The sequence below is a fragment of the Cupressus sempervirens genome, chromosome 6, assembly GCF_028749045.1.
Source record: "Cupressus sempervirens isolate cs-2001-9-10 chromosome 6, ASM2874904v1, whole genome shotgun sequence".
Classification (NCBI taxonomy): Eukaryota; Viridiplantae; Streptophyta; class Pinopsida; order Cupressales; family Cupressaceae; genus Cupressus; species Cupressus sempervirens.
The window spans coordinates 123266552-123338640 of NC_143123.1; the positions used below are offsets into that span (position 1 = coordinate 123266552).

The following is a 72089-nucleotide window of genomic DNA, read 5'->3' on the forward strand; positions in this document are numbered from 1 at the left end:
TCAGTTATAAGTAAAAATTAACCACTCATTATGTAATTAACCTTAACCTGGGACTATTGGAATAATGAGGATACATTATGTCATGTATAGTTACCATATGCTACATTAACTTCTATTTATATAATCATATACATTCTTTGTATTCAACTAATTGTTATTAGTACTTGATTACTATTTGATACATTTTGAATTTTATGCTTTAACTAGTGATTAAATTTTTTAATTTCTACGACTCAGAATTAATTATTTTTAAATTTTCTTATAAACTAGTACTTGTGCATAGCATAGATGCAATTTTTTTAATTTTTCAATTTTTACAAAATATTTTCCTAAGATTTGATTGGGTGAATCCATTTAGCTCTTATATGGGCCAAATTTGATAATTGTAAAACTAATACTTTTTAAAAGTTTTTTTATTAAATTGAATATTAATGTTTTATATTTTTATGTATGAATTCATTTTTTTAAAATTTTTTTTATTAAATTGAATATTTATGTTCTATATTTTTATGTATGAATTCATTTAGCTCTTATACGACCAAATTTGATAATTGTAAAACTTATACTTTTAAAAAAGTTTTTTTATTAAATTTTTTAATATATTTTTTTATTTTAATTTTTTTATCTTTTATAATATAATTTTTGTCATTCAATTAAAAATATTTTTAAAATGATATTACTTATATTATATTATCATTTAAGAAATGTAATAGAACATATAGATCAATAATTATATCTATAAATAAAATTTAAATTTAAATTTAAACTAATATTATTATAGAAAAATATAAATATATAACATTTTTTAAATTAAAATACTTTATATACTATAATAAATTTATTAAATTAAAATTAAATTTACATTAAAACTAAAGGCAAGTACTAAGCCACTATGTGGCCCTTGTTTACAACTGTGATATTTATTTATTTTTTGGCAAAAGTGGATGAGCCACTGGATATATATATATATATATATATATATATATATATATATCCAGTGGCTCATCCACTTTTGCCAAAAAATATATAAACTGGTTCAAGAGCTCAACTGGGAAAGAACCAAAAAGGAAAACCCAACATCGTCGCAGTATGTACAAATTACAAGCATCGATATTGACAATCATATTTTATCGACGGAGAAATATAATTTCGCCAAAATTTAAAATTTATCAAATTTTTCCTTTTGAGCATATCAAAACAGCAAGCATTAGGGACTCAATTCAACCAAATTTTCAAATGTTTTACAAAACATGCCTAAAGTTTAGAAGAAAAAATTCAAAAAATAGAAGAATGCCATTATACTATTTTTCTTCCATGTCCTCGACACCCTCTACAGAAGTGGAAATCAAACTAGGTTCAACCAAGTGACCCCATCCAAAATCTGAGCATGGTAGTGTAGCGACCTCCCATCCCGAGCTCGAGCCTTCAATGGCAACATCAGAAATACCACCCCAAACTATTGCTTTGGAATGATCTGAGTGGGGTTTTGGGACAAGGTGTCTCGAGCCAAGAGCACTTTGAGTAGGAACCAACCAATCACCAAGTTCACAAGTCAACTCAATTGAGAGAGCCAGAGGCATCATCTTGTGAGCAAATACTGTATGTGCATCAAAAATTGGAAGACCCAAGATGTCAACCAATGCAAATCCAATTTTCTTCACATCCTCAGTCATCTGAAAACCTAGAGCTTTTGTCGTGACTTGCAAGGTCTTGGTCAAAAGCCGTGAGTTGTGCTTTTGACATGACTTTTGTAATGCCTCGAAAGTCACCAAAGCCTCATGTTTTTTCATGAGCATGGTCCTTGAAAACAGTCCTCCCACCAAGGCATTTCTGGACCACAAATCATAACTCTGCAAAGCCCTCTTCAGTTTATTTTGAACCCAAAACTCAGGTCTGACCACCTTGTATGCAATGATTTACAATCTCGATGTTGACTAAAGAAGATCCATAGCATTAGATAGAAATATGGAGACCAAATTTGAAGGGTATAGCACATGTCTAGAAGTTGTAGAGAAGAAGTCCTCCCCAATGATAGTATGAATTACATGATGGGTGGAGGAAGAAAGCAGAATGAACATAATATCCAACACCTCATCATTCAAGGGATGAGAGAGTTTTTGGGTAGGATGCTTCTATGATACTGATGACAAGACTCACATTTCACACAAGCATCAAATGCGAACGACATCCTAGAAACTGAGAAGGTAAGCGAAGAGAGTAGGGAAGGAGTCATAAAAAGAAATCCATTATTAACCTATAAAAATCCCCCACCATATGCTCAAAAGGTATGAAACGCCTGCTCCCATGTGAGTAATAAATAATGTGCCATTACATCAAAGCCCAATTGTAATTGTGTAGAGCAAAGTACAAGACTGACAACCCCAAAATTGAAGAAGGAATGAATATTTTATAGCCATATGTACTGGAATGATATAAAAAAATTATTACCATCTATTAATGTCATCCTTGATCAACTTGAGACACGCTTTTGAGTTAAATGCAAACTTGATCCTGCCAAATGTAAAACCACATGTCCTTAATGGAGTGAAATCATACTTAAGTGATGGCAGCAAACATGATATTGAGCAGTGCGGAAGGATTTAGTATGACTTCACCATAGTCACGCACATGCGAACCTCCGCAATTATCAAAGCATCTCAGTGCCACTACAATTCCTCATTAAGACCTTTACAAACTTGGACACCATACCAGCACGTGGTACCCAGTAGACACTTGGTTAATATTGACTCAAATCACTCAGCAAGATTAGATAGCTCGGTCATCAGTATAGCTATGCACACTTGGTAAGAACTATGGCCAAGTAGCTCAGCGTGAGTATCACCCTTCTTAACTCGGCAAACACCTGGTTGGAAGTCGATCAACGCCTTACCACTTGATGCTCGAGGGGAACTCGGTAATCACTAATCTGAATAACTCGATAACCCTCGAGTAACTGGGTCAATACTAAACTCGAGCTTTCTCGGTAAACACTAAGCCAAGAGTGGCATAGTCTATACTAAACCCGAGCTTACTGAACTCGGTCAATACTAAACTCGGTAAACACTAAGCCAAGGGTAACTCGATCAATACTGAACTTGTAAACACTAAGCCAAAGGTAACTCGATCAACACTGAACCCGAGCATACACGGCGAACACTATGCTCATGTAGTTCAATAAAAGCTTCCCCCTTAAAAATGGAGCTTGACTATGCCTAGGCATTTCACCATTTAATACAAATGGAAAAGATAACCAATTACTACTAGCAATCCACATAATCATTAGCCATCAGCTTCTGCAAATCTTTGTAATGCTCCATGAATGCAGAAGTGTTTAATGTAAAAGTTGTAATCCCATTACAACCTAAGTTGGAAAGATAATCAGCCATTCTATTACCCTCTCTGTATGTGTGTGATAATGTGACCTAAAACTGATCAATAATATTCTAGGTTTGTTGGAGCACATATTTGAGTTTCCAAGATGAAGATTGTCTCTTAATATAAGCTGAGATTATAACATGAGAGTCACCTTCAATCTACACATGATGGAAATTCCCTTTCTTTGCAAGAATTAATCTTGAGAGCAATGACTGAGCCTCAGCCATATTGTTAGTTCCTATAGGTAGGGGTGTCGTTGTAATTGCCAAGACTTTACCAATGCAGTCTTTAATGCATGCTCCCAAGCCCGATTGTCTTGGGTTACCTCTAGATGCTCCATCAAATTTGAGTTTGACAAATCTAGGCATAGGGGGTTGCCACTTGACTGTAGATCTATCTGTGGGAGTTTGCAACTTTGAAGAAGTGCTAGATCCTAATGGTATGAAAATTGATTTCCATTCCTGAATGATACTTCCGTCCCAAGAAGTGATAACTGGAATAGATTTCCATTTATTAGCACTTGCATTGGTAACTTCTGAGATCGATTTTTCAATGATTTAGAACACTTTCTCTAAAGATGATACTTCTTTTCTAAAAATTCTCTTATTTCTTTCCCACCAGATTGCCCAAATTACTAATGCAAGTGTACATTTCAAGATTCCTACAAAAAGGGCATTGAGGTAAAGAACTGGCCATGCCTAAAAGATGTCCAAGATGTTATTTTGTAGTGGAGCATGATAATTTAATTTGTTTAAGATAAACATCTAGCACTAGTATGCAAATTGACAACTTACAAACAAGTGGTCAATTGATTCATCCTCCTCACCACATAAAACACATTTGAAAGGAGAAGCAATACTTAGCCCAACCAACAGATCACTTGTTAGAATTTTGTGCTTAATTGCTAGCCACACAAAGCACCCATCCTTGGGTAGAACTACCTTATTCCAGCAGAACATGAAGGCTCGAGAAGGGGATTTTGCCGACTCAACTTGTTGGAGAAGTTTGTAACCTTCCTTGATTGAATAGTTTTCCATTTTTAGTCGGAATCCACATTAATCGATCCTCAACCTTTGACACAAAAGCCTATCTATTTGAAAGGATAGATTGAAGCTGTTGTTTGCATTGAGGATCTAAAGGGAGTTGGTCTGGATCTTTCCATATTACTTTCCTTGAAAAAATGCATATTGCATCCATAAAGCGAATAGCAAGGTTGCCCATATTAAATATTCTAGAAAAACAATTTGACGATAAAAACTGCATGAAAATATGAGAAATATGGAAAATTGTGGTCAACATATATGTCGAGGCAAATAACTATTTTCAATGAACTATCCAAATGGTTCCTCAAAGTCAGTTAATTATGCAGTATATTTGGCATTTCATTTTTTGTCAAAGGTTTATAATTTTTGGCACTTTGTACTAACAAATTTGGCAAATTGTACAAATATTTGTTATATTGTTGAGGGAAAATAAACTTTATCTGTATCGAAATAGGATAGTCCAATCGAATTATGAAAAAAAAATGATCTATAAAGTCATTTACAATTGTATTTATTAATTTTTAATTCTATGATCTGTTTGGTCAATTTAATTTTAAAATATGATCTAAATGAACACAATAGAAGCATTTGGTAAGAACTAAAAATTGGTTTACACAACCTTCAATAAGGTTGTTCTTATATATTTCAAATAATCATCATGATCCCAAGTGGAATTGACCTTCTTTACATAATTTGCAAATCTAAAGACATTACAATTTGTTAAAGACTCCATTAAACAAGAGTAGTAGAGAATGGAAGTCAAATTGACATTTTGTCATGGAATTAATGAAATGCAATGACACCTATAAATTGTCTTTTAAGCATGTATTTAATTGTTTACCCCCACACAAACAATTTGGCTTGGTCTCAAATCTAGAGTGGACAACAAAGGCCACCTGAGTGCCTCCAACAACTTTTCCTTATTTAATTCTATACTTAATTCATGATAAATTTATGCGTGCATGCGTGCGGCAACATGTTGCGGGTGGGCGGGCAGACGAGCGAGCAGGTGGCATGCGTGTGAGAGGGGGAGAGAGATATCATATTATAGTATAAATAGATTCTTCTATATAACATTTTCAAGCTCTCTATAATATAAATATATATTACCTTAATTTATCTAGAGTGGGTCCCGATGCTCATACATTCAAAACTTCTTTAAACATATTACTTATGTCTACCCTTTATAAATTTTGCACACCTTCACCTTTTATTTTCGTCTATCCTTAGTGATAAAGAGAATAAATTATCTATTATCCATTATTCATGAATTTGAGTACCCCTCAATAATTAATGTTAGGCTTTGATCATTCTAATTAGGAGTCAAAATTAAGAGTCTTTCAATCTAATTTTTTAAAATGACCTTAATGAATACAATGGAAGCATTTGAACACTCTGCTTAAGAAAAGCACAACTAAATAGGAGGTTACAAATTGTACAAGGCTTTGTGAACACGACTAGAAGACTCTGTGAATTTTCTTGTGGGATGCCCATCATATAGTGACAACTATTCCAACTATGATAACTATGGAATGCGTGCCATACGACATCCATTCCAATTATGACAGCAGTCTAAGTCAATTTTGCCATTTTGAGGGAAAACAGCTGGACACAAAAAATCTATTGATCATAAATCACTATAGAAGAACACTTCTGAAGAGAAGGTTTCAAATTGTATAATGTCACATTCAAGTCTTGTTTTCAAGTGTGTTATCAAAGCCGGATATTCCAACCTCAAAAAAGGCAACCATTTTTCCCACTTATATTTATTTGAATTTCATTTATACAAGAATTGTTATTTTCATTTTGAAAACAAAATAATTTGAACACTTTGTTTGAGGAACAACAAATCTATTGATTAATAGTCATTGTAGTAATATCTATGGAGGAGGTTACAAATTGTATAAGGCTTTGTAAACATGAGCAGTAGAAAAACTGACATTTTGTCATAGAATGTCCGCCATATAGTGACATCCATTCCAAGTATGATAACAGTCAATTTGACAATTTTTTACCCACTTTGTTTGAAGAAACAAAGCTGGACTCAGTAAATCTATTGATCAAAAATTACTGGAGAAGAACACTTCTAAAGAGGAGGTTTCAAATTGTATAATGTGGCATTCCTGCCCTGCTTTGAAGAGTGTTATCCAACTCAAAAATCAGATCCAGCCCAATATACCATAGTCAAGTAAGGAAATTTTTTCCCAGTTATATTTATTTGACTTTAATTTATTCTCTCGTGCTGTTGATGGATCATAGAATGTGATCCAAAATATTGATACTAAAAAACTTATACAATCAAATCTAAAAATAAAATGCACACATTCCAAATAGATTGTAAAATCTGATACTGTTAATTTGTCAATTTAAACAAAAATTGTTATTTTTTCCTAAACGAATCTTCGTAATATTATCAAGTTGTTTTCAGGTCATCTAAATTGTCTACAACTAATACCAATACCAACAAGTTAATACATACATATAAATACCTATTACTTACATTATTATGCGTTCAATGAATTTGAAGAAGTCAAAGCAAAGCAAATGTCAACAAAAACGAGGACATGAAAAATGAGCAGTTACCATTAACTATAAAACTTTAGTTACGTAGCTACTAATGTGTACCAAAAGTTAGCAGTAAGCTGGAAGTTTTGACAAAAACCATTAAGTTGTAGCTTATTTCATACATTATCAAGCAGCCACCGTCACAATACGCCCATTGGACGGTTTAATATGATCTTCGGACCTTGATGATGCCTTTCTTATCGGCATCATGCTGTTGATCTGCTTTTTACCTTTTGATTTCCCCTTGGACTTGGGTTCTGCAGTAGTGTCTTCTTTCACGTTTAACTTTTGCCCCTCGTTGCTCTCATCCTGCTGCTTCTCCTGTTCTTTCACATCAGATTTTATTAATGGTTTTTCACCAGATTTCTTAGACTTTTGCTTCCCATCTTTTGCTTTGGCCAAAGCTTTCGATATCTTGGACTTTTTAGACAACCTGCCATTTCCTTCAACCGAAGCATCTGAGGCATCTTCCTCATCTTCTGAGGATTTTTTTCGTTTCCCAGACTCGAACAACTCTTGGACAGAAAGCTCCTGGACAGCGTCTGTATCACTGTCTAAAGCCTTCCTCTTCCCTGTTTCAAAATCAGCCGATCTAACAATATACACCTGGAAACAAAGAGACGTAAATTAAGATTAGTCGGGACAATTCTAGGATGCAAACATTGAAGAAATCATTACATTACAATAGGCTACGATAGAAGGGGCATCAACTTTCGAGTAAAAGTTTTGGGTCAAAGGTTAGTGCTGTCTTTGGAGTACGTTACCAACACACATTTGAGTGCTTCCTGTGGATCATGATATTTAGTCACTGGAAAAGATCACCGGTTTGAACAAGTGAAACGTGGGGATGAGGTCTTTAATTTACAATCTCACCAATTAATAGCTAAGGATCGAAATTGTTTCACATAAAGCTGGAGGGTGTGTCATGCAAGCCTCATCAGTCACATTAAAAAGTTTACCAGACATTTATTTATTTTAAAATAGAATCTCCAATTACTTACAAAATGAAAAGATGTTGAATAGTGAGTATCCCAAATTAACTAACCACATATGAGATGACGGCTTTTAGAATAATAAAATATCCTTGGTTTGAGCATGATTATTTATGTTCAATAAGGAAAACAAATAATAGTGAATGTTTGCAATGTTTTTAAGTTAAGGTTCTGTGGAAGATCAGTAACTTGTTAGATTTCACAGTCCATACATTAGCTTCAACGCATTAACTTTAATGGAGCCTTAGTGGGCAGCAATAAACTCAATTACTGCTCGAACAAAACAAAACTATCAAGACTTGGGATCTGTATATTTTAAAAGAAAGTTCCTTCTAATTTTTTTCAAAGAATCATAATTCTACAAATGCGTGAAAAGAGAAACAGCAATACATTGTCATAATCTCAAAGATTATCTTCATTAGAATGAAATCTTAGCGAAGAGCCAAAAGAAAGTTCTTGTACCAAAAAGCCAAAAGCAAAACTCAGTACTCTTTTCATCCAAAGGAATGAAAAGATCTACTATTGCTTCAAACATATACTTATGGACCAGACAACTATACTAAAAGAAATGAAAAGATTTAGTAAACAATATATATCGTTCCTAGTCCATAAATAAAATGGCCAATAAAAGTTCTTGTAACAAACAAAATAATCTATGAACACTATGGACTTCACTTTCAATGTTATCCCTTCTCCTGGAAGGGCTAAGGATACCTTGCCGATGATGACCATCTCCCCGGTGAGGATGGAGGAAAAATATAAGAATATGTTTTCTGCTAACCCTGTTGTATTGCAGGTTCATGCATCAGAGGTGGCTAAAGGTAATTGTGCTGGCTGCCAAGAGCTGTCTGGTTTGGTGAAGGGCAGAAAAAGGGAGACGGAGGCCTTCAATACCCAGCTCACTACGTTGGATGAGAATTTTAACACTCTCTCCAAGTTTGCACTAAAGGTGACCCATGACCCATGCTGCTGCTACCACTCTCCAGCTGCACCAAGAAAATGAAGAGGAAGGTCTTGGCAAGGGCTCAAAGAAACTATATGGTTTTGGCGAAGAAGGGAAAAGAAAAGGCCAAAATTTAGGCCTTTGTTTTATTTTACTTTATGTAATATGCTCTGGATTTGCCATCTGTTGGTATACACCAGCTTCTAATTACTTGATATGGCCGATGGGCCTTAAAGATTTCAATATTTATTGGTTAAGTAATTACTAATTACTTGATATACACCAGCTTCTAATTACTTGATATGGCCGATGGGCCTTAAAGATTTCAATATTTATTGGTTAAGTAATTACTAATTACAGTAGATATGTTGTTGATAGTCTTAGTATACATGTTTATATATGGCTTTTAGTAGGAAAAATAATATGCAGGCTGCTAGTAATTTTGTTTTCATTACTAATAGCTGAAATTCTATGTTAGATGATATCTGATTTAGTAATTTGGGGACTCTATTTATGATATCTGGTTTAGTAATTTGGGGACTCTATTTATGATATTAAAGAAAGGCCTGTCAATGTGCTGGTAGTTTTATTTATGGACATGTGATGTGAATGAATGGTCATCCATAGTAATGTACTAAGGGCCAGCCCCCTTGTTTTTAGGCTGCTTTTTAACATCAAAAACAAATAAAATAATCTTATCTTTGAATAGATTTATTCAAGATATAAGTTTAAGTGAGAAAGTAATTATTAACAAATAAATTGAGAGATATATCCAAGAAATAAACTACAAATGTATAATCCTGTTGGCACCCCATTACTATTGAACATAGTGACACAAAACAAAAAGAAAGATAGCATTATAAATTTAAGTGAGAAAGTAAGAAAGTAATTATTAACAAATGCATCGAGAGAGATATCCAAGAAAGAAACTACAAATATATAATCCTGTTGGCACCCATTACTATTGAACATAGTGATACTGAACAAAAAGAAAGGTAGCATTACAGTCCTTACAGTCCTCTTATGGAGAAACAAGAGGATTCATTCAAGTATATCCAAAATGCAAAAGCGTACACATTCAGTTATTTCATATTACCTTGAATCTGTTTGCTGATATCAGCTGGAAAACCAAGCAGTCACCCTCAATCAAACCATGTTCAATTGAGTAACCTCTCCATCCTGCACTGAGACCAACCTTACCAGCAAGATAAAGAGTTTCAGTTTCGTCGCCATTTTCATCCTCTAAAATCATCCTTGTATTTTGTTTCGGTAAGTGTGCCTTGCAAAAATCAGATGGAAGGCCCTGTGTAAAGTAAATTCATCAGGGGTGACCCTTGGAAACATAGTAAATTTATTAAGTCAACGTACAATGAAATTAAAAACACTTGCAAACATAAAATATTCATGAAGTTAGTGGTCATTTCTTGTTGCAAGTAGAGACTAATCAACCAAATTTCCTTTAAGGTTTTAAGCTTAAAATAGGTATAGTCCATGGGGCATATGGTGGGGATGGAACTATAGTTTCCCTCCCACTGCACCATGGGCCCACCCCCTTCAGCCAAGCTATTAGTAATTCTTGATTACTAGAATCTAAGCTGGGAATTGAGCGAAGCCCTTCACAATCCCAGACGGAGGGACCACTAGCAAAAGACGTTGCCTGCATTAAGAACTAAAACTCGTCGTCACCAGCTCCATTTGGTACATAATTTTTTTAAAGTAACTTTTAAGAAAACAATAATAAATGAAAAGGCTCAAAGGGTGACCATTCTCACTGCAAACCCATCAAGATGGTCTTGCAAAAATGAAGTCTATAAGAAGCTGACGAAAAAAATAGCCTTCAGTGTATATGTTTCTTACAACCAAATATCAATCAACAAAAAACCCATATTCAAAGAGTTAAATCCTTATGTTTTAAATTGTAGTATTCAACAGAAAGTAGCAGCTACCTTCTCCATTTGGTGTATTAGATTTAAGAAAATTGTAACTTAAATGAAAAATCAATATAAAAAAATTGCATTCAGCACATTGCATTTACTTTGAAAAGAAGTTAATACCTATCCACAAAATCCACTTGTATTACAAGTTACAAATGAAGTGTTCAAGAATTTTTCATACCAGCCAAAACCCACTAGAAATGTGAGAATGTAACATCGGTTTCACAAATGCTGGGTAGGTGGATCCTAAACCAGATTCAATATTGTATGCATGTTCAACTGCTTCTCGACTTGCTTCAACCGAGGCAATTGCATGTGAAAAGATTGTTCTACGGCCATAGCTGCAAACAACATTGTAAAATAAGCTAAAATGTTTTCTGAGCTATAATGTTTTCTGGTATTGATTGTGTAAAATATTTTTAATCAACACGTGAATTTGAATGTCAACAGCATAAAACCAACTGAGCTTACCTTTTCCGAAGATGAGGGATATCCACAGGCGCCTGCAAAATAATGAGTCAATTTTCTGCCAGGTCTACTACATACTAAAGAGAAATCTACACTGTCCAAACCTCTAATTGTCATGCAGTTGTGAAATATACAAATATGCAATATTTAGATGATAAAACAAGCACTATTATCTGCATACCCTTTCCTTGCGATGGGGCTATAGGTAAATGTTCAATAATTTTGAGCGTCCATATCTGATGTCATAAGAATGTCAAGCATTTTTTCTACCCTAGTTAGCTTAGAAAAAATGAAGCTCGCGCTGAAGACTCATTAATGCTAGCCAGATGCCTCTGGAATCCTATTTCATATATTCTAGAGACCTCATTAATATTCAATAACGATTTAGCATTGTTTGAGAATTCAATGGAACTTTTCAATCCTGACATTCGTTTAGAACAAGAATTGTGTACAGCACTGGAAGGTAACCACGGTTACAGAGAAGCAAGGAGCCGAGGCTGCCACTAAATGACAATATGCACAATCTCTTCACCAAGATTCTCTAAGTTTAGAAAGCTATATTCCATTTGGGATCTTGAAAGGCTTCTTAAAAATTTAAAGCTAAACAAAACATTAAGTTACAGAAGACATTTGGAGGCACGGTTTTTATCATTTGACAATATAAACATATTCCATTATCAAAATAATGATAATTGACATAAATAGTTCCAACAACTGGAATAGTTGCTATTGGTTGACCACGATTTCTGAGTTTCTGATCCAATGGTGAGTGTAAAATGAAGGACACGAATCAATGGCTCTACATCCATATTTGCGGGTTCTAATTGATAGGTATGCTTCTCCAAAAGCATTTGAGACTCCGAAAATCTTGGGGTTCAGCCGAAACCAGTGACTACAAATGATAAAGAATCACGAGGACTATAGCATCCAATCAGAGAATAAAGCACCCAAACCCTGCCGATCTCAATGGTATAGTGATCAGAAAATTCGAGATTCAAGTACTGGTTTGCTGAAAAACTTTAAGGCTCAGCCAAACCCAGTGGGTACAACGGGAATTATTGTAGGAGTTTAGCTGGGTGCTCAATGACTACTCGGAGGGTTAGGTACTAGAATATTCATGTTTTCCTAGTCAGATGATAATGATAGAGCACCCAAACCCTAGCAGTGCTCAATTGTATAGTGATTGGAGAACCCAAACCCTAGCAGTGCTGAATGGTATAGTGATCAGAGAATCCGAGATTAGAGAACTGGCAATCCAAAAGAATTTGAGATTTGGTGAAAATTTTAAGGTTCAGCTGAACCTAGTGGGTACAACGGGAAATCTTGTAGGGCTTTAAATCTAGTAATGGATTGCTCAATTACTGTGCTCAAAGGGTTAGGAACTATAACATTCATGTTTCTTTTGACAACTAAACCTAGTCAGATGATAATGATAACGCACCCAAAGCCTAGCAGTGCTCAACGGTATAGCTTTCAGAAGAGCCCTAAGAAAATTTTAAAAAATTGAGTCCTCGAGCTCCAAAAGTATTTTAAGCTGGGAAAATCTTCTAAGAAAACCATACCTAGCAGGTACAAATGGTAAAGGATCATGGTTTCAAGTAGATTATTATTCGAATATATATCTAGTAGTTAAAGTGCTCTACGTCAAATTGCTCAGATGTTTGAGATATTCATGCTGTTTAAAGACTACACATAATCAGAAGCTAAAGCAGTCAAACCCTTCAGTACACCACAACACGGGGTCGTCAGAGAGCAGGCACCCACCCAATGCCCTTGCTCTATGTCAGCAAACAAGCCGTACACGTTAAGGAAACCCTATTTGAAGGGTAACCAAGAAGCAGACCCCATACCAAAGGTTCATTAGAGGGGCATACCAATGTGAGTCATACACCAAGAAAGAACCCAAAAACAACAATGCCCTCGCTCTATGTCAGCAAACAACAATGCCCTTGCTCTATGTCAGCAGATAAGCCCTACAAGTTAAGACAACCCTATTTACAGGGTAACCAAGAAACATAGCACATGCCCCTGTTTCAGTCAAAAGCCCCATTTCTACTCAAGCATCGCTGCCGGGAATGCGGAAGTTCTTCTAAACTGCAAGACATTTGTCCCCAGATCCTACATTGCAAAGTTAAGGTAACTACATTACTTACTTCACGGTAAACTGGAGTTGGATTGTTGGCTACACGACTGGAGCGACGCACCACCACTGGTCCCTCCTCACTCCTCTGCTTCCGGGGATTTGAAGACCTCTATAAATGCAAAACACGAATTTCAAAACAGGATCCCATCACAGAAACAGCAACACATAATCACAATACCAGCAAGCCAGAATAAAGGGGAAATTTTAACTTGCATTGAACCAGTACAAACCTTTACAGACTTGGAGGCCGAATTAGAGACCTGTTTTAAACTGCTGGCGAGTCCTGGGAGATTGAGCTCCTCCATGCGCCTCCTGTTTTCTTCCAGACGCTGCCTTCGGACTTCTTCGTAATCATTCGTCGTAGCCATTTGGTTTCGGCCGCAAAATCAATGAGCCCGCGCTTATTCGCTGCGCAGAAGAGGCAACAATACAGAAGATTTAAGCTCAGCCAAAAAATTATATATATCAGTTGCCCCGAAGAAAAGGGGATTTTAGTGCAAGCCACAGTACTCGGACGGAGATCAGCAGTGATTAAGGTAAGATGAGGTGTTATTATTTATAAAGAAAGGCGAAATGAGTGTAAATCATCATTCATTCATCGGCTGGTTACATGGAATTTGACCGTTGAAGAACTGTACAGACAGATTTTTGGTAAGAAAAAAGTACAATTTGCGTGCTCGAAAATATTTAAAAATGTAGATTTGTGTATAGTTTTATATGAAAACATATTAAATGTAATATTTTGAAAATCATCCGCCTGGCCGACAAGACATTTGGGAGGAGGCGTAATTTATTTGGGCAGACCAGTTTATCTGGAAATGATTTCGTAACAAGAGCTCCACTAATTTTGCCATCACTTTGCTTTTGTTTTTTTATTGCCTTTTCCTTCTTTTAGGTTGCGCAATCGTTAGCGGAAATTTCAAAACTATTTATTTAAATTTGTATAGTACATTTCTTGGGGATTTTTTATTTTAAAGAATGCAACTACTTTGCCCTTATGTTTCAGTTTGATACAATTAAATAGTTGAAAAAACTTTTCCTCTTAGATAAATATAAGTTTAAAAATAATAACTAATAATTATCAATAGTTGAAATAAACAATTATTAAGCATGTAAATAAATGTAGAAATTGAATATACTAAGAGTGTGGTCGTTTACTTATATTTTTGATGTCCATATGTTTAGAAATTTGCTAATTTATAAGTTTGCATAATGTTTTAAGTTAGTCCATGGTGGCTAATGAAGCGGTAAATAATAGGTAATTTTAAATTTTGAAATTCAAAAAAAGTGAGATTTATGTCTTTAATTATAAGAGTGATAGTGAAGTTTACAATTTACATATTTGATCTAAAGTGATCAAAAATAGGATGAGGGATTTTTGATAAAGGATTTAGTTACAGTTGGTAATTAGTTCTTATATGGTTTATTAGTACTTGCCGGTAGGCTAAGTACTATTGTGTCATTTTTTAGATTACTCGCGTTAACTTGTTATTAAATTACCTCTATTCTACCAATAAAAATTCATTTCATTCCATATTTTTCTACAAATATTATGTTTACAAAGAAATACATGTCAATTTTTTAACTTTAGAATTTATATATATTAATTTTGTAGCTTTTAATTGGATGAATGGATTAGAGTCTTATATGGGGATTTGTGAATTTGCAAGAAGTATTTTTTTTAAAATATTTTTATTGTTTCTCTTATTCCTAATTTTTAGCACATTTGTTATCTCTTTTGTTCAAATTGCTTTATGAACACTTCAATTATTGTATATGGATTTTAGAATAGAAAACTACATATTATAATAATATAATCAATTATTTATATTTCTTATTTTTAAGAACTATTATAAATAGTTTGTTTGATTATAAAGAAATACATTGAATTTTTTTTTTTTAATATTTTAATCATTTACTTTAATTATTTATTACAACTCTTAGATGAGTGTTATTCCCTCCAATTCTTCAACTATTGTTTGAAATATTTATAATATTTTAGTATATTAAAAAAATTATATTGTATTTATTTCATTCTTTCACTACTAATATTTATTAAATAGTTTTTTCAATTATCATTATTTGAATTTTAATATTATATTAAAAAAATTAAAATAATATATTATAAAACAAAGTTGAATACATTTTTATCAAATTATATAGCATAGTACACAAAAAGTGTTGTTTTAATTATAATATTTAACAATATACTGTGAAAGTATTAAAATTATGAAAGTACACATTAGTATATTTGATACATATAATAAATATATAATGAAATTACAACTAAATTTATATCAAAATTAAAACTAATACTATTAAAGGCAAGTATTAAGCCACTATGTGGCACTTGTTAAGTTAGTTTTATTGATATGTTATATAAGTTAATGTTAAGTTGTTGAAAATAATTAAATATAATAATATGTCTAATTGTGTGTGAGGAAGAATAATAATGGAGTTTGATTTAGTAGTGAGAATAAAATGAGGAATATAAATGTTGTTGAACAGCTCGTTTAGATTTAGTGTCATAGAGTTTTTGAATATGATTTTTCAACATTATGAAATTTATGGTATTTAATATAGTATTCATATCATGATTAAATTTATTACAAATTAATAAAAATGAGTGAAAAAATGATTAAATATATGAATTGATGGCAATCAAATAATTATTATGACTAAATATCGTTTGATCAAATGGGTACATCTAGGCCTATTCTAGAACCCTAGTTATGACTCCTAGGACCTAATAACTAACCAAATACCTTAGTTGTACATCCCTAGAAACTTCTGACCAATTGACACAAACTAATCAACAAATGGCCAAATATGCTACCGATCTACAAGTAAATACAAATGACTAAATATAAATTATCCAAGGATATACCCAAACACACGACAATAAATTACCAACAACCACACACAAATAAAATCACAACAGTTAATTGAAGTTCAACGACATGCATAAATTAGAATTATAACTCATGAAACATGGAGAGACACTTTGCCTCCAAAAAGAACTCAATGTTTTTCCTCAAAAAAATAATAACTATAATAAAATGCAATTCTCTAAAAGAAGCCTCCATAAGCTACCCCTTCAAGTGAGTTCAAATACATATATATACATGAGTAGAAAAATGAATAGTCAAGAGGGGGGAAGTGAATAATCTTTTATTTCCTAATCAAAATGCATTAGCTATGTAAGAACGCCCAATAGCTCTTGATTGGGTCATATCACTCTTGACAACTCTTCATTATTCCTAACAATTGAACCCAAACCAAGCCAAAACTATAACTAACAAGACAACTTTTGGTTAGCTCCCGACGACTCCTAATTATTCCTTTAAGAGATAGAGGTGCCCAAGTTAAACAAGGAACACTTCTTTTCATGGAAAAGAAGGATGAGGTTTTCTCTATTTGGAATTAGAGAATATGTGCATTATACTACATGGATAATCATTATACTTTATCAACACTTGGATCTATGAAAATTGAGCAAATAAAGGAAAGGCTAGAACACAACACCTTAGTGATTGAAATAGCTTATGCCTTAACTAATGCTAAGGGGGTGTAGGAAAAACTTGCACTTACTTATGGAGGTGATCAGAATGTACTGAGAGTGAAGGTTGAAAGTCTCACAAGAAAGTTTGATGCTGAAAATGCAAGAAGGTGAGAACATTGTACAATAATGCAACATAATCAAGGAAGTGGATAGTGGTAGAGATTAAGATGCAAAAACAATAGTGGAGATTTATTCTTGATTGATCCATGTGCTCAAGATTCTCAAGAGGCAAAAAGAGTGGTTGAGATTAAGAGGCAAAAATGATTGATGGAGATTAAGAGGCAAAAGAGATTTCACTCACCTTGGAAAGTGTGCACTCAATGTGTAGACTTTTTTTTTCTTTTTTTTTTTAAATTAGAAATTTCTTTTAATTTGTACACATGGGATTAAGGGGATTTTATTTAATTAAAAGGGTGTGTGTTCTTTCGACAATTAAATAAAACTTAGAATAAGGTGGTCAAACCATAAGATAAAATCAAATAAATAATTAAGTGATGATTTGATCAAGGATTATGATTGAATAATTATGAAAATTTGATTAAGCACATAATGTGGTCTAGCATAGAGATTTAAAATGTTGAAAGAGGGCTTATAGTTTACTAGACCATTTTTGGGTAATTACATTTACCACTTCCCAAGCCCTTCATACCATCTATGAAGATTTACACCTCAAAATTCTCCATTTCTCAAACATCAATATGAAATTCTTTGCAATGTTGTCTAATGGATATGTAGTGAAAATTACATTAAAAGGTGTTCATTGTTGCTAAATAAAACTAATCTCAACTAAAAACTAAAATTAAAACATATGTTTGTATAGAAATCATATGTTTGATAATGTAGCAAGGTAATGGAAAGGAGAGTGCACAATAAAACACTTATTTATAATGGTTATTATAGAAAGTAATACAACCACCATGTACTTGGACAAAACATTGAGCCTTTTGTATGCTTCATTTTATTTCAATATCTTTTTGTTTCTTTTATATTTGAGTTAAATCATTGTGTCATCACACAAAATATTTATTAGTAGAAAATCTTTATTTTAAATAAACACAAAATATATTTTTAACATTTTTAAATTTAACTTCAAATTTAAAAGAAGAATGTGTAATATATTACTATTGCATATCAAGGAGACAAAAAGAGATTACAAGTAGTTCAGAGTAGCAACGAGCCAAAAAAAACCAAAACAGCAAAGCTAAAACACAACCCAATGGCTAGAGTGGAGAGTTTACAACATATTACATCAAGTGTATTGTCACTACATTATATAGATAACCTTAAACATATTAAACTTCCTCTTCACCACTGGACTCCGAAGTAGTGAATCTGAGGGAGGGAGGCATAAAAGTCATAACTAGTCGCTCCGATACTGATTCTTGAATGTGTAATATATTATTATTTTCTATATTGATTAACAAGAATTTATTAGAAATAATTTATATATTGATAATCATTACATTCCAAAAGTACTCATTTTTTAAAGACTTCTATAATCACACATGAAATATAAACAAAACATTATGAAAAAGAAAGACAAAAATATTAATAACAAGGTTGCAAAGCAATGAAGTCCTTGGCAAAATTTTGCTAGGACTTGTTTAAACTTAGAAAAACTTTAAAAATATTTTTTTGAAAATAATTAAAAATTATAAAGAAATGTTGAAGTAGATAATGTTTAATAATTTGATATTAATTGTTATTATTTATTTCTAAACGTGAATATGTGAGAATGATGATATTAGTTTAATTATCTATTTTATTTTATCAAAAAAAAAAAGGAAAAAAAAAGTTAAAGTTTATAAAAGTTAAAAGTCATCTTAATATGCCTATGAATGGGTCTAGTGAGGTTATCTCACCTCTCTTCCTAATTAAGGAATCAATTGTTTGGGAAAATCCTCTTGTGGGATGATGCGAATATAATTTTGTTGGGGCTTCAAAAGGGAATATATGGCCATTAGAGGTTGGTTTTATTATTAACGATGAGAATGGTGATCTTGTTGGTCTAGCGGGAAAAGGCTATAGAATGACACAAATAATGTTGTTGAAGCAGAGGCAATTTTGTTGGCAATAAGAGCATCTAAGAAATTAGGAGTGACAAAATTGCATGTAGAAGGTGATTCTGCAATAATTACTAAAGCCATTAGCAAAGGATCTTTGGATGCATGACACCTTCAAAATTGCATTGCCAACATCATCCAAGAACTAGCTTTAATAGAGGACTTCAAAATTTTACACATTAAAAGAGAAGGAAATCATGAAACGGACAAAATGTATAATTGGGCTTTAAATTTGAATGTAGAGAAAGTTGGAATTGAAAAATTAGAAGAATTAAACCTACATGATGATGAGGAAATAAATTGAAATTGATTAAATGATTGTTTTGAAGGTGATGGAAAGAGGATAAGCTTTTATTTTGTGATGTATGACACAATAAACAAGGAGAGGGTGGAACATCCTTACACAATTAAGTACAACCACTCATCAACCTTATTCAATTAATATTTTTTTAGGAGTTCATTACCACAAGAAAGTAGTGAGCTTTCTATTATAGATCATAATGGAGTATTCATTCACTCTAACCGGAAAAACCAACATAATCCTTCTTTTGAGAAGGCTAAGAAACAACGGTGGGAGTATTTGTTTGAGTTTAGGCACAAGGTACTCAAAGAAGTTATTGTGATGTGGAGCCTAATCAAACTCAGAGGTTTATTTAGTGTGGTTTCTACCCAAAGTATATCTACATAGGTTTGGGAGCAGCACCCCCAAGACCGGGTCAAGGGGCAGTGCCCCAAGTGTGATCCCCATTGGAGTATAGGGTGGGATCGAGGGGCAACACCCCCGAAGCCAAAAATGACCTTATATTGTAAAAGGCATTAACTGCTATTATTCTATTGGATGACTTACTCTAGACCTAATTTTGTAAGTGAAAGAAGCTTATAAAATGGCTTAGGGTTAGGGTTTTCATAATGTATGGTGATATTGTAGCTTCTTGCGCCTGTATTGAGTTGTAAAGGATTATGGATTGTAATCACTAGATAATAATAATATGAGACTTGTTGTTGGTGAACATAGCCCAAGGATTAGGTGAACCACATTAAATCTTTGTGTCTTGTGTTCTCTTCTATGCGATCTATTATTTTCTAATATTGGTTATATTTGCATGTAACTATTATTTCTGTTAGTGGTTAATCTTGACAAAAGTGGTTGAAGTGTTATTGGGGGAGACACTCTTTAAGGTAAAAAAATATGTTGGAGTATATGGATAGGATGCCAAGGGCGGGGCAGGGTGAATGAATCAGTATCCTATAAAACTTTTTTATCTTAACCATTTAACCAATTTTATGTCTCTTCAACAACTCGGTAATCTCATAACTTCTACCACAATGCTTGAACTTGAAAGCAATCAATCTATTCTAATAAGCAATAAAATAAATATGTAAAAAAATTCTCATAGCATATAACACAACCATTTGGTCACATAGAAACCCTTAGTCAAAGGGAAAATTACAGTGGGGATGGTACCCTCACATCCATCACTGTTATAGTAAGAGGATGTCTTGTTAAGGCTACAAAATTTGTCACTTCTCATGACTTATTCTATTAGGAGTATACAATAAGATCTATTAAGATCTACCTTTCACAAGGATCTACAACACTCTTCTAAGTGTGTACTCGATTAAGAGATTTTATATAAGACTGTTAAGTCTACCTTTTTCAAGGATTTAGAACTACTAAAATGATGGGAAAGTAGCAGCAATTGATCTATGTGATAGCAACTTACTTTTCTTGATCAGATCTTAATTCTACACAATATTTTATATCATCTCTTGTGACTAATTTTCAATTCATCTTTCACTACTCTAGATTTCTAACCTTTAATGTGCTCAACTTTGTCCTCTGTCAAAAACTTATCCTTACCCCAATACCCTTCCCAATAATAACTAACTGTAGCTATAAATTTTTCCATACGAGTCCTTTATAGTTTTCTTTTTCCTTCATGATATTTGACCTAATTAGGGTTTAGGAACCCTATATAATGTATCTCATATTGAAATTAACAATATAGAATGATCTTTGTTCCTCACTTTCTTTACTTCATTCTTATTGGTCCTTTAAATGCCTTGTAATCACAAAGTAGTAAAGTCACATTCTTCAAGAAATCTTTGCAAATCTGTTCTTTAGAATACGTGAATCCATTTTCCCACTCAGTGTGATCAATTCACATCAATTTGTGTGCCTACTCAAACTATTATGTAGCCTATGTATTACTCAATAAATACTTTGTTCATTATGTTGTCATTCAGTGAAGTTCATGCTCAGGTATAACTATTCTTCTCAGTGATCTATGTTTAACTAGGTAAGGTCTCCAACTCAATGAGTATATAACAATTTAGTAATAAATATGCTTGGTGAGAACTGCATGCTTGACCTTATCTTCTTGTGTGCTCGAGCATTAGATAACTCAATAACTATTTTCACCAAATATCATTGACTCAACTTCTTGTCCATCTTTTGACACTAATTGCCAACATATTACTTATGAGAGGAACATTCTCCCCCTTTGACATTAGTGGTAGGAGTTGTTTATTCTTATAGTGTGATGTAAGAAAGAATAGAGTATTTCATATTTTCTCATCCTCATACATAGTACCAATTTGGGAATCTATCTATATGTGACCATGGTAGGTTGTTTAAGAGAATCAAATTCTTAAACCATATTTCTCATATGAAGTAGAAACCAAAATTGAGGAGACACTTTCTAAAATACCAAATGTCAAATGGGGGAAACCACATAACACTGTTGCAAGATTCTTGATCCATAAAATACATGAAGGCCATAGAACTAACATGTATATGGAGTCAACTAGGTCCTACTAATCTTATATTGTCTACCATTCTACACTAGCCTAGCCAAAGTCATAGTTCCAACCACTTGATAATTTTTTGTTAATGCCCATTAGGGCTTGTAGGGCATGTGTATTATTGTTTTATTGCCTCACCAAGCCATGTTAGAGATGTTTTCAAATCTGTTTGTTTCCTAGATGGAAAACCAATAGCACTAAGATTTTCTTTCTTAAGAAAACACCTTGAAGACTTTGATATTATAGGATGCACTAGCTGACATTATAATTTTTATTTTATTACTATATTCACCACTTTCTGCAACCATCTTCTTCCTCCTGCCTTTGTGCCTCTTCTTGCCTTATGTTGTATTTTCCTAAGGAAGAAGAAAATGATATCCCCCCTCAACAAAAAATCAAGTTATTTCTTCTAAGCACAATAATCTTTTAGAATTAGAGGTTTGCATACTTGTTGGTAGTGATTTATTTGATTAACCAAAAATAATACCATGATGCCAAGATATGTTCTTCAAATGCCATTTTTTGTTTGAAGCAATTAAGTTGAAGAACTCTTAATCTTTTAGTTGCTAGGTTGTACATTTATTACTCATATAGCTATAAGCTAGAAAATTATCTTGTTAAAATAGGAAGTACTCTTCTTACCTTACATTGAACAACAATATTGCAACATGATAAGCTAGGACATAAAACAATGTTGAATCACTTGCTACGAAATTACTTACACTATAATCTTTATGATCAATCAAAAAAAGTAATTTCAAAAGCTCCATGATTTGAATAGTTTTGATAAGTAGGAGATATTTTCCATAGCAAGTCAAATTGTGATATTGCTATCAGGATTTACCTGTGTAGTTTTTTAGTCAAACTAATTGACCCATATATTATAAGTAGTGATTCACACATGAATAGTTTTGTCATCATTTGTAATAATAGCGAAGAATATAGACAATACAACTATAGTGCATAGATGCAAAGGTGAGTCTTTTGCAAGCATCTCATAAGGCTCTAGTATCAGCTCATGGCTTCCACATTCAATAAAATAAATGCACTTCTATTGTTCAATTGTTGCTTGGTAAAATTCTAAAGAGGACAATATTTATGCAAAATGGAATGAAGGTAGATTTGAGGCCCTATCTTGAACTTACAAATGTTTCTCATATAGGAGATTCAAAACTTTTCTATAGGGTTGTGGATAAGTATTCAAAAAAATTCAACATTGATAGAACACATAATTTGATTGTTCAATTGTACCACAATGTGATAAGAATTGAACTGAATAATATTAGTATCTCATACTGCCAATATTTTTTTTTGATGTTGCTGACATGTTGAGGTTGAACTCAGATACTCTTGTAGAAAATGTTGGGAGCATTTCCACAAAAGAAATCCATGATGAAGCTATTAATGCAACCATTGGCCATGCTAATAGGTATATGCTCTTGAAAGAGATTGTTGATATGTACTCCACAAATGAGCCTTAATTCACATTCAACTCACATATAGTGTTTTGTCTCAACATGCATAATGAAGATATTAAGGTTTTGTGCTTCCTTCCAAATGCACAAAAAAAAGGAGAAAGAGAGTGTTGAAAATTTTAGAGAAAGGTAGGAAAAAGAGAAAGAACTCATAAAGAATATTTCCAATAAAGATGATGATAAGTTTTAGATTAGAAACTTGAGTGGTAAATTCAACTTAGTTACCCAGTTCCCCCCCCCCCCCCCCCCAACCCTTCAAACTAGACCTTTGTTCTAGTCCTGGTTCCTTTTTGGGTTCCACTTTGGTTCAAACCTAGGTAAGCTAGTTACTCTAGGTAGAACCATGGTCAAACCAGGGTAGACCCAGGGCGATGAAGTGTAAACAAGTTGAGGAACAACACAATGGTTCCAACTCCAATTTGCACTATCGGTTCATTTCAAAACAAAACTTTTCTCGCCCACCATCTTCCTGCTGATGTTGTGCCCCCTATTGCATTTGGGGGTGTTTTGCCAGTAGATGCTACTCTTGGGAAGTCTTCTACCCCTAGTGTTGTGTCTGGTGGTGGGTCTTCTGGGCTATCTTAGACGTTGTTAGGGTCTTCCCAAATGACCTCCTTAGGGTCTTAGGTTGCTTTAGGGAGTTTAGTGTTTTCATATGCGGATGTGACTTCTTTTGAGGTAGGTATCTATGGTCCTACCTTTGCTGGGAGAGGGGGACCTTGTCCTTTGGTGTTGCCTATCTCTGTAAGTAGCCCTATTGTGGTTAATCTTGATTTTGGTATTATGGATGAGATCTTCAAAACTACAAAGGATTTCTCTTCTACCACTACCATTTTATTTTTTAGGGGTTTCTGGCCCTCTCTTCCGAATTTACATGCTTGGATTTCCAAACATTGGGAACCAATCATAACGTATACAGTTCAAATTTACCCTGTGGCAAGGGGTTTTTTATTGTGAAATTTTATTATGATGTAGATAGGAAAATAATCTTGTGTAAAAATTATTTCCCTTAGGAGGAGCAGTTTCCCCTAATGGCCAAACCTCGGTATGAGGGGTTTGATCCTCTTACTAAGTCCTTTAATAAATACTTTTATGGGTAAGATTGTTGAATCTTCTCCTTCATCTTTGGTTGGATTCAGTCTTGGAGTCCATGGGAGAGGCCATTGGGGATTTCTAGATGGTTGGTACAAATTCTTCTAATGTGTTTAAGACTATGTATGCTTGTATTCTTATGGAGGTTGATATTTCTAAGGGTCTCCCTGAATAGATTACTTTGGCTTCTCCAAATGGTTCTTAGACCCAGAATCTTGATTACAAGGGTATTCCTTTTAGATGCAAGAAATATCATAAGACTGGCCATCTCATTATGCAGTGTTCCTCTAATAAGGTTAGATCAATGAAATCACCTTCTTGGTGGTTGGGGGTTTCAGACCATCATTATATGGTTCAAAAAGTTTCCAAGAAAGGGGGTGTGGCAGATTTCTCACCTCAGATTGATCATTCTCTGGTAGTTTCTATTGCTTCTGTCTTTGATGCTACAGATGTTGTCTCTAAGGAAACTTTGGTTTAGAATGTTAAGGCTATCCCTTCTATTGTCTTTGTCTAGAACATGGATGCTAGAGTTGGTTCAGTTGTCTCTTCTCCTGTTGTTGTGGGTATTGATGCCCATGTTTCTTCTTGGAGGGTTTTGGGGGTTAGTTGTAGTGCTACCCCTTTCCCTTTTGTGGATACTATTGTGGTCTACCCTGGTTCTTCAAGTTTATCTCTAGATTGGCAAATGGTTGATGAAAAGGTGGAGGATGTATGGACATCAGTTAAAGGAAAAACGTCAAATCCTCCAAACCTTCGTTTGATATGTCTTTACATTCTCAAAAGATTGGGCCAATATGTAAATCTTAATGGTCCTTTGTTGTGTTTTTTCTGGGCTAGTTTTTAGCCCTCTTTTTGGGAACTATGGTGAGCTCCTCTAGTTTGATGGATGGTGTTCCATAGCTGTGTTAAGATCCTTCATTGCTATATCTTTATTTTCTCTTTGTACAAGGTTTCGAGTCCTTTCAAAACTTGTTTTTACTTAATCCAAACATTCTATAATTTAGTATAGAAAAATGATTAAAAGATAATTTTAATAAATATCTTTAACATTAAAAAACAAAATTTTCTTAAGTTCAGAGATTTATTACATCAAATTAATGTAGCACTCAATATATCTTCTAGTGACATTTTTATATCCAATTGTTGCTAAGGACCCCTTTCTGATTAATTAGAATCTTTGTATCATGATAAATGATATTTTAAACATTAAACAACATCTTCAATAGGTGAAGGGAGTTGCAAGCTACTTATATAACATTTTTCACGTAGGATGTTAATTAAAAACTAACAAGCTCTATGAACAATGAAAAAGTAATAAAGATTTGACAACTTAGAAAGCAAAAAGTCATTAGTGCAACTAATCCCATTGATATTAGAACTATTTGTGAATCAATTAATGTCTTTGATGGTGAGAAGAAGAAGATGAAGATTTAGACAATCCATTAGACAATTAAAACTTAGTTTAAAGTTCTAATTGTTGAAAGTCAAAATAATGATACTTGGACTTGATATTATTTTAATATTTTGGTGTTGATAATAGATAATATGTTATCATTTATTTTTAAATTAAATTTAGGTGTTGGTGTATAGTTTATTGATATGATATTACAGATGCTTCCTTCCTTGATTATATGCTTATCTCTTTTAGATGATTTGTTATCTTAGGTAAATAAATGTTTATTATGAAAGTCTCAAACATTGTAATTTGTTGAGAGAAACAATTTGATGGCTATTGTTTGGATAATCATATAATTGAATAATAACTATTAAAAATTCTAATATTTCCTTATATATATGATCTATGCAGTTGCAACGAGATTAACTTTCCTTCTTTTCCTTAAGCATGGATGCACTTCTATGTCCACACGATTGAGATGGTGAGAGTATGTATGTGCACTAGTATATCCACATCACAATTAGTACTTCCTATAGTTCAAGAGAAGTCTTTATCACATTGTGTCTATATTTGTAAGTACTTATCTCTGATCTTCACAAGTACTTTCTACTACCATGATACCCCTTAGAACATTGTTGGTATAAATTATAATTAGTTTTGATGTTATCCCTTTTTGTAGATGATTGTCTTCAATGTAATGCATCAAGTCTATGATTGATTTGATTGTAGGAGTTGTCTTATCTAAGTCACGCTTAGTGTGAGATATTCTTTCTTTCATTTTTTCTCTTCTTATATTTAAGGGAAACTCACCAAATATATGTAACATGTAGCCTTCTTGTATCAATCTATGACCATTGATGATTAGAAGGGTATTTTTAATTTTTATTGATTTCATATCTCTTCCATCTCCACTCCCATTTCTTTCATATTTTAGTATATACTTTTTGTATACTCCCCTTTGGTCTATACATTGATGATTATATTGATATTTTTCATTGTTGAATCCCTATTTTATACTTATTTGGTTTTTTCTACCCCTGAGTTGATCATTATCAATATATTTCTTATAACTTGTAGAACCAAATGTCACCTCCTTTGGTTGCAACTCTCTATATTGTTATGGTTTCTACTCACACCTTTCCATAATCAATGTTGTACCTTTAACTAATTTTTTTCTAATGGTCAACTAATATTTCTACAACTTATCAATTAAATTATCATAGTTAGTTCTTTGGCGATGGAATCATTATTTATGTTTAATCAACAATCTCTTTTGGATATTAGATTGCTATCACAGATTTTAATATATATGAAGTGTTAACATTACAACCTTTCTCTATTTACTTATATTAATACATGTTTACTAAAACCTCATGAATATACATCTTAGTTTATGTTTGGCAATTATTGGTGTTTGATCATTTTGACCAAATGAGTGCTTGCATAAGTCATGCTTGTTGAGAGACACACAAATTGTTGCAACTACCATATAGAGTGTGATTTTCTTGTTGAGTTTTATCATTGATTGCTATTTAAAGTTTTAATTGATAATATATGTTCTCTCTAACTTTATTGTGCTTCTACATTTTAAGAAATCCTAGACCCTCATCAAAGATTTGGTTGGCAAAAATGCACAAAGAATAGGTAGTATTAATATTCAATATGATAGCTTATACATTGAATGAGACATATCATTATCAATCTATCTTATTCCTTTTTCTAGTAAGTATGCTTTATTAAGCACTATTTACATTATACTTTATTATCAACAATTATATTTATCAATATTTTAATAATATTTATAAACATTAACTATTTATACTAATAATACATTGATTATCTCATTTATTATAATTATTATAAATTTTATTGCATTTTTATATTCTTTATCTAGTTATATTATATTTATTTTAATATTATTAACTATTTATTAAATCCTTGTCAAAATAGTGGGACATTATAGTGGATAGTAAAAAAATTCCGAACACAATATTTATTGTATTTATTTGTGGTTTTTCTATAATTGCTTGCAATCAGAAGTTTAGTTTAATATTGTTTTCTTTTTTCTATGATTCCTTGTATTTATTTTTGGTTGGTCTACACTACTTCATATTACTCTTCTTAATTGTGCTACTTAACAGTCGTCCTTGAATGAATTTAACAATTTTTTGCATTATTCTTTAAAGGGTACTAGCTCAATGGAAGTATGTCTGCTTTATAAGTACAAGGATGGTTGTTTCATTCCACCTTGCCCTATTAAATAAATGAACAAATAAACTACCTCATATATGACTAAATAAACCACCAATTAACAACAATAAATGATCAAATCAGTGAATAAAATAGTTCAGTCATAAATTTGGTTGCGAGATAAACAAAGCAACAAACTAATAATGGTCACGTGATTAAAATTAGTCATACATATACACATATATATACATATATACATGTATATATATACAGATGTATATATATACATTATACATGTATATATATAGATTATACATGTATATATATACATATATATATACATATATATATATATATACATATATATATATATGAATATACATATACATATATACATATACATATACATATACATATACATATACATATACATGTGTGTGTGTGTGTGTGTGTATAAAAGTAAATTTTAGTAGTTATTTAGTGATATATTGCTATTTTTGTACATATATATATATATATATATATATATATATATATATATATATACATGAGTAGAGAAATGAATAATCAAGAGGACATAAGTGAATAATCTTTTATTTCATATTCTTAATGCATTGGCTATGTGAGATAATACCCAATAGCTCTTTATTGGGTCATATCACTCCTGACGACTCTTAATTATTCTTAATAATTGAACCCAAACCAAGCCAAAACTCAAAAATCAAAACTGTAACTAACATGAAAGCTTTTGATGGCTCCTGATGGCTCCTAATTATTCCTATAAGAGAGAGGTGCCCAAGTTAAACAAGAAACTCTTCTTTTCTGTTGGAAACTACAATTGGGATAATTATAATTTTGTCATTGATGTCTGTTCTACTGATAAGACATGTTGCTATCTGATCTAAATGTCATATATATTTTGATTGATGAAGAGGATTTGAGAAATTGCTCATAACAAAAGTACCTAGAGGAAAGGTTGAGTTATGAAGAGGAAGTTACAATGGACATTTAATTAGTTAGACTTTGAAAAACCAAAGTGATTGCTTATATCATGTTGTTGTTCAAGTCTTTACAATATCAATCAAGATTTATCATTAATATAAAAGCTTAATCGAGCAATAGAGTGAAATACTAAGGATTTCCAAGTGATGCTAGTGTCAACCAAGCCATAGTAGTGCTAAGAAAATTCAGTGTTGACTAAGCATCAATATCAACTGAGTGATAGTTGGTGCTGAGCTTTATAGTGACTAAGCAATTTATTGATGACCGACTACTAGAACTTAGTTATGGTCGAGTAACAATATTTGATGCATAAGAAGAATCAAGATTTCTAGTTGACTTAGTTGATTTCTTGGGATATGGAAACTTTGTTGAAGACAAGATTGATGAGTTGAATCATTTAATTAATGAGGATTAGGTATGATATCTAAGATCAAATTTGATGGATGAGAAGTTTCTAGAAAAGAAGGAAGATGGACATATACAATGAACTAGATCGTAAACCCTAAGATCTATGATTATCATGAAAAATGACAAAGCCATAATTACCTATTTAAGGAGGCATAGAGTCAATGAGAATGTGTGAGTGTGAGAGCGAAGAAAGAGAAGGAAATTTTTGTGCAGATGTTATTGAAGTTGATAAGTGAATCTAAGCTAAAGGCTTAAGTTTGATGTGAAGAAGGATGAATGCTTAAAGGGTTGCTAAGCAGGTTAAGAGATAGAGTTGACAAGGGGGACTTATCAGTGAATCAACACATGAACCAAATAGTGATTTGAACCTACAAAAGTGAGTTATAATCATACATATCAAAACCCTATTATTTTCTTTCTAATCATTGTAAATAATTTGTATTGAAATCCTTTTAATCAAAGGTTGACCTAATAGTCATTGAAGGACTTAACAGTCTGTGTAAATCCTTTAGCAAGGTGATGTTCTAAATGGGATGATCAAAGTCCTCTAACAAGGCCACTCCTAACAAAGTGATTAAATCCTTTAACCAAGTCATATTTAACAATGTGTATTATAACATTTTATAGGGTTGGCTCCTAATAGATCTCACTTCAAAAGAGTAAAAAAGTGGTGAAATGTTGTTGGTGGTTTTTCCCAAATTGGGTTTCCAAGTAAAATCCCAGTGTCAAACTTTTATTAATTGTTTTATGGTGTTTTATATTTAGAAAAGTTTGTTTGACAATGAGCTACTAGTAATTTTGTTTATTAGTATTTAGTAGAGACCGAGCTACATCAGGATAAGCAGAACAATGATTGTTCAAATGGTATTTATGGACCTTAAGTAACTTATTCACCCCCCTCCTCTCAATTATTCTAAATATGATAACAATTGGTATCAGAACATTAGTACTTATATAAAAGTTTGAAGGTAATTAAAGCTAAAGCTCATGACTCACAAAAGGGAGGTACCAAAGTTGAACAAGGAGAACTTTCATGCATGCCAACATTTGATGAGGCTACAAATATCTAGTATCAGTGATGCTACTATAAAATTTTTGGATAATGAGTATGTAAAAATAATGACTACTCCTCTAATAGATAAATAACTGAAGAAAAAACAAGAACATAATCAGGCAATGTTGGAGATTGCCTCGGCCCTAAGCTATGTCGAGTTTGATGATATAAAAGATTGTGATAGTGCAAAGAAGGTGTGGGACAAATTGAAGACCATATATGGAAGAGATGAAAATGTCTTGAGAGCCAAGTTAGAGAACTTAAGAGGTAAATTTGATGAAATGAGAATGATGGAAGGTGAGAATATAGTACAATACTGCACAAGAGTTAAAGAAGTTGTCAATGTCATTTGAGGTGCAAATGAAAAAATTAAAGATGAAACAATGATAAGAAAGGTATTAAGGACTCTACTCCCTATCTATGTCATTATAATTTATGGAATAAAAGAATTTAGATGCACTCTAGGTAACAATTTAACTTTGAAAGGTGTAATTAGTAGAATTACTACTTTTGAGATGTCTATCTTTGATAACTACACACCTACTACTATTAAATCTACTTTCAAGTCACAATTGGTTATTAGTAAAAGAAAAGGAAAGCATGTGAAAAGTGATAGTGGCAATTCTGATGATGAGCTTGATGAACTTGAAGCACTTATTGCAAAAATATTTGAAAGAAGCAGAAGTAAATATAGAGGTTAATTACCTATTATTTATTTTTCATACAACAATATTGGTCATATTGTTGCTAGATATCCTGACAGAGAAGATAAGGATGAAAGAAAGGAAAGCAAGTACAAAGGAAGAAGATATGATCAAGATTACAAGAAGAACAAGGATGGAAAAGGTAAAAATCTTGTTATATTGCTAAAGAAGAAACTTACACTGAATTTGAAAGTAATGGTGATGAAGTTGTCTATGTTTTTATGAAAGAAGTTTTTGATGAAGACAAGAAAATTACATTAATCGCTTATGTGAACACGAGTGATAGATGGATAATTGATAGTGGTTTCTCTAACCATATGACTAGTGATATAAAAAAAATTGAGAATATTGGACCATACAAAGGTGGATGTGTTAAGTTTGGTAATGATATTCCATGTGTTATGAAAGATAAAGGATCAATTCAATTGATTGACAAGATCAAGTGTGACAATGTTTACTATGTTGAAGGACTTAACTATAATTTTTTGAGTGTTTCATAGTTGAATAAATTAGGATATAGATTTGAATTCCATCACATGAAGGCCAAGATATATTATATTAATGGTAAGTTGATTAGAAGTGGTGATTAGACAAGAGGTAACTGTTGGAATAATTTAGAATAATTGAGGGGCAAGGGGGGGGGGGGGGTGTGAATAGGTTATCCAAGGTCCAAATGTACAAATAAAACTTTTTAGTACTCAACAAACATATATGTGCATGCATTGATTAGATCATCCAATATCTTCAAAACTTTGTATGTTACTATCCTAGGTCAAATCAACTTTGTAGAAATGTAAATATGAAATATCACAAACTCAATCACACAATTTGACACAAGGATTTAATGTGGAAACCCAATTTGGGGAAACCACTAGTAACATGCTACCAATTTTTACTCTTCTGAAGTGAGCTCTATGAGGAGCCAACCCTATTAAAGGTTACAATGCACACTATTAAATGTGACCTTGATTAAAGGATTTCAATCACCTTATTAAAAGTGATCCTTGTTAGAGGACTTTAGAAAATTCCATTAGAATGTCACCTAGTTAAAGGATTTATTCATAACTATTAGGTCAACTTTAATCCAAAGAATTTATCCAAACTGATACAATTGTTAGAGTGTAACAATAGGACTTTATCTGATAACAAAACAACTCACTTGCAGATTTTAGATCTCTGATTCAACTCTCCATTCAACTTGGCATTCATTTTTATTCATCTCTATTGTTTGTTCACCCTTCAAGCCTTCACCTCCTAAGCCTTCTTTCTTAGTATGCCAACTGTAGGTTCATTCCTTCACCCACCATATAAAGCAACACCTCTAGATTTCTTCTATCTCGCTCACATACTATTTTCTTCTGGCCTTGTATCTCCTTAAATAGATCATTTTGATCTTTTGTCGCTTAATCATAATCATTCATCTTAGGGTTAGGTTAGATTCATCAAATCCTCCCTTCTTTCCATTATGTTCTCTATAGAAACTTCTCTTTCAATCCTCATTAAATTCATCTAGAAATGATTTATCTTAAATTTTGTGCCACCAACTCATCAAGCTTATCTTCAACACAATTCACATAATTCAAGAAATCAACTTATGTTGGCTCAAATTCGTCAAATCTTCATTGGAACTCTTTTTGCTGTCACTCAAAAATTTTCTTGTCACTCAGCAATAATTGACTGTTGATGCTTGATCAACACTAGGTTGCTCAGCATAAACTAAATATTTTCTTGGTCATTGCTGCCATTTACTGACACTTGAAACATACTAACTTTCTTCTTTGATTAACATATACTAACTTTCTTCTTTGTTCAACACAAACTAGATTTTGCTTTGTTCAGCACATACTAAATTTTGCTTAGCGTAAACTAAGTGCTCAGCTTACACTGTTTGTTCGGTTAGGCTTAGCAAACATATACTTAGTGTAAACTCTTCTTCTTGTCTTTGCTTTAGTATCTTTCATCGTAGCCTTAAGTAGATAAATAATACATTATATCATCAAAGTCTTATTTGGTCTTAGTTTTCCTTTTATACACCATATAACTCAACCTTTCTTTAGGTACTCTTGTTATCCTTTCTTTTCAAATCCTCTTCATCAATCAATCAAATGATAACATTTTGACAAAATAATGATTGTTCCCATAATAGGTTCCTATAATTCAACAATCTTCTATTTCAATAGTAACTTGTTCTATCTAGATTTATCCAATGAGACATGTTTGTTTGCACAACAAGATGATGTTTGGTTATGGCACAAAAGGTTATGTTATGTGAATTTTGACAATTTGGTGAATATTAATAAAATGAAGAAAGTAAGAGGGTTGTTAAAACTAAAGAATCCTGACAATGCTATGTGTAAACAATGTCAATCAGGGAAAATGACGAAGTCTAGTTTCAAGGGTAAAACATACACATCTAGTGATATTCTAGAATTGGTTCTTACTGAACTATGTCGACCTATTAATGTTCAAAGCTATTGTGGAGATGGGTAATTTATTATGTTTGTTTATGAGTATTCTAGGATGATGACTATAATGTTTCTCAAAGCTAAGTCTAATGCCTTTTAATTATTTAAGTGATATTTGGACAGAATTGAAAAGGAAATAGGGAAGAGTCTTAAGTGTCTAAGATCTGACAAAGGTCGTGAATTCATTGTCAATAAGTTCAATACATTTTGTATTGATAGATGAATTAAAAGATAGATGTTAGCACCAAGGACCCCTTCTCAGAATGGGATAGTTGAAAGAAGCAATAGATCAATAATGGACTATGCAAGAATGTTGATGATGGAGAAGAATGTATCATAGAAATATTGAAGAGAAGTCATCAGTACTACTATCTATACCCTAAATAGAGTACAAGTCAAGAAAGGTACAAATGCTACACCTTTTGAACTATGGTATGGATATGCTCCTAATGTAAAATATTTCAATTTTTTTGGAAGTAAATGGTATATATTTAAAGATAATAGGAATGGAAAACTTGATGCAAAAAGTGATGAAGGTATATTCCTAGGATATTTCACTAAAAGTAAAGCTTATAATTATTTGAATTCTAACACTAACAAGGCTGTGGAAAGTGCAAATGTGAAAGTTGATGAGTTTACAAAAAGAAATGATCTTACATGTAAGGAAGAACTTGACGATTATAACTAATTTATTTATATGGATGATGATGCTCCAAGCATTCCTACTGAACAAGCAAATAAAGCTGCAGTTCCCCAGGAGATAAGAAATGTCGAGGTGCAATGACAAGTTGCCAAGCAATAGACAATGGGTGTTAAGCAATAGACTGAAGACGTCGAGTCACTATCAGGAAATGTCGACCATCAAAAAGACAATGTCGAGCATGCAGAACTTGGACCTGAACCTAAACAAGGAAGAGTAAATGAGCCTGAGATTATTTTTCAAGATGAACCTATTGAAGAATAGAGAAGGAAACCACATGTGCTAGCCAAGTTTGTAAGAAGACATCACAATCCTAAAAAAATCATTGCTGATGCAGAATCAAGTGTTATGACAAGACAAAGTTTCAAAGATGATTCATGCTTACTTTGTGAATTTGAGCCCAAATCAGTGAAGGATGCTCTAGAAAATGAAGATTGGATCAAGGAAATGAATAAAGAAATTGAACAGATTGAGAAGAACAATACTTGGACCTTAGTACCAAGACCAAAAGATAAAAATGTTATTGGAACAAAGTGGGTTTTTAGGAATAAGCTAAATGAAAATGGTGAAGTTACAAGGAATGAGACGAGACTGGTATGCAAAGGATATGCTCAAGAAGAAGGAGTTGGCTATGGAGATACTTTTTCTCATGTGGCAAGACTTGAAGGAGTCATAACTCTGCTTGCATAGTCAACCTACAAGAATTTCAAGGTATATTGGATGGATGTTAAATCTACATTTCTAAATGGTATACTTGAGGAAGAAGTATATATTGAACAACCTGAAGGATTTGTGGACCTAGATTAGAAGAATATGGTATGTAAATTAAACAAAGATATTTATGGATTGAAACAAGCCCCAAGAGCATGGTATGAAAGACTACACAATTATTTGGTGAAGATTGGTTTTGAAAGGACAAATGATAACAATAATCCATATTTAAAGATGATTGAGAACAATGAAGTATTGCTATTTGAAATTTTTGTTGATGACATTATATTTAGAGGAAAAGAAGCACTTTGCAAATCATATGCTGATGAAATGAAGAAGGAATTTGTTGTAGTGCCTCTCCCATTTGACTTCTATGAGGCATCCTTACAGATGCAACCTTGTTGATCTTTTGTTGTGATGGATCATGATTGTGACCATGAGTGGTCTACACCATTGAGGTGTTTGGATTTATATTTCTGCATCAATTTCTTTGATTATGCTTTGACTAATTTATGCGAATATGTTATGATTTATGGTTCACTAAGTTTTGTGCCAGTGCTTACTAGGATCGATGTGGTAACATGAGGTTGTTTCATGATTACCTTGAGATGTATGCAGAGATTGCACTATGTACTATTACCATGCTACACTAGACTAGGTTTCTGTAGTAGTGGTTAGTCATGTTTATGATTGTGGTTGTTTATGTGTTTTAAATGCCTTTTTAATGTAGAGTAATCAACCTTTATTAAATGCTTAAATGATTAGAAATGTGCTGTCCATTTGGATTATTTGGTTATGTGCTACAGACCTTTACCTTGTTATATTTTGATCTGAGAGATATGTGTTACTTATGTTATGTTTTACATTTGAGATGACCTGAGGGTCAGATGTTATACTTGGATTTCAGTATCATAGATTTTAGATTGCCATGTTGTTTAGTTGATCATTTTGCATGATGATGCCATTTTGAGATGACAGTGTGTTTTATGACGATATTTGATTATTCAATATTTAGACATATATCTGATTATGTTATGTGATGGATTTAATGCTATGGTTATTTACTTCATTCTTGTGTTGTTATGCTTTATGCAAACATGAGTGATGTAAATAGATTATTTTAGTATAAATTAATAAATGGTTAAATTAGGTGATTTAATGCATTTATTGTTTCGGCTATGTTATTATATGCAAGTGCACTTGATCGTATTGTTTAGTGTGCAGGATTTATATCCCTAGCAGTGGCAAATGGAGTTAGTGATTTAGCCTTTCATATTTTACCAATGTCATCCTTGTATGGTCATGTATCCTTATTTTAAATGTTTAATTTAAACCTTTCAGTGATTATTAAATCCAAACTCATTTGCATTATGTGATTAGACCAGTGAGCACATCTGTGAATTTAGAGTTTTGCTTTGTCACGAAAGTTGTTAAAGAGATTTATGTGTTTTTGGATTTTCGAGCTTTTATTTGATGTATTTTAATTTTTGGTATCTTTTCCATAGATGAATTCATATTTATAGGAATAGCCTATTTTCATTTGGGTCGATTCAGGGTTTAACTAGGTTGGTTGGTTATTTGCTGTAATCGATTATTCACTCAAAAAGTGAATAACTATCAAAAAAGGAATTTAATTCCTCACTTCTCACTTTTGAATTAGAAAGTTGGAGAGTAAAACTCAAAATCCTCTTCATGAGGATTTATTGTTTTGTTCGTTGTAGGAGCTACGGGTGTGGGATCGTCGCAAGGTTGGGCTTGTTGGATCTAGCTCAAGGAAACCTTGGATTGCCATGATTTTTAGCTACTTTTGCAAGCTATTTATTTTATGGTTTAGATTTCCACTTTACCCTTTTGGCTATGAGGTAGGGCTTTCCTGTTTTGTTGTTTTTGCTCCGTTTTTGCTTTTGTTTTTGGTAGTCCTTTGTTTGGAGGTTGAGAACTAGTGTTCCCCTTTGTTTCTGTATGCTAGTTCTACCCGATTGGGCGAGTGTGAACATTTCCCTATTTTTTGGGATGAGGGTTTGGGATTTTGCATTGTTATGCTGGCCATTTTTGCATACAATCTTCAATTCCATTTATTTTTGGATTTTTGGGATTTTTGTACCCAAAGGTCAAATGGGTTTTAATTTTTAAAGTTTTTCAAAATTTGGGATTTTTACCTCATTTTGTGTGTCACCTTATTTTCTTGGGTTTTCTTGGGACAATATGGGTTGTGGACTTGGATGATCCATTTGAACATTAGTCAGACCACTATTGCACTTGTTTGTTGCATTGGGATGCATGCCACATTTGTACTCATGACTTTGTGTTCAGTTGAGTGATTTTTCATACCTATTGTTATGGTTTTCTTTTAGACCTTTGCTTTTGTTTTGTGGACACTAAGATTCGTGTAGAATCCATACTCTTGGATTGAGGCCGATGGAGTGAGTTCATGACTTTTGGTCTTGTTACATCATTAAGATTCGTGTAGAATCCATACTCTCAGATTAAGGTTGGTTGAGTGATTTCATGATGTATGGTTTTATTTGGCTTGGGATTCACGTAGAATCTGTCCTTTCAAGTTGCTTTCAGTTGGGTGTTTTGTTTTGCATTGTGTTCTCATCCTGCCCTTGTGTTTTGATCTTCATGATGGTGGTGCACCACACATGAGTATGTGCACATACATTTGTCGAGTGACTTGCGAGGTCCAATCTTCCGTGGTAGTTTCAGAAGTTATGATCATTAGGGTTGGGATGGGAGTATGCATGCCGACGGGCACTTGTCGTAGGATGAGCATGGGTAGGGTAGGGTAGCATATGGAGGCAACTTCTATCTTGCAGCTCAACGATCATGATGCCACGAGTATGGCTGAGAGGAGCTTTGATTAAGTGATAACTAAAGAAAGCGTGTGAATGGTAATAAAACTTAAGATAATAAAATGTTGTGACGAGCCATTCTTCGTTGAGGGGTGTTGTATCTACACGATCTTAGCTTGGGCTTGTCGATGCCAAGCGACTCTCCATATGTTAGCCTCTACTTAGTAGCCTATTGAGTGTCTAACTAGGACCTGTACTCCTTGCATTGTCTTAGGTTCTTGGTTACAACCATCATACTATCTGGCATGAGTGTTAGCCTTGGATGTTGTGCTTTATGTATGTTTGTGGTTGGATCATTATCTCCATTAGCATGGTGGGTGTGGACCTATGGGTTCCACGTGGTTGGGAGGCATAGCTACCTTCACCACTACTAGGGGTCGGTGTACAGAGACAGTCTTGTCCTAGTGCGACCGTTGCTGGATGTTTTCACTTGATGCTTTGAGTTTCAGAGTATGCTTTCTTGTGATTTAAGCTTTCATTGGAATGCTTGTATATCATGTTTAGATGATGTTAGTTTATTTGATGCATTCCCATATTATGATGTTTAGCATATGCCTAGATGATGTGTACTACTGTATTAGAGTATCTATTGCTTATTGGTTTAGCATGTTAGATTTCCTTATTATGATGTTCAACATGTAATAGGTGATGTTATCTACTTGTAGGATTATCTGATGCTTTACTACTAGCATGTTAGATTTCCTTATGCTTATGTTGGTAGCTTGTTTAGTAGTGACATCCCTATTACAACAGTATCGACGATCAGGTTGGTGGCTTGGGATGTTACATGTGGGGGATGGCTAGGATCCATGATGGTCTTATGATGTTATTGACGATTGGGAGGAATCACGTACTTAGTTTGGTTGTTTTGTTATTGCGATGTTATTTATGTACATTGCGATGTTACTTCTATGCTCTATGAAATTGCATTCAGTATGTTCATTACTACTATGGTTTAGATGGTAGATGTTCCTCTTTCCTTATTATTTATGCACTTGAGTGTTCATTTGTTGATTTACGTGGATCCGGTACTCCCCGGTGTGGAGGTTTCCATATTTTTACACTTTTTTTTTGCGTTTTGTTGTCACACTGATTTGTTTTCTCGTGTGGAAATGTATGTCCTCGCGCAAGACATGCATGTCCTCGCGCAAGACATGCATGTCCTCGCATGAGAATGCAAGTCCTCACGTGAGAATGCAATTCCTCGCACAAGTGAGAATGCAAGTCCTCGCGTGGTGTGTAGCGAGTCCTCGTGCAAGAGTGCAAGTCCTCACACGCTGTGCAATGAGTCCTCACACAAAGCCATGCACTTTCTCGTGCATAGTGTTGCAAGGGCTCGTGTGAAACTCAAGACCAATGTACTTTCTTGCGCAAGAAACAGGGGCTATCTAGGCTTGTCAGATGAAAGTTCAGAAGTTGGTTTTGGACACCCTTTTGGGTTTTACACCTTCCTAGTTCAAAACAAATTTCCTAAGAGGTTTCAAATATATCGTTTAAGTATAAGAAATTAAATATACATCAACATATAAGAAATTAAATATACGTCAAATTATACTCAAGATATATGTTAATATATGCAATGAATCTTTTAAGATAGCTTTCAAACCTCTCAAAGATGAGATAAGGATTCTAGGAAATCTTAGGGCTTCAGAAATCCAGACTTAGCCAATTTTTAGGGCTTCAGGATTTCAGGCTTAGCCAAATTTCAAGATTTTGCATTTTACCCCAGCTTGGTGTTTTGTTGATGAGTGGTCATCTCTTTGAGCCCTCATCATGTGCATGGTCATTGTTGGCTTTTGTTTGCTTGTGTTAATTTGGTAGTGGCATTTAGAGATTCGTTGGTTTGTCGAGATTATGGTGAAGTCTTCCATTGTGATCGTTGTGATCCTTGTATGATGTTGTCATGTGCATTCATACTTGTAAAAAAATAAAATTCTAACTTGTATTTCATCCTTGTTTCCAAGGATCTTAGAGCAGGGCATTACATTTGAAATGTCAATGTTTGTTGAAATCAAATTCTTTGTTGGATTGCAAGTATGCCAAATGAAGTTTGGTATTTTTATTACTCATGCCAAATATATCAAGGAGATAATAAAGACCCTTAGAATGGAAGAATCAAGACCAGTGAGCATGCCTATGTCTATAGGACATAAGTTATCTAAAAATTATGAATCTGCATATGTGAACCAGACACTATACAGATCAAAGATTAGAAAATTGTAATATGTTATTCATAGTAGACCTGATATTGCATTAGTAGTTGGGATAGTTTCTAGATTCTCATCAAATCATAAGGAGAATCACATGATGGTTGTGAAAAGGATATTGAGATATTTGAAAGGTACAAAATACTATGGATTATATTACAAGAGAAGTGATAGGTTTGAATAGAAGGTATTCACTAACTCTTCCTAGGCTAGTAGAGGTGCATTCTTTCTAGTCAAGAGATTGGTTTCATGGACAAGCAAGAAACAAAAATATATTTCTCAATCAACAACTAAAGTTGAATATGTGGCTGTGATAATGAACTACTCAAATTTTATGTGGATCAAGCAATTGTTGAAAGGAATGACAAAAGAAATTGCAAATCTAGTGGTTATTTACTGTGATGATACAAGTGCTATCAATATATCAAAAAATCTAGTGATGCACACTAAGACCAAGCACATTACTATCAAGTATCCCTACTTGAGAGAACTATTTCAAGACAAAGAAGTGAAGTTAGAATATGTGCAGACCAAAGAAAAAATTGTCAATATATTCGCTAAAGCCTTACCTAAAGATGCTCATAAATATCTTAGGGGTAAATTAGGTGTGATTCCCCTAAATAAAACAACTTAAGGAGATAAGGTGCATTGCATAAAATGTGCTAATAAAATAATATACACATTGATGTAGATAATTTTGCTTTAGGAGATGCCTAAGGTAGTGAAGTTTAGTAAGAAGAAGTCTAGCATGACAAATCAGTCATATAAAGATGACAAAATTCAACTAGACATGTAAATATCTACATGATCAAGATGCATGAAGTAATTGAGTGTCTTTGGCATTGTTGTCAAAGAGGGAGAGAATTACCAAAGAGATAGATATACTATAGAGGGAGATATTTGAATATGAAGAATTACACTAGATGAGAATAAAAAGGAAACTAAGGATATATCTTTTGGATTGCATGGTAACAAAGAGGGAGATTGTATTCCTACAAAGGTATGTATTGTAAGATGTATTGAGGTGTTGCCATCAATTATAAAGAGGGAGATTGTTGTAAAATACAAGTGGAACAATTGTTGTTTTGTCATTGATGTCAACTCTACTGATAAGACATATTGCTATTTGATCTAATTGTCATATATATTTTGATTCACGAAGAGGATTTGGGAAATTTCTCATACCAAAAGTACCTAGAGGAAAGGTTAAGTTATGGAGGAAGTTACAATGGACATTTGATTAGTTAGACTTTGACAAACCAAAGTAATTGTTTATATCATGTTGATGTTCAAGTATTTATAGTATAAATCAAGATATATCATTAATACAAAGCTTAACTCAGCAATAGAGTGAAAGAGTAAGGATTGTCGAGTGATGCTAGTGTCAACCAAGCCACAATAAGTGCTAAGGAAATTCAATGTTGACTGAGCATCAGTATCGACTGAGTGATAGTTGGTGTCAAACTTTACAATGACCGAGTAATTTAGCATTAACTGAGTGCCAAAACTTAGTTATGGTCGAGTAACAATATTTTGAATGCATAAGAAGAATTGAGATTTCTAGCCGACTCAATTGATTTCTTGGGATATGGAAATTGTGTTGAAGATAAGATTGATGAGTTGGATCATTTAATTCAAGGAGAGGATTATGTATGATATCTAAGATCAAATTTGATGGATGAGAAGTTTCTAGAAAAATAAGGAAGATGGATAGGTACAATGAACCTAATGAATGAGATCATAAACCCTAAGATCTATAGTGATCATAAAAATGGCATTTAAGGAGGCATAGAGTCAATGAGAATGCATAAGTGTGAGAGTGAAATAAGAGAAGCAAACACTTGTGTGGATGCTGCTAAAGTTGATAAGTGAATCTGAGATGAAGGGTTAAGTTTAATGTGAAGAAGGATGACTGCTTGAAGGGTTTCCAAGAGAGTTGAGAGATAGAGTTGACAAGGGGGACTTATTAGTGAATCAACACATGAACCGACCAATGATCTGAACCTACAAAAGTGAGTTGTAATCATATAGATCAAAACCCTACTATTTTCTTTCTAATCATTGTAAACAATTTGTATTCAAATCCTTTTAATCAAAAGTTGACCTAACAATCACTGAAGGACTTAATAGTCTATGTAAATCCTTTAGCAAGGTGACATTCTAAATGGAATGATCAAAGTTCTCTGACAAGGCCACTCCTAACAGAGTGATTAAATCCTCTAACTAGGTCACATTTAACAGTGTGTATTGTAACCTTTAACAAGGTTGGCTCCTAATAGAGCTCACTTTGAAAGAGTGAAAAAGTGGTGACATGTTGATGGTGGTTTTTCCTAAATTGGGTTTCCACGTAAAATCCTAGTGTCAAACTTGCATTGAATGTTTTATGGTGTTTTGTATTTACATGTTTTTTATTTAGGAAAGTTTGTTATAATAGGAAAATGAACTACAAGTAATTTTGTTTATCAGTATTTAGTAGAGACCGAGCTACAATAAGATAAGAAGAACAATGAATGCTTATTGTTTGATTGTTCAAATGGTACTTATGAACCTTGATTAACTAATGCACCCCCCGCTAGTTATACTAAAAATTCTAACACTTTTCATGGAAAAGAAGGATGAGGTTGTCTCCATTTAGAATTGGATAATATGCATTATACTACATGGATAATCATTATACTTCACCGACACTTAGATCTATGATAATTGAGTAGATGAAGGAAAAGCTAGAACACAACACCATGATGATTAAAATATCTTTTGCCCTAACTAATGCTAAGGAGATGTAGGAAAAACCTTCACTTATTTATGGAGGTGATGAGAATGTACTGAGAGTGAAGGTTGAAAGTCTCACAAGAAATTTTTATGGCATGAAAATGCAAGAAGGCAAGAACATTGTAGAATACTCCAACATAATCAAGGACATGGTTAGTGGTAGAGATTAAGAGGAAAAAATAATAGTGGATATTTGTTCTTGGTTGATCCATGTGCTCAAGATTCTCAGGAGGCAAAAAGAGTGGTTGCTATTAGGAGGAAAAAATGAGTGGTGGAGATTAAGAGGTAGAAGAGATTTCACTCACCTTGGAAAGTGTGCATTCAATGTGTAGACAAGAAGATTTTTATTTTTATTTTTAAATTATAATTTTTTGTACACATAGGATAAAGGGGATTTTATTTAATTAAAAGGAAGCATGTTTTTTTTTAATTAAATAAAAATTAGGATAAGGTGGTCAAACCATTAGATAAAATCAAATAAACAATTAAGTGATTATTTGATCAATGATTATGATTGAATAGTTATGAAAATTTGATTAAGCACATAATATGGTCTAGCATAGAAATTTAAAATGTTGAAAGGGAACTTATAGTTTACTAGACCCTTTTTAGATAATTACATTTACCACCTCCCAAGCCTTGCGTACCATGTATGAAGGTTTACACCTCAAAATTGTCCCTTTCTCCAGCATCGATCTAAAACACTTTGCAATGTTGTCTAATGGATATGCATTAATAATTACATAATAAGAAAGTGTTCATTGTTGCTAGATAAAACTAATTTCAACTAAAAACTAAAATTAAAACACATGTCCATATAGGTTTAATAACATAGGAAGGTAATGGAAATGAGAGTGCATAGTAGAACACTTATTTATAATGGTTATTATAGAAAGTAATACAACCACGATGTACTTGGACAAAACATTGAGCATTTATTATACCTCATTTTATTTCAATATCTTATTTCTTTTATATTTGAATTAAATCATTATGTCATCACACAAATTATTTAGTAGTAGAAAATATTTATTTTAGATAAACACAAAATACATTATTAACATTTCTAAAATTTAACTTCAAATTTAAAAGAAGAATGTGTAATATATTATTATTATTTTCTATATTGAGTTAACAAGAATTTATATAAAAGTTATTAGAAATAATTTATATATTGATAATCATCATATTCCAAAAGTACTCATTTGTTTAAGACTTTTATAATCACACATGAATTATAAACAAAACATTATAGAAAAAAAGACAAAAATATTTATAACAAGGTTGCAAAGCAATGAAGTTCCTTGCAAAATTTTGCTAGGACTCGTTTAAACTTAGAAAAACTTTAGAAATATTTATATGAAAAGAATTAAAATTGTAGAAAAATGTTGAAGTAGATAATGTTCAATAATTAAATATTAAATATTATTATTTATTTCTAAATATGATTATGTGAGAATGATTATATTAATTTAATTTTTTTATTTTATTTTAAAAAAATTTAAAAAGTTAAAGTTTATAAGAGTTAAAAGTCATCTTAATATGCCTATGAATGGGTCTAGTGAGGTTTATATCACTTCTCTTCCTAAGGAATCAACTGTTTGAGAAAAACCTCTTGTGGGGTGGTGGACATATAATTTTGATGGGGCTTCAAAAGGAAATCCAAGGCCATTACGGGCTGGTTTTATTATCAGGGATGAGAATGGTGATCTTGTTGGTCTAGGGGGAAAAGGCTATAGGATGGCACAAATAATGTTGTTGAAGCAAAGGCAACCTTGCTAGCAATAAGAGCATCTAAGAAATTGGGAGCAACAAAATTGCATGTAGAAGGTGATTCCTTAATAATTAATAAAGTCATTAGCAAAGGATCTTTAGATGCATGACACCTTCAAAACTACAGTGCCAACATCATCCAAGAACTAGTTGTTGATCCTATGGCAAGACATGTTGTTGATTAGTACCAAAACACTTAGTCATCATGGGAAGTCGATTAGTATTGCAACCAAGCCTTCCTTGATGTAGAAAGCATTAGTATAGCTTAAGCTACCTAGTAGATGAGTGTTAACCAAGCTCCAATATGAACTGAGTTAGCAGTGTCAATTGAGCTCTAGTGTAAATCAAGTAGCTAAGCACTCCCAGTTTTAGAATAAGAATTGAGTAGGCAAAATTAGTGTGAACTAAGCCATCAAATTTTATCAAGTGATCAATGTGAACTGAGCATTTAGAGGCAATCGTGTAGACATATTTTCCTGAGTATCTTTATATTACCCAAGTAAGCTATTGGACCCAAGTATCAACATTGAGCTGACTTGGTAATTATTTGTGATGAAAAGAGGAAATAATTTCAAATTGATAAAATGATTATTTTGAAGGTGATGAAAAGAGGACAAGCTTTTATTTTGTGATGTATGCCACAATAAATGAGGAGAGGGTGAAACATCCTTACGTAATTAAGTACAATCATTCGTCAGCCTTATTAAAATAAAAAAATTTAGGAGTTCATTACCACAAGAAAGCAACAAGTTTTCTATTATAGAGCACAATGGAGTCTTCATGCACTCTAACCTACAAAAACCAACATAATCCTTTTTTTTAAGAAGGCTAAGAAACAACAATGGGAGCAATTGTTTGAGTTTAGGTACAAGCTACTCAAAGAAGTGGTTGAAGTGTTATTGGGGGAGATGTTCTTTAAGGTGAAAAGTATTTTGGAATATATGGATAGGTAGGATGCTAAGAGTGGGGGGGGGGAGGGAGGTGAATGAGTATCCTTCAAAAAATTTTGATCTTAACTATTTAGCCAATTTGTTGTCTCTTTAGCAACTCGATAATCTCATAACTTCTACCACAATATTTGAACTTGAAAGTAATCAATCTATTTAGATAAGAGTAAAAATAAATATGTAAAAAAAATCTCATAATATATAACACAATCATTTGGTCATGTAGAAACCCTTGGTTAGAGGGAAAACTGTGGTGGAGATGATACCCACACATCCATAACTATTGCAGTAAGAGGATGCTTTGTTAGGGCTATAATGTTTTGTCACTTTTGGTGACATACTCTATTATGATTATACAATAAGATCTATTATGATCAAATTTTTGCAAGGATTTCAGAACACTTGTCTAAGTGCGTACAAGATTAAGAGATTTTACATAAGACTATTAATTCTACCTTTTTAAAGGATTTATAACTACTACAATGATGAGAAAGTAGAAATAATTGGTTTGTGTGATAGAAACTTACTTTGCCTGATCAAATCTCAATTTTGCACAATGTCTTATATAAACTCTTATGACTAATTTTCAATTCCTCTTTTAGTGCTCTAGATTTCTCACCTTTGATGTGCTCAACTCTATCCTCTATCAAAAACTTCTCCTTGCACCAACAACCTTCTAAATAATAACTAACTTTAGCTATAAACTATTCCATATGGGTCCTTGTATAGTTTTCTTTTTCCTTCCCAATGCCTGACCTAATTATGGTTTAGGAACCCTCTAGAATACATCTTAGATCAAAATAAGTGATCTAGAATGATCTTCATTCCACAATTTTTCTTTACTTCATTGTTATTGGTCCTTTATGGCTTGTAATCATGAAGTAGTTAAGTCACATTCTTCAAGAAATCTTTCCAAATATTTTCTTTGGAATACATGAATCCATTTTCCCACTTAGTGAGGTCAATTCACATCAATATTTGAGCCTAATAAAACTATTGTGTATCCTATGTATTACTTGGTCAGTAATTTATCCATTCTATTGTTATTTGGTGAAGACCATGCTTGTGTATAACTATTTTTTTTGGTGATCTTTGTCTGACTCAACAAGGTCTCCAACTCGATAGGTATATAACCATTTGGTACTAACTATGCTTGGTGACAACTGCATGCTTGACCTCATCTTCCTATGTTCTTGGACATTACATAACTTGGTAACTATTTTCAATGAATATCATTGACTCAACTTCTTGTCCATATGTTAACACTATTTGGCAGCATATTACTTATGGGAGTAACATTCTCCCCTTTGACATTAGTGGCATAAATTTTATGCTTCAGATAACTTGAAATTATATTCAAACTCCCCCTATGCATATCCTTCCTTGGTAATGAATAGTTTTTATGTAGGAGCATTTTGAGTCTTTAAGAAATCTTGCATCATCCAAAAAATATTTCTCATTTCTTGTTCTAGTCTATTTTTCATGTAGTAGTCATCACTAATTTTGGTTTCATGATCTATGCAACTAATATCTTGTTGATGACCTATTCTAGATTCTTTGTGGTCTCTATTTCCTACTATTTCATCCTATGAGGTGTGATATTTCCTTTGGCATACTTTATAATGCTGACTTGGCATCTTGCGCAGTTAGGAGTCAACTCTTGACTCACATGTGGACCTATCCTTAGATGTGTGTGATCTTTGGATGTAATTTGTATGGATTTAGGTTTACTCTTCTATACTGACCCTAAATTATAATTAAATGCTTGACTAGCCAACTTTTTGCTTAGTTGGTTATATAATAAGCTTGGTTACAAATTGATAGGCATAATCTTAGAGTGTAGAAGATAGAAGATGTTGTAATTTTCTATGTATATGGCCAAAAACAAGAAGGCTTCATAGCCAATCATGTTGTTCTCTATTTTGATACATATAAAGTGAAAAAAATTACACTATTGATTTACTACATATGACTAGTATATTCCAGGTTGACTCTATTAAGTAAAGCTATTATGTGTAACTAGTATATTCCAGGTTGACTCTATTAAGTAAAGCTATTATGTGTAACTCTAGAAAGGGTGTTAGTAGGTCTCCCTTCTTTTGCTTCCATTCTTGTGTCAAGTTTGTTTTCAAAATATTTTTAGCAACATTTTTGTTTGGAGTAGTAAATCCTTATATATCCTTATATAGTAATAATGCAAACAAACAAACATATAATCAAGACAACATTTCTTATCCCTCTTTTTTGATATTGATGTCAAAAAGTGTTTAACATCGAAAAAAAATAAGAACTTACTTTGGATGCAGCCAAAGTGATCAATGAATTCCTTATGTTTCTTGAGCATGATTGGCATAGTTTTATCCTATTTGTCCATATAAACTCAAGCGATTCTTCTTAACCTATAATTGGGTAGCAAGAGTAGTCAAGTGATCTACTATTGAAAGACTGGGGACAATAATTAATTCTTTAGCAGATTTAATGTGATGTTACATAACCCTAAGATGATGTATCAACAACCCTTGAAGTTCATTTATTTCTTCTTTCAATTTTTTTTAGCTTCTTCTATCAGTCCATGTTAAAATCCAGTGATAAATCTCATCTGGGAGTAACATACAGATGGTTTACTTAGATTAGCTATAAGTTCATCAACACTAGTCATCAAGTCTTCATTTAACTTTTGCATCTTTTCCCTTATGTCATTAGCAAGTGATGGAATGTCACACAATTTCTTTAGAAAATAAATAACATTATGCATAGTAACCTCTAGCTTGGTAACAATAGTAGATATAATTACAAATTGAAGTGTAATTGTAGTCGAGACTTTCTCCAAAACTTTGTTCTCAAACTTCTTCTCTAATCTCTGCATTAATTTGGATAATGTGTGAATATCGAGACCATTTAGTTTATCAACTATTTGCACAAGTTTATTCAATATAGGGACATCTTCATTAATTGTAATGTTAGGTATTTTTTAAAGTAGAATATATTTTACATCATGTAGCACCTGCTTTTTCTTTTGTGCCTTCCTTAGAATTGTTTGCTCCTTTTTCCTTTCATAGAGCTTGGTACAAATTACCATTTTCTCATCATCCAAGGTGTTAGGATTCCAAGAGGGTATAACAATTACCTCATTTAAAGTAACATGATTAGATCTTACTACTTGGGCTTCCTTCTTCTTCTTTAGCTTACTCTCTTTTGTTTCAATATGACTGGTACTTAGGGAAACTTGTAATGTCACTAGAGCTATATGGTCTTGAGTAATTTGTGCAGCTCCAACTTTTAACTTAGTATCCTCTACCTTCTTCTCCTATTCTTGTTAATTTTTCTCAATATTCTATATAATAACAGTTGACATGGGTGGCACTCGAGGCTTCTCCTCAAATTGTCTAGGTAAAGTAAAATTCTATTCCTCTATTTTCCTTTTCTCTTTTATTTGATATGTAGAGAATAGATATACCAATGTTGAATTGTATACATAACTAGGTGTACAGGAAGACAATGAAAAGTCTTTAATTTTTCTCACCTTTTCAATTACCATGTGTCCTTGCCCAGTAATTCCCTCACTCGAAAGTTTGTGGGTTAGTGTTTCTTTACTTGTAGAAGAATTGTTTGTTTGAGACTTGGTAGAATCTCCTTGAATCTGAGTATTATAATCAACTTCACCTTTAACCTTGTTTTCAGTGTCTTATTTTTTCTTAGTGTTCCCATGTGTAGTTTGAGCCTATTTCTCAGTGTTAGTATCCTTTTTCTATATATTGGTAACCATAGGTATACTATCGACTATTGTATACAATGAACCAATGGATATATTATCCTTCTTCTTATGTTGTTCTTCCTTAGTCTTGATTGTAGGGTAGGTTTTGATTTGTTCTTTTACTAGTGCATACCCAAGTAGATGATCAAATAGTAGCTCGGTATCCTTCTTCTTTGTTTTAGCCAAAATATCCTTATCATTCTTCAAACTTTTAGTAGGTTCCTCATCAGATGTATCTTCTATTATTATTGTACATCTTGTCTTCTAACAAAAATGGTTACAATATCATGTACCTCTAGTGCAATATTGTGACCAAAAATCATCTTCTTGGATATCTAACTCTACATTCTACTAGTGCTTAGTTTCTTCAACAGTGGTGGTTTCACAAGGTTCATTGTATTTGAAAATTTGTGTCCATATTGTTTGACCCTCAACATCAACCTCTTGCATTACCAATTAGGAGTTTCAAAGCTCTATGTTTAGGCATGACTATTTGGTTATGATTTTTCATTGCTTTACCTATTTTTTATATATACAAGTCAGAAATTACCATAGCTAATGATCTCTCCCTCATGTGTCTCTCGGTGATCATAACATATTTTCGTTTGCTTTCAATTTTTCTAAAAAGATATTTGGGAATCATATTTCAAATTTATATTGGAGTGTTCTTAAATTTGGCCATCATATCTATTACAACATTCTACATATTCTTGTGTTCATCTTTATTTATTTTGTCATACTTTATATATTGAAGTGAAACTAATCCTCCATGATCTCTTAAAGAATTAGCTATGCAATCTACATCCTTGGGTTTAACATTTACAACTTCATAAAAATGGCCTACCTCTTTTGAATTTTTCCTCTCACTATCTTCAACATCATTATTATGCTTGAGAATTAGTTTTCTTCTCCTTTGAGTAGGTTTGGTGACATGTTTATTTGATGATTTAGGAACTTCTTTTCTCTTCTAATATGTTTTTACTTTTGCTTGTGTAAGCTTATTTACTCTAACCATGCCTTTCTTCAATGGGGGTTTTACTATTTAAGTAGTACAAGTCCTTGAGTTGGTCTACTTTAGACTAGTAGACTAGTAGGTGTTTCTAGAGGTCTCTTCTTTCCTTTCTTTACCTATGTATATTTACATTTTTGCTCAATTATTTGTAAGTGTTGATCATTCTTACTTGTACCAATTGTAGGCTCTAATTTCTTAATTATCTTCTTGGCTTTCCTTTTAGTTTTATAAATTACAATGTCCCCAATAATATTTTTCTTGTCCTTTTCATATGTTCCAAACTCGGGAGCACCTACATCAACTAGCTCATTTAGAAAGGCTTTTATGCCCTCAGTGTCTTGATCAATATTAATTACATAGTCCATTGGTGCAATACATGAAAACCTAGGACTAGTAGCTTTCACCATATTATTTTAGGTATAAAGTAGAAAAAAAAATCATTATGATATGAATTTGATATCTCTGGTTCATCCTTTCCTTGAAATTATCAAAGTACTATGTCATCATACTATCAAAGTTGTTGCCTAGAGTTATAACAAAATCATTTATTTGATATATCACAAGGGTATCTATCTTCCAATTCACTAGTCCAATTGATGGAAAATAATTTTTCATATAGAAGAAAATGCAAAGTACCAATGATCCAAACCTAAAAGTGTTAGACCTAGAAAACCCAAATTGTATTCATGTTGTTAGTTAATTGACGTAGTTGCAGCTTGAAAAGGTCATACTTGTGGTCTTTCTTTACTATTTTATACGCCTTGTCTACTATTATGCAAGGTACACTTTTGGGTTTTCTTGGTTGGAAATTTTTGTATGCGACAACATAAAATCCAAATTTTAACTCAAGGTCTTCAATTGTTGAAACATTTAGACCTTGACTATCACATTGTGCCTTAGTGTTCCTCTCAATTTCATCCTTTGAGGCAATGCATAAGGTTTTGAACTTATTTATTATTGGATACCTCATGACTATGTGAATGACATCACGGGTAATATGAATTGATTCATCCAACCACATCCTCATCTTGTGTACTCAGCTTAGTACAATGCATATCCAATATTATTTGAAAACCTTTAGGAAGTGAAGGGTATGAGTAAGATCCTTGGTCTCCAAATGTTTGAATTCATCCTTCAAATTCCCATCATCACAATTTTTTTTGTATGTTTCCTTTAGCTCATAATCACAAATCTCTCCAATCATACAATGATAGAATGAATGAATGTTATTGACTAGTGAAACCCTAGGTGGAATGATGAACAATGCACCCACCTTGTCCATTTGTGATGCTACTTCTAGATATAGTTTGTACTTTGGCTCCTCATAGAATCCTTCCTAATCAATTTCAAAACATTTATCTTGGATTTCTTCTTCATCGATGCAGAGCTTGAAGCCACTTTTGTGAACTAGAGTTACAATGAATAAGTTTTCAAGACTCACTCAACTCACTCTAGAATCTTCTTTTTTCGTTTGATTCCTTCATAGGTTTTCTCTAATTTTCTCTATTGCTCCAATTTTCTCCATTTCTATCGAGAATGTAAGGTAACCAAATGAATTGTTTTTTACATTATTTATTCTAAATGTTACCTTTAATGTGCATGAGGGCATATTAAATGCTTTATACACTACACTCAACCACCATTTACAACTTGATCATGCCATCTTTCATCACTTGCTTGATTATCACTATACTATAATTTCAAACTTGGTAAACATACTAACTCTATTTATAACTTTACTTACTCGGTTAACCTTGCTTCTTCAATTACCAACCAACTCAGTGAGACTTTCCATTTTTGCATAACTTTAAAAACTTCATAAGTTGTCTGCGTGCATCATACAATATGAATATATCAACTTCATCTCTTTATAATCTTGGAGGTGATTAAAGATATAAAAATTGTTGTGTGGTTCCATACCTTCTCATGAGATTTAATCAAAGGTGGAGGTCTCACCTAATCCATTGGATGAGGTGTCATCATCTGGAACACTAGTTGTCTCATTCTCTTCTATCTGCCTAATCCAATTCTTGTTTATTTGTTCATGAATTTCATGCACATTCACTTTTACTTTACATTTTAGCCCTCATTAGGTGTTGACATTCTATAGCTGCAGTTTTTTCTTAAATAGCCTAGCTTTAGATAGTGATAACAAGCCATTCTAGAACTCCTCCAATTTCCACGTCTTCCTCCAAAATGTAATCTCATGAAATTTGAAGCAATATAACAATATTTACCACATGCAATACAAGAATACCATGTATTGCAATCCCAATTGATTGTATCACCTTTCTTCCTTAGTTTCCAGTTAGACTTCATCTTAGATATGCAATCTTATGACTTGTGTCTAAACTTATTGTAAGTATAACAATATCCATTGAAGTCATACTTATTAGGGAATTGATTAAATTTGGATTTTCACTCATTTGCTTGATGTCCATACATATTGCAATGATAACAATATCCATCAAACTTGGGAGTAATACTAGACTTACTATATTTTCTCATGTAGACATTTGTTTTGTAACCAGGATTCCCACATTGGTAGCATGTTGGTTTCTTGAGTTTAGGGTTTGTGTACACATTTTTCCATTTAACTTTATAAGATGATTCTCTTTGCTTGGTTATGGAATGCTAGGTATAGCCTAAGTCATATGTGTCTCTCAGTCACCTCTATCCTCTAAGTTGTTCATCTAATATCTTGAAACTTTCTTCTAATCTCTTTAGTCTCTCATTGGTTTCTTTCTCATTTTTCAATTCACTCTTTAGTTTTTAATTCTTAGTTCTTAATTTTACATCTTCCATCTTCCTACCAATTTTATGATTTGCATTGAGTAGTTGATTTGTCATATCATAGTGCTTTTTAGTCAACCTTGAGATTTCTTCATCATTGGCATCCAATCTTGTAGTGATTTATGTTTTATATTCTTCCATCATTCACTTTCCATCCCCATCTTTTCCTTTTTTCTTCAATAATTCAAAATACCTCATAGAGTCAACTTCAAATTCTTGTTTTCAGTACTTTTACTTTCTTGACAAGGCTACGATTCTTCTCAAGTAGATCAACTATAGAAACTTCAAAATCATTCAACATATTTTCATCACATAATTCTTCAATTGCTTGTTCTGATAGATTTTTTTGTTGGTTTATTGGGAAATTTATTTCCTCCTTTTCAATGATAGCTTTAATTTGTTCTTCAACTCACTAATTTGACTCATGGCCATCATCAGCTACAATATCCAATTCTAAATAGTCCTATCTAATCTATACTTCTCCATGGCTTGGATCTTTCCATTCAAGTGGTCAAACCTTCAACAAGAGAACTAATCTTTGAAACCAATTGTTGGAATATTTTGATAGGTAGGATGCTAAGAGGGTGGGGGAGGGGTGGGGGGTGGGAGGTTGAATGGGTATCCTTTAAAACTTTTTGATCTTAACAATTTAACCCATTTTCTATCTCATCAACAACTCAATAATCTCATAACTTCTACCACAATGCTTAAACTTGAAATTAATCAATCTAATCTAAAAAATTATCAAAATAATCATGTAAAAAAATGCTTATAACATGTAGTACAATAATTTGGTCATGTAGAAACCCTTGGTTAGAGGGAAAATTGCATTGGGGATGGTACCTACACATCCATCACTACTATAGTAAGAGGATGCCTTGTTAAGGCTACAATTTTTTGTCACTCCTAGTGACTTACTCTATTAGGACTATACAATAAGATCTATTAAGATCTGTCTTTTGCAAGGATTTCACAACACTCTTCTAAGTGTGTCCTCAGTTAAGAGATTTTACATAAGACTGTTAAGTCTACATTTTTCAAGGATTTAGAACTACTACAATGATGAGGAGGTAGCAACAATTGATCTATGTAATAGAAACTTACTTTGTTTGATCAGATCTCAATTTTTCACAATACCTTGTATCACCTTTTGTGACTTAATTTCAATTCCTCTTTCATTTTTCCAGATCTCCAACTTTTGATGTGCTCAACTTCATCCTTTATCAAAAACTTCCTCTTGCACCAATACTCTTCTTAATAAGAACTAACTACATCTATAAGCTCCTCCATATGGGTCATTTTATAATTTTCTTTTTCCTTCACAATATCTAACCTAATTAGGGTTTAGGAACCCTCTAAAATGCATCTCAAATCAAAATGAATGATCTAAAATAATCTTTGTTCCACACTTTTCTTTACTTCATTCATATTGGTATATTATGCCTCATAATCACAAAGTAGTCAAGCCACATTCTTCAAGAAATATTTCAAATGTTTTCTTTAGAATGCATGAATCTATATTCCCACTCAGTGTGATCAATTCACATCAATATTTATTCCTAATCAAACTGTTATGCAACCTTTGTATTACACGATAGATACTTTGTTCATTATATTATCATTTAGTGAAGTTTCTACTCAGATATAACTATTATGCTCAGTGATCTCTTTTTGACTTAGTATAGTCTCGAACTTGGCAAGTACATAACCATTCAACAATAACTATGCTTGGTAACAACTTTATGCTTGACCTCATCTTCATGTGTGCTTAGGCATTACATAACTCCATAACTATTTTCATCGAATATTATTGACTCAACTTCTTGTCCATCATTTGACACTAATTGGTAACATAATACTTATGGGAGTAATATTCTCCACTTTGAATTATGTGGTAAATATGTTATGCTTTAGATAACTTGAAATTATATACAAAACCCCCCTATGCATAGGCTTCCTTAGTAATGAATAGTTTGTTTTCAAAATATTTCTTTTGCAGTACTATATCTTTATATCTCCTTATATAGTTATAATGCAAACAAAAATACATATAATCAAGAAACATTTCTTATCCCCTTTTTTCAACACTAATGTCAAAAAGTGTTTAACATTGACAAAAACTAAGAGCTTACTTTGGATGCATGCCAAAGTGATCAATGAATTCCTTATGATTCTTGAGCATGTTTTCCATAGTTTTATCCCAATTTGTCTATATCAACTCAAGTGATATATGCTCGACTTGTAATTGGGCAACAAGAGTAGTCATGTGATCTATTATTGAAAGACTTGGGGCAATAATTAACTCTTTAGCATATTTAATGTGATGTTTCATAACCTCAAGATGATGTATTAACAAACCTTGAAGTTCATTTATTTATACTTTCAATTTGTTTTCTTCTTCTATCTAGCTATGTTGAAATCCAATGATAAATCTCACTCAAGAGTAATGTACATATGCTTTACTTGAATTAGTTGTTAGTGCATCAATACTAGTCTTCAAGTCTTCATTTACCTTTTGCATATTTTCCCTTATGTCATTGGTATGTGATGGAATTTCACACAACTTCTTTAGCAAATAAATAAAATTCTGCACAGTTACCTCTAGCTCAGTAATAGTAGCGGATAGGGCTACCTGTTCAAGTGCAATTGCAATAGAGACTTTCTCCAAAAAAAATCTCAAACTTATTCTTTGATCTCTACATTAATTTGGATAATGTGTGAATATCGAGATCATTTAGTTTATTAACTATCTACACAAATTTATCCAATATAGGGGCATTTTCATTAATTGTAATTCTAGGTACTGCTTCAAGTAGAATATCTTTTAGATCATGCAACACCTATTTTTTCTTTGTTCTTTCCTTAACCTTGTTTGCTCATTTTTCCTTTCATAGAGCTTGGTATAAATTACCATTTTCTCATCATCCAATGTGTTAGGATTCTAAGAGGGTATAACAATTACCTCATCTAAAGTAATAGGATTAGATCTTACTACTTGGGCGTCCTTCTTCTTCTCTAGCTTCCTCCCTTTTGTTTCAAAATGATTAGTCCTCGGGGAAAGTTGTAATGTCACTAGAGTTGTGGGGTCTTGAGTAATTTGTTTAGCTCCAATTTTTTAACTTACTTTCATCTACCTTCTTCTCTCATTCTTGTTCATTTTTCTCAATATTTTTTACAATAACAATTGACATAGGTGGGACTTGAGGCTTCTCCTTAGATTGTCTCGGTAAAGTAACATTCTATTCCTCTATTTTCTTCTAATCTTCTATTTATTGTACAAAGAATGGATATAACAATGTTGAATTGTACACATAACTAGGTGTACATGCATAGAATGAAAAATCATCACTTTTTCTCACCTTTTCAATTACTATGTGTCCTTGCACAATAATTCCCTCACTCGAAGGTATGCTTGCTGGTGCTTCTTCACTTGTAGCAGACTTGGCTACTTGAGACTTAGTACAATCTCCTTGAATTTGTGCATTTTAATCAATTTTACCTTCAATATTCTTTTTGGTGTCTTTTTTTGGCTTAGTTTCCCCTTGTGTAGTTTGAGCCTATTGCTTGGTGTTAGTATCCTTTTTCTCTACACTGGTAACCATAGGTATACTATTAGTGAGAGTATGCAATGAACTAATGGATACGTTCTTCCTTAGTATCAGTTGTAGGGTAGGGTTTAATTTTTTCTATCAGTAGTTCATACCCAAGTATATGATCAAATGTTGGCTCAGTTGAAAAATGACCTTTATTTTTCTTCTTAGTTTCAGCCAAAATATCCCCATCTTTCTTCAAACTTTCAGTATGGTCCTCATGAGGTGTATCTTCTATTGTTATTATACATCTTGTCTTCCAACAACACTGGTTACCATATCATGTACCTCTAGTGTAGTATTGTGACCAAAATCATCTTCTTGGTTATCTAGCTCCACATTTTATTGGTACTTGATTTCTTCAATAGTGGTAGTTTCACAAGGTTCATTGACTTTGAAAATTTGTCTCCATATTGTTTGACCCTTGACATTAACCTCTTGCATCTTACCAATTAGGAGTGTCAAAGCTATATGTTTAGGCACAAATCTTTGATTGTTATTTTTCATTGGTTCACCTATTTATGATATATGTAGGACATGCATTATTGTAGCTAATGATCTCTTTGTCATTTGTCTCTCTATGATAATAACATATTACCATCTATTTTCAAATTTTCTATAAAAAATTATGGGAATCAAATTTTTGATTTCTATTGGAGTGTTCTTAAATTTGGCCATCATGTCTATTACAACATCTTCTATCTTCATTTGATCATCTTCATTCATTTTTCCATACTTTATATATTGAAATGTAACTAGTTTTGCATCTTTTCTTAAAGAATTATCCATGTCATCTACACCCTTGGGTTTAACATTTACAACTAAATGAAAATGGCCTACCTCTTCTAAGTATGTCTTATCATCATCATCATCATCATCCTCCTTGAGAATTAATTTTGTTCTCCTTTGAATAGGTCTAGTGACAAGTTTATTTGATGATTTGGGTGCACTTCTTTTCTCTTTTGATATGTTTTCAGTTCTTCTTGTGTAGGCTTAGTTACTTTGACCATGCCTTTCTTTAATGGGGGTTTCAAGACTTGAGCAACATGAGTCCTTGAACTAGTATGCTTTTGACTAGTAGGTATTGCTAGAGGTCTCTTCTTTCCTTTCTTTACCTGTGAATCTACAAAAATTATGAGTTTTCCCTTGTCTTCAACACTAACACCACCTTAACCTTTTCCTTTGGTTATCTATAGGGGTTGATCATTCTTACTTGCATTAAGCACATCCTCTAGTTTCTTAATTATCTTCATAGATTTATTTTCCATTTTATGAATTATAATGTCCATAGAAATAGGGATTTTAAGAAACCCCCTCCCCGAAAAATATATATATTTGTGACAAATCCAACATTAGTTTCAGGTGGGAAAAAATAATTTCTCTTGGGGATTTTTTTTTCAACATCAGGAAAAGTTGAATTTAGGATGAAATATTTCTTTGTCTGTAGTAAAATTTCATAAAATATACACATCCATAACTACTACACTAAGATGATGCCTTGTTAAGGCTGCAATGTTTTGTCACTTCTGGTGACATACTTTGTTAGGAGTATACAATAAGATCTTTTCAGATCAAACTTTCACAAGGATTTCACAACACTCTTCTAAGTGTGTACAAGATTAAGAGATTTTACATAAGACTGTTAAGTCTACCTTTTTTAAGGATTTATAACTACTACAATGATAAGAAAGTGGAAACAATTAATTTATGTGATAGAAACTTACTTTGCCTAATCAAATCTCAATTATGCACAATGTCTTATATCAGATTTTATGACTAATTTTCAATTCCTCTTTCACTGCTCTAGATTTCTAATCTTTGATGTGCTCAACTCTATCCTCTGTCTCAAACTTCTCCTTGCACCAATACCCTTCTCAATAATAACTAACTTCATCTCTAAACTATTCCATATGGGTCCTTATATAGTTTTATTTTTCCTTCACAATATCTAACTTAATTATGGTTTAGAAACCCTCTAGAATACATCTTAGGTCAAAATCAATGATCTAGAATGATCTTTGTTCCACAAATTTCTTTAATTCATTCTTATTGGTCCTTTATGACTTGTAATCACAAAGTAGATAAGTCACATTCTTCAAGAAATCTTTCCAGATATTTTCTTTGGAATGCATGAATTCATTTTTCCACTTGGTGAGGTCAATTCACATCAATCTTTGTGCCTAATAAAACTATTGCGTAGCCTATGTATTACTTGGTCAATAATTTATTAATTCTACCATCATTTAGTGAATATAATGCTTGGGTATGACTACTTTTCTCGATGATCTATGTTTGACTCAACAACTTCTCCAAGTCAACAGGTATATAACCATTCAGTAATAACTCTACTTGGTGAAAACTACATTTTTGACATCATCTTCTTATGTGCTTAGGCATTACATAATTCAGTAACTATCTTTAGTAAATATCATTGGCTCAACTTCTTGTCCACCTATTGGCACTATTTGGCAACATATTACTTATGGGAGTAACATTCTCCCCCTTTGACATTAGTGGCAAAACAATTGTGCTTTAGATAACTTGAAATTATATAGAAACTCTCACTATGCATATGCTTCCTTGGTAATGAATAGTTTTGATGTAGGATCATCTTTGGTCTTTGAGAAATCTTGCATCATCCAAAAAAAATCTAGTTTCTTGTTCTAGTCTATTTTCATGTAGTACTCGTTGCTACTTTTGGTTTCATGATGTGCATAACTAATATCTTGTTGATGACCTATTTTAGATTCTTTGTGGTGTCTATTTCCTACTATTTCATCCTATGAGGTGTGATGTTTCCTTTGGCATAATTTTTAATGCTGACTTGGCATCTTGCACAGTTAGGAGTCAACTCCTGACTCATGTGTGGACCTATCCTTAAGTGTGTGTGGTCTTTGGATGTACTCTGTATGGGTTTAGGTTTACTCTTCTAGACTGACCCTAAATTGTAATTAAATGTCTGACTAACTAAATTGTGGCTTAGTTGGTTAGATAATGAGCTTGGTTACATAGTGATTGGCATAATCTTAGAGTGTAGAAGATAGAAGATGTTGTTCTATTGATAATTTTCTATGTATATGGCCACAAAATAGAAGACTTCATAGCCAAACGTGTTGTTCTCTATTTTGATACATGTGAAGTGAAAAAATTACACTATTGATTTGCTACATATGGGTAGTATATTCCTTGTTGACTTTGTTTAAGTAAGGCTACTGTGTGTAACTCTAGAAAGGGTGTTAGTAGGTATCCCTTCTTTTTCTTCCACCCCTACATCAAGTTTGTTTTCAAAATATTTTTTAATAGTGTTTTTGCTTGCAGTAATAGATCCTAATATCTCCTTATAAAGTAATAATGCAAAAAAACAAACATATATTCAAGACAACATTTCTTATCCCTCTTTTTTGACATTGATGTCAAAACGTGTTTAAAAATAACAAAAGATAAGAACTTACTTTGGATGCAAGTCAAAGTGATCAATGAATTCCTTATGTTTCTTGAGCATGATTGCCATAGTTTTATCTGATTTGTCCTTATCAAGTCAAAAGATTCTACTTAACCTATAATTAGGTAGCAAGATTAGTCAAGAGATATGCTATTGAAAGATTTGGGATACCAATGAACTCTTTAATAGATTTGATGTGATATTACATAACCCCAAGATGATGTATCAACAATCCTTGAAGCTCATTTATTTATCCTTTCAATTTGTTTTCAACTTCTTCTATCAATCCATCCTAAAATCTAGTGATAGATCTCACCTAAGAGTAATATACAAATGTTTTACTTGGATTAGCTATTAGTGCATCAACACTAGTCTTCAAGTCTTCATTTAACTTTTTCATCTTTTCCCTTATGTCATTGGTAAGTGATGGAATGGCACACAATTTATTCAACAAGTTAATAACATTATTCATAATTATCTCTAGCTTGGTAACAATAGTAGACATGGATACCTATTGAAGTTCAATTGTAGTAGACTTTCTGCAAAACTTTGTTCTCAAACTTCTTCTCTAATATTTGCATTAATTTGAATAATGTGTGAATATCAAGATCATTTAGTTTATCAACTATATATACAAGTTTATTCAATATAGGGGAATTTTCATTAATTGTAATGTTAGATTATTTTTAAAGGAGAATATCTTTTACATCGTGTAGCATCTACTTTTTCTTTTGTTCCTTCCTTAAAATTGTTTTCTACTTTTTCTTTTCATAGAGCTTAGTATAAATTACCATTTCCTCATCATCCAAGGTGTTAGGATTCCAAGAGGGTATAACAATTACCTCATTTAAAGTAACATGACTAGATCTTACTACTTGGGCTTCCTTCTTCTTCTTTAGCTTCCTCCCTTTTGTTTCAATATGAGTGGTACTCAGGGAAACTTTTAATCTCACTAGAGCTATAGGGTCTTGAGTAATTTGTGTAGCTCCAACTTTTAACTTAGTTTCCTCTACCATCTTCTCCTATTCTTGTCCATTTTTCTTAATACTCTATACAGTAACAATTGACATGGGTGACATTTGAGGCTTTTCCTTAGATAGTCTTAGTAAACTAAAATTCTATTCCTATATTTTCTTCCGCACTTCTATTTGATATGCTAAGAATAGATATACCAATGTTGAATTGTTTACATAACTAGGTGTACATGAAGACAATGAAAAATATTCACTTTTTCTCACCTTTTCAATTAATAGGTGTCCTTTCCCAATAATTCCCTCACTTCAAAGTTTGTGGGTTGGTGATTCTTCACTTGTAGAAGACTTGGTTGTTTAAGACTTGGTAGAATCTCCTTGAATCTTAGTATTGTAATCAACTTCACCTTTAACCTTGTTTTCAGTGTCTTATTTTTTCTTTGTGTCCCTATGTGTAGTTTGAGCCTATTTCTCAGTGTTAGTATCCTTTTTCTATACAATAGAAAGCATAGGTATACTCTCGACTATTGCATGTAATGAAAAAATGGATATATTATCCTTCTTCTTATGTGGTTCTTCCTTATTATCACTTGTAGGGTAGGGTGTAATTTGTTCTATCATTGGTGCATACTCAGGTATATGATCAAATAATAGCTCGGTATCCTTCTTCTCTATTTCAGCTGAAATATCCTCATCTTTCTTCTAAATTTTAGTAGGGTCCTCATTAGGTGTATCTTCTATTTTTATTTTACATCTTGTCTTCTAACAACAATGCTTACTATATCATGTACCTCTAGTTCAATAGTGTGACCAAAATCATCTTCTTGGTTATCTAACTCTACATTTTGTTGATGCCCAATTTATCAAATAGTGGTAGTTCCACAAGGTCCATTGTATTTGAAAATTTGTCTCCATATTTCTTGACCTTCAACATCAACCTCTTACATCTTACCAATTAGGAGTTTCAAAAGTCTATGTTTAGGCACAAATCTCTGATTATGATTTTTTATTTCTTTACCTATTTTTGATATATACAGATCAAAAACTACTATAGCTAATTATCTCTCCCTCATCTATCTCTCGACGATCATAGCATATTTCTAGATCTTCTTTAAATTTTGCTAAAATATATTTGGGAATCATATTTCCAATTTCTACTGGAGTGTTCTTAAATTTGGTGATCATATCTATTACAACATCATGTATCTTCCTTTGTTCATCTTTATTTATTTTTTCATACTTTATATATTGAAGTGCAACTAATCCTCCATGCTCTCTTAAAGAATTAGCTATACAATCTACATCATTGGGTTTAACATTTATAGCTTCACAAAAATAGCCTACCTCTTCTGAGTATGTCCTCTCACTATATTCAACATCATCATCATCCTTGAGAATTAGTTTTCTTCTCCTTTGAGTAGGTCTAGTAATAAGTTTATTTGATGATTTAGGAATCACTTTTCTCTTCTAATACGTTATAACTTTTTCTTGTGTAAGCTTATTTACTCTAACCTCACCTTTGTTTAGTGGGGGTTTCACTATTTAACTAGCACAAGTCCTTGAGTTGGTGTGCTTTAGACTAGTAGGTGTTTCTAGAGGTCTCTTCTTTCCTTTTTTTACCTATGTATATTTACCTTTTCTCGCTATCATCTGAAGGGGTTGATCATTCTTACTTGCACCAAGTGTAGGCTCTAGTATCTTAATTATCTTCTTGGCTTTGCTTCCAGTCTTATAAATTACAATGTCTGTAGTAATATTTTTCTTGGCCTTTTCATATGTTCCAAACTTGAGAGCACCTACATCAACTAGTTCATTTAGCAATGCTTCTATGGCCTCAATGTCTTGATCAATATTAATTTTATAGTCCATGGGTGAAATCCATGCAACCCTAGGAGTGGCAGCTTTCACCAAATTATTTTAGGTATAAACTAGAATAAACACTTAATTATGATATTTTTCCACTAATAGTGAAGGAATTTGATACCTCTAGTTCATCATTTACTTGAAATTATCAAAGTACTTGGTCATCATACTATCGAAGTTGTTCCCTAGAGTTTTAACAAACTCATTTATTTGATATATCATAGGGTATTTGTCTTCTAGTTCACTAGTCCAATTGATGGAAAATAATTTTACATATAGAAGAAAATGCAAAGTACTAGTGATCCAAACTTACAAGTGTTAGACCTAGAAAACCCAAATTCTATTCATGTTTTTAGTTAATTAATAAACCATGTCTACTGCTATGCAAGGTACATTGCTGGGTTTGCTTGATTGGAAATTTTTGTATACCACAACATAAACTCTAAATTTTAACTCAAGGTCTTTGATTGTTGAAACCTTTAGAGCTTGAATGTCCCATTGTGCCTTGGTGTTCCTCCCAATTTCATCCTTAGAGGAAATACAAAAGGTTTTGACATTGTTTGTTCTTAGATACCTAGTGACCATGTGAATGACATCATAGGTAATATGAATTGGTTCATCCAACCATATCTTTATGTCATGTGCTTAGTTTAGTACGATAGAAATCCAAAATATTTTGAAAACCTTTAGGAAGTGCAAGTCATCAGTTGTTGGAAATAACAATGGGAAAGTAGACTCTGAGGTGGGGGGGGTTGAATCAGTACTTCAAAAATTTAACCATAAAATATTCACCACATATGCATCTCACAATTTATCATATAAATTGAAATACCTAATTACACATGTTCATCCATAGCATGAAACACATAACACATATTACAATAAGTTTGTTACTAATAAGCCCTCCAATGAGAAGGTAAAACTAGGGTGGGGCTAACACCCACAAATATTCACTACTATAGTTGTAAAGTGTATCCAATTAAGGTTACAATTTTTTGATCATAAACTATGATCTACGCTATGAAAGGTTTGCCCTGTTAAAGGATTTCAATGTCCTACTAAAAGTGTGCCTTGTTAGAGTACTTAAACTTGCAATAAAACAAGAACTTAGTTAAGAGATTTACACAAGTCTGTTAAGACTACTCTATTAAGATATTTCCTTTGTATCACATGTTAAAATGATTCAACACCATGATCCTTCGGTTAGTACTCTATTGCTAGTTATCAGATCTTCTCTTTACAAGTATATCCTTGATCCTCCTGATCAGATATGTCTCCTCTATCCTTTAACTACTCTGCTTTGTTCTCTCTAACTGATTTTGTAATTCATATCTCTACATAAACTCCATAGTCACCATGAATGCTCTCTCTCTACACTTAGCATTCGTTCTTATCCTCTCATATACACATGCAAACTCTTTAGGGTTTTCCCTCCTTAAGAAGACTTAGGTGAGCTAGGGTTAGGTAGGAATCAACGATTGTGATTCATCCATTTTTTCACTTAATACATCCCTTATTTTGATTGGTTGCATGTACTGCATAGGGAATTCTCAATATACCTTCTTATATATCTTCTATAATCATTTAAAGATCCTTAAGTCAACCCAAAAATGGTTTACATAGGAGTTTGTTCCATTATGAACAACTATGCCAAAAACTATTTGCTCGACACTTGAAAGCTCTGATGCTTGACATTCAGTACATCCTTAATGTTATAACTCAGCTCTTGAATGACTCAACATCCACTATTTTACTTAGCATCTAAATCACTCGACATATATGACTTGCTTGACACTTGAGTGACTTGACACATACCATTTGCTTAACACATATTGGTGCTCAACACTAACTGTGTATATTGCTTGGCATAGGCTACTTGACACATACTGAGTTTTGTTAAATAATGACTTAAGTATTTTGTCACTGCCTTGCAAAACCAAAATGAGATCAACAATCTCCTCCTTTGACATTAGTGGAAAAAATACTTTGTCATGCATATACAACCTAACTTATGTGCATAACTTTGATAATTTGTATACATTACTTGGCTCTCATACAAAATTAGAAAAATTCAAACATGAATGACACAACCATCATACCTTATTGCACCAAAATTTTATAACTCCACCTGAGTTGATATTTCCTTTCTGTAATTGAATTTTGTACTCTTGATGAGTAAGTGTGTGATATTTTGTTGTTCCCTTTTTATATTCCCTATTTCTGCATGAGTACCCCCCAACTCAAAATTGTACCCCCCTTCATTGAAAAAACCTTATAATCCCCCTTTTTTGACACTTATGTCATTTGGGTGGTCCATTGATAGTGTCTTTTTCCAAAAATGTTTTGTGGACCTCCATGATTATTTTCAATGTTGCATCCTAGTTATTACATGCTACTTCTAGAGATTGGTATTGAACATCTAGCTGGGCAACAAGGTCAACTAGACCATCATGTGTTGAAAGTTGAGTATCTTTCCTCATCAATGTTTCAGTGAAGGCTAGTTCTTTATGCAGTTCTTCCATGTGTGGGGTCAACATGGATTGTATACTAATCAAGGTGCCCTTATATTTACATCTTGTGATTGTAGTGCAACTAGCTTACCTTGAGTAGATAGTAGTCTCTAAAAATGAATCTAGCTTTGACCAAGAGATAGTTTTAATGTTGTACTTGTGGACTATAGATCTCCTTATAGCCAACCAATAGTCCTCTATATTTCTTGTGTGAATAAATTCACATTACAAAGCTTTGTGTATAGAGAAAAGATATTCTCCAACACCTTTTTCACATCCTCCATTTTGGTTGCTAAGTCAACCTATCTCAGTGCAATAGAACTAGAAATCTTTTCAAGAACTTTAGAGTGAAACTTCTTTGTAGACCATTCTAGAAGTTTAACATTGTAATCGAGATCTTCATCCCTGATCTTATCTCAATGATTGGTTTCTCCTCACTAGACTTTGGTAGAATGAATGCATCAAGAAATATCTCTTTGATTTCATGAAGTACTTTCTTCTACTTATGCTCTCGTCTAAGAAACTCTTTTTTTTTGCTTCCTTTCAAGAACTTCCTATAGAGAGCTCATTTGTTCTATGGTGTTTGTTGCAAGATTGAACTTTAGTAGTTCAATCACCTCATCTAAGTTTACATCTCCATAAGATGTACCTTCAACATACTTAGATGTGCTAGGACTAGGCCTTGATATTTGTAGGGGTGTAGCATTTGTACTTGACTATTGAAGAGTTTTACTAGTAGGAGGTAATGCATAAAATAGTAGGGTAACCAAGGTCAATATAGTAATTTGTTCCTCTATCTTAGTAGTCAAAACTAACTCTTTAGTCCTATCTTGATCCTTCATCTTGTTGTCATCTTCATATTGCACTTCAAAGATAGGTGTAGGGCTAGCTTCCTGACCTATGTGGACTTCTATTCATTCCTTCTCAATAGTTAATACTACTAGCATTGAAGGATTTGGCACTAATGTGCTAATATCTAGTGTCATTGCATCCTTCACCTGATATACCACAATGGGCAATGCAATTTGTGTATCAGTTGTGACACATGTCTATTCTTGAACTTCTATAGATTGAGGTGGCACTTTGGATGATTCTTGCAATTTCTCACCTACAGATGCCAATTTTTCCTTCTCAATCTCATCTACTCTCAACAATATAGGATGGCTACATAATTTAGTTGTAGTGATGGTGTCAATCAAAAGTTTCTTTATGTCTTCATTTGTCAAGGGATTGATGTTCTAGGTAGAGTTGTCAAGAATATCCTTTATTTGTATTGAGTCTTATGACTCACTTGGTCTACATGTGGTGGACTAGCACTTGAGACTTGTACCTCTAGTACATTCTAATCATCCTATTGCTCATCATCAACTATGACCTCTACTACTGCTATTGTTTTAGTACCTCCCACATGACCATCCTTGACTTGGACTTCTTGTCCTTGATCATTTTTCTTGTCTCCAACTTCCTTAGGAACTTGATCCCTTGGCTTTTCTATTGTCAACCCAAAGATGACTTTCCATATCTAGGTGCTCTATTTCACAACCTCTTCAATGTTTTTTTGAAAAATGTTAAAAGCTCTATATTTGGGGGAAAATCTCCCCTTGAATTTATTCATATCTTTTTTCATAATTTCCTTATCCAAAGTAGACATTACTCTAGCAAGTGGAGTCTCCCTAATCTGTCTTTTTATAGTCAAACTATACTGCCACTTCTACTAAACTTGATCATAAAGACTCTTTGTTAGTAATTTGGAAATCTCTATAGGTGTGGTTTTAAATTTAGCCATCATCTTATATATAGCTTCTTCCACCTTATTTTGATCAATCTTTCCTAACTTATCAAATACAACATGTGCAAAACTAGACAAATCTGCATTGTTCTTAACATTTTTAGACAAGTTTTCTATATCTGATGATGGATTATGGCTTACCACCTAAAATTGACTTATTTCATCTAATTCTATCCTCTTCTCATCTAACTTATCTTTTGGAGTGTATTTTCTTTGTGCATATGTCTTCTTTATAGGTTGGCTCACCTTTTTTGAGGTAGTAGTTCTCTTTCTTTTTGGTTTATTTGCCTCTTTTACTTACTTGGTGGCTACCCTTGTGCTTGACCTGGTAGTAGTTACTACTGGCTTCTATTGTGAAATTTTCACAAGCATCTTCTTGGGTTTCTCCACTTCAGGCTCCTTTTCTTTCCTCTTCTTCTTTTTAGCTAGAGGTGCTTCCTCGACACCTTCTACATTCTCTTCTTTATCTTCTCCTTTGCCTTGAGTAGGTGCCAATAGGGCTTCAACTTGATGTTCTTCTTCATCATTTTCATCTCCTTCTTCTTCTTCCTCTCCCCTTTCACCAAATCTCTCCTTAAGCTTCTTTACAAGCTTGTTTTTCTTCCTTATCCTAGTAGTTGTCTTCAAATCAATAGCGATTCTTGATTTGGCTTCCTCATAGTTTCCAAATGAGGTGACACTCTTTTCAACTTCCTCTATTAGTAAAGTTATAATAGCTATAGATGCCTCATCTACATTAATTTCATAAGGCAAGGGCTTTAGCCATCTGACCCTAGGTATGACTGCCTAAACATAAGTGTAATTTGCATAGACTAGAAAGAAAACATCATTGTAGTATTGTTTAACTAGTGATACAAGAATCCTTAGCCTCTATTTGATAGACATCTTGAAGTCCTCAAAGTAGCTTGTCATTACTGTTTCAAAATTGTCTCCAAGCCACTCAATTAGATCTGCAATCTATAAAGTCACTAACATGTTGATCTTCCACACTATTTGACCAAATGTTGGAAAAGTATTCTACACAGAAGAATATGTAGACAAGTAGTGAACCAAATTTTCATTGTGCACTCTTTGTCTTTCTTATGGTCTCCAAGTTTTCTGATAACTACTGAAGTTGCAACTTGACAAGGTCATAAGTGTGGTCTTTCTTCACTATCTTGTAACCTAAATCCACAACCATGCAAGATACACTGTTCAATATGCTTGATTGAAAGAACTTGTGAGAAATTACTCTCACTGGAAAGTCAATTAGGGGATCTAAAATTGTGTCTATGGACATCCGTCTTATTCCATATTGCCCTTGTATTTCTCTCAATTACCTCTACATCACTATGCATAGTTTTACGTCTGTCTAGGGTTGGATACCCTATCACTTGGTTAATGATCCTTTTAGTGATCTTAATAGGTCCATTTTCCAACCAAATGAAATTATTATGAATACAACTCAAAATAATGCGTATCTAATCATTCTTAAAGACTTGAGGAAAATCTAAGGCATGATTTAACCCTTTCTATTCAACAATCTTCTACTCTTCCCTCAAAACTCCATTATCACATAATTTACTATATGCATCTCTTATTTCCATGTCTCCTACATCTCTTATCTTTCTAGGGTAGTAGCATCTAACATCTTTGTATTATTAAGACTTTTGGTGGTATCATCAATAGCACACCAGATGGATCTCCCTTATATGCTATCTTAGGAATATCTCAAAAGGGTGGTTGTTTAACTTCATTACTAATTAATTGCACATTATAAACTTCCTTTCCTTCATTACTAACATTTGCAGAAGAGCTAGATGCCATTTTATGTAACTAGGGCTCACAAAAAATTCAAACAACAAAACTCAACACTAGTGAAATACCTTTTGAATTTGACAAATGATAACGAGTAGCAATTGAATCTAGCTCACAAACATTTGAATCTTCCTCCCTAGTTTGTATTATGCTCTTCATGCACTCTTTGATCTCTAATGAATGCAAATGAGTCAAAAATTGACTATATAACCCTTGATATTTGATAATAAATGCTTAATGCTTATACAATTATAAGCTCAACTATCATAGGATTTCCCACTCACTCAGCTTATACATGATTTCCACTATGCTCTACAACCAAAATGAGCTTGGCCATTACTAACATAGTCCCATCAATTGGAAACAATATGAAAACTAACAAAATTATAGATTTCTTCTAGGTTCTAACCGATACATTGCATCTTAATTCATGCATATATAATTGTTTAGCTACCATTTTGCACGATTCTTAACAACAGGAATCCTTTCAAACTCCTCTCTTGAAAAGATAATATGGGATCAACTCCAAGGTTCTAGGTGATCTTGCAACATACTAGAATCCACTCAGTTGAAGATAAATGTATTTCTTCATAGGGAAGCCTTTGCTAGTTTGAACCAATTCAGATGAGATGTTTGATCTGTTGTAATGAAAAGTAACCACAAAAGAGATATTTTTTTTGGTATTTTCTATTTTATGATGAATGCAAGTTTATTAATGCAACTATATGAATTCCTAATTTAACCAAGTGTTAGCAAAGAAAATAGCAAAGATAAGGTAACAAGAGATTAAAGAAAATAACTTGAAAGGGAAATTCCTAACGAACATAAACCACAATAACAACACGTCTATGAGTTAAATCATTGAAAATATCGGGTAGGAAACTAATGAAAATAGGAGTAACACTTCCTCAAATCAACTAATGCAATCGTTGATGGGAACTTAGTAAAAATCGAAAGATGTTCACTTCTCATCAAATCGCAAGGCCACAAAAAGTGTACTCATGCGAGACAAGAAGCTATGTAGGAATTATAGGATGATCTCTTTTCCAAGTCGGTATGCTAGTGGAATTTGTGAATACGTGGCAAACACCAAAAATAAAAGATTGCACAATCAAATCAACACAACAAAACCATTTGCTCCATTATTATTTATGAACAAGGATTCAAAAAAATAACACACTTCGGAAATAATAACTACACTTAGAATGAAAGCACCAATAACATATATTATTGCATCAAAATAATGGCATGGATTACATATTACATCCATGTATTTATAAGAAATCATCTCCTCAATTTGTGCTGAGAATGAGAGATCTTTTAATGCAAACATATGCTTAAAACTAATAAAACATAACTAATTATATACAAACTGACTCTCTCAATGGTGCTAAGTAGGACTCCACCCTTGTTTTTATCAATTAATGGGTGCATGAGCCTTTGCATCACTTAAAACAAAGAAAGAAGAAGTAGATAAGAAGAAGGAAGCTACAAGAGTATCTGAGAGTCACTAGAAGCTCTAGAAATGGAAGCTTGACCTTCTTTGGATGTTTCTGGGAGCTAAACTGCCATCATAATGCATTTTTGGTGCATGGAAAGCTCTAAATTAGCAACTAGTAGTTAACTATTAGTGCACTATTACTTCTTCAAAATTATTAGCATGACTTTGTAAATAGTGCACCTATGCACCTTGATGACAGTTTCAAAAAATCCAAAATTTTTCCAAGTGTCAAAACTTAATTTCTAGCTTTTGGGTTTGTACCCCTTTATACCAGAGCAATGTTTGGATGTTTGCTCTTGAATTTCTCTATAATCTCCACTACTTGGGAAGATTCCATCAAAACCAAGGCTTTATACATATCTTTAATTTTCTACCAGTAGTTACTGACCTCAATACAAGTCTCCTCAAAATCCTCCAATTTAGAGTCTAGTTCCAACAATACCTCTTCAGTCTTAAATGCTTACCTAATATATTCATTAGACAAAGCATCCTCGAAAGTTCTTCAAAATTATTGGACAACTAATTGCACTAACTTGAGCTTTATTTTTTACTCATCTTCATAAATCTCAAGGGCATCAACATCCTAATACTTCTATGCTTCCAAAATCTATCCCTCAACCTCTGGATATCTTCATGAAGTCCTTCCATGATCTTATTTCCTGCAGCTATCTTCTCAATCCAATCTTTGAGCTTATCAATATCTTCCATTGTATACACCTCCATGAGTGTATGATACCTTCGAACCTTTATTGTTGTCAAGATTTGCAGGTCTGTAGCCTAGGTATGTACTTCATCCATTAACCCAAAATCCTAGTTCACTATAGACACCAATTCATCCACTCTTGATTAAACATAATGTAATAGGTTCAAATTACCTGTATTATTTGTACACCCTTCTTTTCAAAATTATCAAACCATTATTGACATGCTCTCAAAAATGAATCCATTTGAGTTCTCCCCTTTTCTTTCCTCTCTAATGCCATAACAAGAGTAATTTCTGGATGATCTTGGTATATTGGGCCCACAATTTCGTGTAGATAACCTCTCATAATCTTATTTTGTCTCCTAAGCATCACTAGTTTTGACTCATTCCTATCAATATACTTGAAAACCTCCTTCACACCTGTACTAATCAAAACTTTGGTAGTATCTACCATGGGCTTCCCGAACAAGACCTCCTTGATTTGGTAATCACTAGGAGTTAGATCTTTTGTAATAGCATGTGGAGGAGGGGTGTCAATATGTGCAAGCAAGTCCTAGTCTTGGTTCTTCATTATGAAGGCCAAAGGTCACACATCACCCATAGGTGGCTCAGGCTTCTTGATAGCTCTGACTAACTCTTCCATTCCCTCATCTACAATTACACTTAGCTGCCTCTTTTATCGAACCATAACCTCCTTCTTCATCTAGGCTAGTGTAGTGC

The 72089-nt window shown here is 32.9% G+C and overlaps 1 protein-coding gene and 1 pseudogene across 1 annotated transcript; one reads left to right on the top strand and one right to left on the bottom strand.

Annotated features, from left to right (window-relative positions):
* Window positions 1–6983: 6983 nt before the first annotated feature.
* Window positions 6984–14454, bottom strand: LOC149551531 (B3 domain-containing protein Os06g0194400-like). The gene is made up of 6 exons (XM_089787032.1): window positions 13694–14454; window positions 13474–13572; window positions 11324–11355; window positions 11034–11193; window positions 10015–10221; window positions 6984–7589 (listed from the first exon to the last, which is right to left on the bottom strand). Exons 1-6 carry the CDS (start codon window positions 13829–13831, stop codon window positions 7110–7112), a joined length of 1116 nt encoding a protein of 371 aa, XP_089643158.1. The 5' UTR covers window positions 13832–14454; the 3' UTR covers window positions 6984–7109.
* Window positions 14455–22230: 7776 nt separating this feature from the next.
* Window positions 22231–23558, top strand: LOC149551532 (putative 26S proteasome non-ATPase regulatory subunit 3 pseudogene; annotated as a pseudogene).
* Window positions 23559–72089: the final 48531 nt, after the last annotated feature.

Coding starts and splice junctions, on each gene's coding strand:
- LOC149551531 (XM_089787032.1), bottom strand. CDS start 13,831: ATGGCTACGACGAATGATTACGAAGAAGTCCGAAGGCAGCGTCTGGAA. Junction 13,573..13,693: donor CGGCCTCCAAGTCTGTAAAG/GTTTGTACTGGT, acceptor TTGCATTTATAG/AGGTCTTCAAATCCCCGGAA. Junction 10,222..11,033: donor TTTCTAGTGGGTTTTGGCTG/GTATGAAAAATT, acceptor TACTTTACACAG/GGCCTTCCATCTGATTTTTG.